The 72089-nt window shown below is 44.7% G+C and overlaps 1 protein-coding gene and 1 pseudogene across 1 annotated transcript; one reads left to right on the plus strand and one right to left on the minus strand.

Annotated features, from left to right (window-relative positions):
* Nucleotides 1-3352: 3352 nt before the first annotated feature.
* On the plus strand, nucleotides 3353-24960 carry LOC140188256 (ubiquitin carboxyl-terminal hydrolase 35-like; annotated as a pseudogene).
* A 10480-nt stretch (nucleotides 24961-35440) lies between these two features.
* On the minus strand, nucleotides 35441-38668 carry LOC140188029 (immunoglobulin lambda-1 light chain-like). The gene is made up of 3 exons (XM_072243925.1): nucleotides 38577-38668; nucleotides 38128-38490; nucleotides 35441-36128 (listed from the first exon to the last, which is right to left on the minus strand). Exons 1-3 carry the CDS (start codon nucleotides 38623-38625, stop codon nucleotides 35806-35808), a joined length of 735 nt encoding a protein of 244 aa, XP_072100026.1. The 5' UTR covers nucleotides 38626-38668; the 3' UTR covers nucleotides 35441-35805.
* Nucleotides 38669-72089: the final 33421 nt, after the last annotated feature.

Below are 72089 nucleotides of genomic sequence, written 5' to 3' on the forward strand. Positions count from 1 at the left end.
TAACAGGGTTGTTATCATTGGTGACTTGAACTTCCCTAATATTGATTGGCACCTGATTAGTTCTAAGGGTTTAGATGGGGCAGAGTTTGTTAAGTGTGTCCAGGACGGATTTCTGTCACAGTATGTGGACAGGCCTACTAGGGAGAATGCCATACTAGATCTAGTACTAGGTAATGAATCGGGTCAGGTCACAGATCTCTCAGTGGGTGAGCATCTGGGGGACAGTGACCCCCGCTCCCTGGCCTTAAGCATTATCATGGAAAAGGATAGAATCAGAGAGGACAGGAACATTTTTAATTGGGGAAAGGCAAATTATGAGGCTATAAGGCTAGAACTTGCAGGTGTGAATTGGGATGATGTTTTTGCTGGGAAATGTACTATGGACATGTGGTCGATGTTTAGAGATCTCTTGCGGGATGTTAGGGATAAATTTGTCCCGGTGAGGAAGATAAAGAATGGTAGGGTGAAGGAACCATTGGTGACAAGTGAGGTGGAAAATCTAGTCAAGTGGAAGAAGGCAACATACATGAGGTTTAGGAAGCAAGGATCAGATGGGTCTATTGAGGAATATAGGGAAGCAAGAAAGGAGCTTAAGAAGGGGCTGAGAAGAGCAAGAAGGGGGCAGGAGAAGGCCTTGGCGAGTAGGGTAAAGGAAAACCCCAAGGCATTTTTCAATTATGTGAAGAAAAACAGGATGACAGGAGTGAAGGTAGGACCGATTAGAGATAAAGGTGGGAAGATGTGCCTGGAGGCTGTGGAAGTGAGCGAGGTCCTCAATGAATACTTCTCTTCAGTATTCACCAATGAGAGGGAACTTGATGATGGTGAGGACAATATGAATGAGGTTGATGTTCTGGAGCATGTTGATATTAAGGGAGAGGAGGTGTTGGAGTTGTTAAAATACATTAGGACAGATAAGTCCCCGGGGCCTGACGGAATATTCCCCAGGCTGCTCCACGAGGCGAGAGAAGAGATTGCTGAGCCTCTGGCTAGGATCTTTATGTCCTCGTTGTCCATGGGAATGGTACTGGAGGATTGGAGGGAGGCGAATGTTGTCCCCTTGTTCTGACAGGAAATGATCATGTTGAGGTGGTGGAGGTGTGCGTTCATGGGTGTAGGAGTTAGTCATCCTTCGTACTTGGGGAAATTAACTGTTTTTGAATCTAGTGGTCCTGGTGTGGATGCTACACAGCATCCTCTCAGCTGGGAGTGGGACAGTCAATGTGCAGGGTTGGTGGGATCCTTCATGACATTACTGACACCATTCTGCATATACGTCCTTGATGGTGGGTCAACTTGTGCCACTGATGCATTGGGCATACCCATGGTATTGAAGTTCCTGTCCACCACAGAGCAGTTTCCTTACCATGCAATGAGAAAGCTTGTTAGGATGCTCTGTATTGCACATCTGCAGAAGGACATGAGTAAAGCTGTGCACAGTCCAGCTCACTTCAGCCTCCTCGGAAGTAGAAGTGTAGGTGAGCTTTCCCAGTTGTGTAGGATGTCTTCTGGGATGATGAGAGGTGATGCATGATGTGTGGCCAATCTGATGTGTGTGGTGTGAGTTCTCCTGACGTCAATAACAATCTTCCTTGTCTTGCTGATATTGAGGAACAAGTTAATTGCCTGGAACCAGCCATCAAACTCTTGCACCTCCTCTCTGAATGCTGTATTATCATTGTTGGTGATGAGCCCCACCACTGTTGTGTCATTGGGAAACCTGACAATGTGATTACTTAATGTATGGCTGTGCAGTGATGTGAGAGCAGAGTGTTTAACAATGGCGCCAGCGCAGAGCCCTGGGGGTGGGGGCACCTGTGTTAAGGATCATGGAGAGGGAGGAGCAGTTATGCATCCTGACTATCTGAGGTCTGTTTGTTCGGAAGTCCAACAACCAGTTGCACGGTGGTGCATTTAGACTGAGGAGTCGGAGTTTGTTCACCAAGCTCTGTGGGACAATCGTGTTGAATGCTGAACTGCAATCCAGAAACAGCATTCTAACAGTCCTGCTGGAGGGTCTTGGCCTGAAACATCGACTGTACTCTTTTCGATAGGTGCTGCCTGGCATGCTGAGTTGCTCCAGCATTTTATGTGTGTTGCCTGGATTTCCAGCACCTGCAGATTTTCTATTCTTCTGACACAAGTGCTCCTGTTTTCTTGGTGTACCAGGGCCAGTTGTATGACAGATGCTATTGCATTCGTCATTCGGTAAACATATTTGTGAGTGTCCAGTGTGGCAGGAATGAGCTTTTAATGTGTGCCATTACCAGCTGTTCAAAGCACTTCATGATCATTGGTGTCAGTGACACCGGTCGACAGTCATTTAGTTCTGAGAGTGTAGAGTACTTTCATACAGGAATGAAGGTGGCTGATCTGAAGCATATGGGACAGCAGCCTGGATGAGTGAGGTGTTGTAGATGTCCGTGAGGAGGTCAGTGAGCTGGTGTGCACATTTCCTGACTCCTCAGCCTGGGATGTTGTCTGGCCCAGCTGCGTTAAGGGGTTTGAATCTCTTCAGAATCCTTGTGATTATACAAACATGAAAGCAATTGTAAGCAAAACCAACACTAGAAAAAGACAATAAAAGCAATAATTTGGGCTCCAATTAACACAGCTCAGTCAGAATCAGAATCAGGTTTATTATCACTGACAGATCCAATACACTTCCCTTGTGACTCTCTCTTTGGTAAAATAAAATCATTTAAAATCTAAGGACAATAACATGCAAGGTAGGACATTATTAGTAGTTTCTCATGAGATAAACTGTGGAAAACATTGATGGTAACAAAACAAATGATGGTGACGAGGAGGTGTACAGGAGTGAGATAGATCAGCTGGTTGAATTGTATTGAAACAACAACCTTGCACTTAACATCAGTAGGAACAATGAACCGGTTGTGGACTTCAGGAAGGGGAAGTTGAAGGAACACACACCAGTCCTCATTGACGGATCAGCATTGGGAAGTGTGTGCAGTTTCATTCAAAAGGCGATGACTCAAACAGACAGTATCCAACATTCAGGTCCCATCATTCAGGACATGCCCTCTACCTAATGCTGCCATCAAGGAGGAGGTACAGGAGCCTGAAGACACACACCCAATGTTTCAGGAACAGCTTCTTCCCCTCTGCCATCATATTTTTGAATGGACAATGAATCCATGAATACTGTGGCAGTATTTTTCCTTCTCTTTTTCACTACTTGTTTAATTTAATCTTAATAATTCTTCCTGTCCCCTAATGGTTGGTGTACTTGTGTATATTTCCCTCAATCTTGAGGCCTGGGAGTTTGAGGATTCCATGTAGATACGGGAACAGGTCGAAGAGTGGAGTGACCGTCAGCCTCCACCTGTAGATGTATGACCTCAAGCAGTATGCCAGAAATGAAAGAGACATTGACTTACTAATCCACCTGACAAGGGTGTACGGCAGAGACATTGGGATGTCATTTGAACTGGAAAAGTGCAGCTGGATGGTGGTGAAAAGAGATAAACTCATCAATACTGAAGGAATTGAGTTACCTGAAGGCAACAGATCAGATGTTCAGGACAGCTACAAATACCTGGATATCCTGCAGACACATGGAAGTCACAATGAGGACACAAGTAAGGCTGCAGCATCCAAGTCCCTCCAAAGAGTGAGACAGTTCCGAAAGAGCCAGCTGATTGGGAAGAACACGATCAGAGTCATCAACACATTCGCCCTGCCAGTTATCAGATACCCAGCAGCAATAATGTGCTGGCCAAGGAACAAGCTGGAAGCCGGTGACATCAAGACCCAGAAACAACTAACAATACATGGAGGCTTTCTCTCAATGTCTAACACTGAGCAACTGCACACCTACTGGAATAAAGGAGGATGAGATCTTAGAAGTGTCAAGGCATCAATCCTGGAAGAAATATGAAACATCAGTGAGTATTTCAGGAAAATGGCCCTTAAGGATGACTTGCTTAGAGAATACCTCAGGCAGCAGGCTGGGGACATGGGTGAAGAAGAACCAGAGCACCAGAGGCCATGGCAGGACAAGTCGCTGCACAGGACGTACCATCCCCAGATATCAGTGGTAGCTGACAAAAGAAAGTCCTACCAATGGCTGGAAATGGCAGGGCTGAGGAACAGCACAGAGGTGCTGGTCATGGCTGCACAAGAACAGACTCTGAGCACAAGAGCAATAGAAGCAGGGTCTATTAAACCAAACAAGACTCACGATGCAGACAGTGGAAGAAATCCTCTGAAACAATCCAGCACATAGTAGCAGAGTGTAAGATGCAGACAGGGACAGCATACACAGTCAAGTTGCAGGAATTGTGTACAGGAACATCTGCACTGAGAATAGATTGGACACCCGCAAGATCAAATGAGGAACACCTGAGAAGGTAGTGTAGAATGACAGAGCTAAGATCCTGTGGGACTTCCAAATATAGACTGATCAGCAGGAATTGGCCAAGCAACCAGACATAGTAATACAGGTAAAGAAACAGGAGAAAGCAATGCTAATAGATGTGGCACTCCTGAATGACGGTAACATCAGGAAGAAAGAATATGAGAAGCTGGAGAAATACCAGGGCTTGAAAGAGCAGATACAAAGAACATGGAAGATTAAAGCCAGAGTAATTCCTCTGGTGATAGGTGCACTTGGAGCTGTGACACCTGGACTGGGAGAGTGGCTCCAACCAGTCCCAAGAACAACATCTGATATGTCTGTGCAGAAGAGTGCACGACTAGGGACGGCAAGGATACTGTGCGGAACCCTCAAGCCCCCAGGCCTCTGGTAAACGACCCAAGATTGAGAGAGAAATACACATCCACACCACCCATAGCAGGTGAGAAAAAATATGTGCCCCTTATTGAAATTTATCATTTATTAAATTATTATGGAATGTAACATAGTGTTGCTGCAAGACGTATGCCAGTGATATTAAATATGATTCTGATTCTGAAACATTCCCCTTATAGAAAGTACTGCCACAAAATGTTTAACATGGAAACTTGCTGTAAATATAAGTAAACACTTCAGTTATTGTTTAGACAATATTACTGCTTGTTTCCAGTGTTTCATCCAGAAATGATCCTACTTCACTCTATAGAGTCTGATATTTCAGGAGTACAACAGCACTAATACAATCCGACAGTTTGTTATCAACGGACTGTAGAATTTTCAGACCCGAGATTCTAGTCATTGATAAAACTTAACCAAGATTATCTGATCCTTGGAATGAAAATACTACTTTGAAAGCCAGCTGCACTCATTTCAATATAAAAAGTTTGACTGGGTGAGGCAAGGCTGCTGCGAGTTTGTCCTGTAGCAGTTTACACTATGAATGGAGGAGGCCTGGAATGTAACACAGTGAGAAAGTATTCCATGGGAAATTGGATATTATTGTTAATGTGGGAGAAACAATCTATTTTCAAGAACAATTCTATAAATAAAAATTGCTTCACAATAAAAAAAAACAGCTTTGGTGCAGTTTAGAGCAGCTGCTGCCTGGGTATGAAAACAACAAACATCTGTGGTCACAGCAGGATATGAGCTGTTATTTTAAGGAGAGGGACAGCCCAGAATGCTTACATTTGCCATTTCTACCAAATATCACAGTTTCTGTTCTACCTGATATTATTTTAAGTATCTGTGAAGCACTTGACCTTTAAAGAGACATTATCTCCGGTTCTCCCCTTGAGTAATGGCAGTGAAAACAAGAATTCCTTCAGAAATTGTGCCATGTTGGTTGTCAGATTAACTCCACTCATCAGATTTATTCACTGAATTCCAGGGGAAGAAAATGTTAGCGAGGTCGATAGTTTAACTGTGCGACGGTCAGTTAACCCCCATTATAGAAATGAAGAGAGTTGTAGAATATGGCTTCCATTAACTGCTCTCCACTTTCCAACAACCTATTGATCACATCTACCAGAACGATCATTGACAGAAGAATCTTCCATATGTGGATTGGTGAGGTTGAGGTCAAGTATGTTTCTCTCTGCTGTTGCTCATTCATTGCCTGCTGCAGGCTCTCACTCGAAGCTCTGTCCTTCAGGACTTGACCAACTCAGTCTGCGTTCGTGGAACCCAACCACTCTTGGTGACCACCATAGAAGTCCCAGTAAATATTCTGTGTTCTTGCTTCTATTAGTACTTATTCTGTGTTGCTCAACATAGGGAACATCGATTCATCCATGGAGGGAGGCCAGGAGATAGTAATCAGGAGGAGGTCTCCGTGTCCATGTTTCTCTTGATGTTATGAGACTTCAGTGTGTCTTGATTCAATGCTCAAGGCACTGAGGGCTCCTCTGCCCTGCTGGTACACAACTGTGCCCCCACCTCTAAAGAGTAGTTTAGGACAAGACACACCCTGGATGGTGAGTTTGAAATTGCCATTTTGTCTCTCCTGCTCCTGTGTATTTCTGGAGCCACGCTTTGCACAATGTAATGTCAAGCAACCCAGAACCAGGACATCTCTGCAGGATGATGGACTTCCAGCATCTGCAGCATCTCTTGGGCTGATCATCATTGCAGAAGTTCCTCTGGGAAGTATACTCATCCCAACTGCTTCATCAGTGACCTTCCTCCCATCATAAAGTCAGCAGTGGGGTGTTGACAGACATTTGCAGAATGTTCAGTTCCACTTGTAAATCCTCAGCTAATGCTTCAGTCCCAGCCTGTATACCATCCAGACGTCGATAACATTCAGTCATGGGCTGATTAGTGACAACTGATATTTGCACCCATAGTGTCAGGCAATGACTATCTCCAAGAACAGAGAATCTAACTCCTTAGGATTGACATTCAATAACATTAACATTGATAGATCCTCTACCATAAATATCCCAAGAGTTCACGTTGACTGGAAAATTATGTGGACTATTGAAATAAATACCATTGTCCCAGGATTGGCTCAAAGGCTGGATATTCTGTAGTGGGTAACTCACCTCTTGCCATCACAAGATATTTACATTTTTTTATATTCAGTAGGTAGAGGTTTGATGGAATATTTTCCACTTACTTGGATGAGTGCAATCCCAACGATTCTCAAGAAACTCTGCATCACCCTGTATGACTAGTGACTAGTACCTCCAAAATTAACTGAAGTATTCATTCCCTCCACCTCTTCCCAGAGTAGCAGAGTAGCAGTACAAGGTGTACCTCAGTTATTCACTCACCTCTCAAACACCAGCTAGACCACTGAGAGCAGTGTTTTGCAATCACTTTTAGCCCAACGCCCCCCTTTAAGCATCTTCATACTTGCCAACACTGCTCTTAGGCACAATGTACTTTCTGGCACCCCCATGGTTTAAAAACATGTCTATCATATGCTGACATGGGAAAATCGATTCTGCTTTAAATTCTTATTTTTCTTGAAACCTAGCTTACACAGTACCTGTACATTGTACAGCAGCTTTGATATCAATGAGATCCTTGAGCTTGATGGTTTTTAGCAAGAGTTGAAATATCTGTTTCAAGTTGTGACAGCAAAAGCTTCACATCCCCACATGTAACAACGTCCAAGCAGTTTCAGTTTTCTTTTTGTGAGTATGTGGTTCACTGCACTGAAACCACTTTCAACAAGGTAGAAGCATGGAGGTGCAATGAAGAGCAGTCCGGTTCTTTTCCAAAGACCAGGGAACTTCGTATGACAGTGTAGCCACATATAACAAAAGCCAACATTTAAAAAAAAATATTTTTGCTTCTTCATCATTCTGAATTTTGTTCATTTCTTTTTGCAAGCTCTCTTCCTGTTCATCCACCTTGCAAAGAAATGGGTTAATGACCCAGTCGGGAATTTAAAGATTGTTCAAATCCTTGAATCGATTCTGAAAATCCTTCTTCAGTGACTGCAGGTATAAGCAGTACTCTTTTGAATCATTGTCTGTGAAAGAGAGTGCCATACTATCCATGCAGGGAAATTGTGTAAATGTTCTTCTTCCAGTGTTTTGCTTACATGTATATTTCCAATTTTCTGATAAAAGTAGCTCAGTACTTTTTGCCTGGATTAAATTAACATTCTCGCTCTGCAGTTTGCAGTTTCATATTTGGAATGCTCATTTTGTCATACAGATTGCCTAGGTATGCCACATCTCCATGTAGAAGTTTAATCTTGTTTCCTAAGTTCTTGTCAACTTTGAGCAAAAATTCGACCACAGTGTCAAAAAGGTTGAAGAAACATTTTAAGCAGCAGCCTTTTGACAGCCATCTGTCATATATGGTGCTCCATCTGTTGCACAAGAAATCATGGTCCTAATCAGAATACTTTTATCCTCAATATACATTTTGATCTCATCTTAGATTGATTTTCTGTTGTTTTTTGTTTTTATCTTTTCACAATAGAGAATCTCTTCATAAACCTTTCCATTTTTGATAGACCATAAATATTCCATTAGCAATGCCTCCTTGTTTTGCGCAGTTGGCTCATCCAGTTGTATCCCAAATTCAGTTTCTTATAGCACTGTGCATAGTCGATATCAATGTCTTCACTCATTTCGTCAACACAACTAGCTACAGAATTATTACTCAGAGGAACAGATTTTAAAATACTGCTGTCTGTTTTGAGATCAGTGGTGAGCACTTCTGATACAGCAGGCATTATTAAATTTCCACTAATAGGATGAGATTTTTCACATTTTGCTATCATTTTAGAAATACTGGAAGAAGCCACGAGACCACTATCAAGGTCATCTTTAAATTTCCTAACAGGTGACTCCAGTCAAACACTTCTTTCACTTTGTGGAACTGGGTAATTCCATAATTAGCTTTTTCATGGCGTCGTTTATGGAAGTTTTCCTGCAAACTCGATAGTTTCATGGCTTCATTAGATACCACAGTATTACAAATAGACGCATGAAGCATTGCTGATCTGATGGGAATGGAATTAAACCAGACTCCAGGTATGTAACATTGCATTGTTGCACTTTCTGTTGTTTCCGTTTCTTAGCAGGATTAGAATTGAAGGCTTCATTGCCTTCAGACTTGTAGAGATCATGTGGTACATATTTATCCATCATAAATGGGGCTAAATTAAAATAAAAAATTAACACAAGCTGGGAATGCCTCTCGCATGTTGATGATGGCAGTGAGTTGGCATGGGTAGAATGATGGTAGTCGCACACAAAGGAGTGAAGGGGTGAAGATGAAGATGATCGGAAAAGTGAAAATTACATTAACAAGGAATCAGATTAGAATCTGAATGGTAGGCAGGATGGAGGTAGTGTTGGCAAGCAACTATACTATTCAAGTTAGCGCAATTGACCAATCACATAAGGTCTCATAATTACAGTGCCATGAAAGGGTGCCACTTACCACTGCCCCCCTCTCCCGCCCCCCAAGGATCTTGAATGCATCCCAATATACTTCTTTTTCTCCCAATGCCCCCTTAGGACACATAACTGCCCTCATTGGGAGTCACTGGTTTAGAGGAACAAGTAGATGCAGACAAGCACCACCAGCTGCTATAGCTCCTCCAACTTGCAAACCATCAAGACCTGGAAACGCATCACTGGTCTACCACTGAAGTTCAGGTATATTCTCTCTGACATCACTGTCAGAATACCTTCCCCAGTTCAGCAGCAGTGTGACAGTACAGTTCACCACCATCGTTCACAGGATGAGCAGAGGATACTGGGCCTGCCAGTGATGCCCAGATTCTAGCAATGAATTTTTAAAATTGAGAAATCAATGTCCCCCCTTCGTACATTTACTAAATCACAGTTTAATTCGGTTATAGATATTAGTCATAAGAGCCAGATTCTTGCAGATTGGTTAGTATGCAAAAATGGAAGGAGGCAGATTTTAAGATCAGACGTCTTCTTTCCCCCAACTGATGAGATCAAAAGTTCAACCACTTCCTGAATTGGATTTTGAACAGGAATTGGTTTACTATTGTCACATGCACTGAGGTACCATTGCACAGCACATTGAAGTAGTGCAAGGAGATACAATAATGGAATGCACAGTAAAGTGTAGCAACCATAGAGAAAATGCAGAATAGGTAGACAATAAGTGCAAGATCAGAATGAGGTGGATTGCAAGGTCAGGAATCTATCTTATCGTACTAGAAAATCATTCAATAGTCTTATAACAGCAAGTAGAAGATATTCTTGAGCCTGCTGACACATGCTTTCAAACTTTTTCTGATTAGCCTGATGAGAAAGGAGTTAAGAGGTAATGTCCAGGGTGGAAAGGGTCTTTTATTATCCTGGTTGCTTTAATGAGGCAGCAAGAAATATAGACAGAGTCTATGGAGCAGAGGATGGTTTTCTTGCTGTGCTGAGATGTATGCACAACTGTCTCAGTACCATTGATATGGACAGGATCATACGCCAATGATCTCGTCAATTCCTGAAGTAACTGACCAGATCATTTGCTTGGTTGACATTGAGGGCAATGTTGTTGTCATGACACCATGTTACTGAGCTCTCTGTCTTCTTCCTGTATTCCGGATCATTGTTCTTTGAGTTATCGACCACGAATGTGTTGGAGCAAAGTTGGGCTGTGCAGAATTGCGTGCAGATGAAGATCATCTCCAGGTTGAATATGGCATATATATTTTGATAAATAATTTACTTTGAACTTTGACTGTTCAGGGAGTAGAGTAGTGGCTGACTACAAAATCTTGTGGACACCAGTGTGGAAAATACTCTTGGCAGTGGTAGTGCTGCCTAGCTTTACTGATTGGGATCTCTTGGTCAGGAAGTCAAACTTCCTGTTGCAAAAGGAGGTCTTGGATCTTTGAGATGAACTTGCCTGGGATGACAATATTGAAGCCGGGGCTGTAGCCAATAAACAATGGACTAACATAGGTGTCTTTACTGTCCAGATGCTGCAGAGAAGGCTGTAGAGTCAGGGAGATGAGTCCACCACAGATGAATTGCAGTGGGCTGAGGTTGACTGGGATGATGAAGTCATTGAGTGCCATGACCAGCCACTCAAAATGTTGAAGTCTGGATGACTGCCATGTTGGAGAAAGGATCAGTGTGTGATGTGTCAGCCGAGGGACTTTGACACAGACCACAAAGCTTAAAGTGAGGCAAAGGCACTTGTTGATCTAAAGAAGTGGTGGGGTATTTTTATTGTGTGGCTCATCTGTGTTATTGAATCCACCAGCATTGAATTAGAGTGAGTAAAATGATATCTATTTAGAAAGTATTCTCCAGTCTGAATTGAACAAGTCCACCTTTCAATCAATAGGAATCGTGGTCTACAGCCAACGTTTGACAATACTATAGTGAACGATTTTGATATCAGGTCTGGTGCAGATTTCTGTATTAAATGCAGAGCAGAAGCTTTTGCAGTATCATGTCGGCAGACAAAGTCAAGCAAAGTCTTTCATTCATTTTGGTGGTATTTGTTCTAAATGGAGGATTAAAGAATAGAGTTTGTCCTATTATACACGACCAAGACCAAGAACCCCCAGGTGGACAATGATACTCCACAGGATTATATAATAAGTGTGGATGTGATGAAGTGGCTGGACCATATTTCACAGGATTGACTCAAACTAGATACAGGTTCCAAAGTGTTCGTAACAAATCTTGACCATTCATTCATTTCCTTAGACACTGCCTGACCTGCCGAGTTCCTCCAGCAATTTGTGAGTGTTGCACTGTAGGTGAGCATGTTCTCCTCTGAGATACCTGCTCATTATATCTGGGTGGTTGATCGAGACCTGTGCCCATTGTCAAGCAAAGTGAGTGAAATGTTTGGCTGGATCCACTACAGAAAGATTTCTGGAGCTCTGGAAGGAAAAGTCTGTCCGACACAAGTAAAGAAGTACAGTGCATTGGGACTGGATTGGCAAGCAAGGAGCAAGCTGGAATTAATTGCTGTGACGAGTGGGTTGCCTTGTCCTGAGCAGAAAAACAAATTATAAAAAAAGCAAGATGTTGGGGGAGTTCAGCAGGTAAGGCAACATCTGTGGAGGGAAATGGACAGTAGACAGTAGTGTGAGGAGGAGCAGGAGAAGGTGGTGGCGCGACGCAGCTTGTGCGGCCACTCCGGTGAATGATATCTGTAATCTGTCAAATAGTGTGCCGTGCACAATTCTGATTTGATGGAGACAGACGTGAGGGAATGGAGGAACATCTGGAGATACTTATGAAATGCCTTTTTCGCTGCCGCTGCTACTGTGTGATCCAGAATCTCAGGAGGGGAAGGCCCCGAGTCCTCGGCTTTGCTTGCTGCTCGGCGGCCGAGACGGGGTTGAAGCGCTCAGCAGAGATGGTGCTTGGTACTCAGTGTCGAAGGGCTGGTCGGAGGCTCGAAGTTTTCGGACAGAGTCAGGGTTGGCTGGGATCAGGTGATTCCAATGCATCGACAGTTGTCAGTACCTGGAGGTTTATGGCGGAGAGAGTTTCTTCCATCTGCCGCCTGCTATCAGGGAGTATCGGGAGTCGATCGGAACTTTGAGACTTTTTTTTACCGTTCCGATGTCCTGTTCTTTATCAAATTATGGTATTGCTTTGCACTGCTGTAACTATATGTTATAATTATGTAGTCTTATTAGTGTTAGTCTTTGGTTTGTCCTGTTTTTTCTGTGATATCACTCTGGAGGAGCATTGTATCATTTCTTAATGCATGCATGCATTTCTAAATGACAATAAATGAGGACTGACAGTACTCATAATCTAAAAAAAAAGACGTATTGAGTTGGGTCCTATCATCCAGACTGAATGACAAGAGGGCAGATATCCAGTATAAAATGTTGGAACTAGAGGTGGCAAGTGAGAAATGGATCAATGTGAAGGGTGGGGGGTGACATAGATGGAGAAAGGGAAGGTGGAAATGATGACAAAATTGGAGGTGATAGATGGAGAAAACAAGGGCTGAAGATGATTGAATCTAATAGGACAGGAAGTTGGGTGATGGAATCAAGTGAGGAAGATGGGGAGGGCAGATGGGAATGGTGAGGGAGGGGAAATGTAGTGGAACAAGTGTATGGGTCATGGGGAGATGTTGTAGGTAGAGTAAGGGACATAAATTGAGTTTTAGAAGATAGGGAGAGCTTAGAAATAATGGGTAGACCAGGAGAAGAAGAAAAAGGAAGAGAGGAGAAACAGTTGACTTGAAATTAGAGAATTCATTCTTCTCATGTCATTAGGCTGTAGTCTACCCAGGTGGCATAGAAGGTGATGATCCTCTAATTTGTGTTTAGCTTTGTCAGGGAAGAGGACAAGACTGAGTACAGACATGTCAGTGTAGGAACAGGCTTGAAAATTAAATGGATAACAACTGGGTGCTCTAGGTAGTCATGGCAGACAGAACACAGATGCTCAGCGAAGTGGTCACCCAGTTTGTGCCTTGTCTCACCAATGCAGGAGTGGACGCGTTAGGAAAACCAGATGCAATAATCTAGGCTGGAGGCTTTGCATGTGATTTTGCATTTGCATCTCTCACCAGGAACCAGACATCTGACTTTGAAAGCTAACCCCATCAGCAAGTCTATCAATGCTCTCTTAGCTCCCCGCTTTCTCAATATTTATTTTCCAAGAAAAAAATCACCAAATTTTCCGTATGATAAGATCAAAGTTTTAGGACAGAAAATCTGTGAACAAATGAAAATATGATTCAGCAAATTATCAACTTAGGTCTATGCAGATTTCTTGAATATTTAAAATACATTCTTGGGATTTGGGCATCACTGTCAAGGTCAATATCAATTACCCATCCCTCATGGAGTGGTGGTGAACCATGGACTGGACTCACTGCCAACCTTCTGAGAAGTTGCTCTCACAGTGACATTGGGGAGGGTGTTCCAGCAGGTCAGTTGAAAGACTGGCGATACATTCAGGCCAGGATGCCAGTTTGAGAGGGGGTCTGAGGAACTGGTAATCTTCTACATCGCCTGCACTTCTCCTTCCTGGTGACCTTGGCCACTGTTTGGGAGGTACAGTCAGAGATGCTGAATATATAACTTGAGATTTTCCGCCCTGCAGCCACTGTGGGCAGTGGTGGAATGAGTGAATGTCTTGAGGAGTTATTCCGGGAAGTATGATCAAGAGGGCTACTGTGTCGAGGATTACAATGAGCTTCTCTTGAGTTATTGGGACTGTTATCAAACCAGTCAGTGGAGAGTACTTAAGGTTTAGATATTATAAGACCATAGATATTGGAACTGATTTAGGCCATTCGGCCCATTAAGTCTGCTCCGCCATTTCATCATGGCTGATCCGTTATCCCTCTCAGCCCCAATCTCCTGCCTTCTCTCATATCCCGTCATGTCCTGACTATACAAGAATCTATTAATCTCTGCCTCAAAATATACCCAATGACTTGGCCTCTACAGCCACCTGTGGCAACGAATTCCACAGATTCACCACTCTGTAGCTACAAGTTCCTCCTCATGTGCATTCTAACAGAGTGCTCCTATATTCTGAGGATGTGTCCCCGGTCTTAGGCCCTCCATCATGGGAAACATCCTCTCCTCATCCACTCTATTAAACCCTTTCAACATCTGATAGGTTTCAAAGAGGTCAACCCACATTCTTTTGAATTCCTGTGAGTACAGGCCCAGAGCCATCAAACGCTCTTCATATCACACATTTTTCAATCCCAGAATCCTTCCTAGTTTCAGCACAGCCTTTCTTAGAAAAGGGGCACAAAACTGCTGACAATTCTCCAAGTGAGGCCTTACCAGTGCTTTATAAAGCCTCAACATTACATCCTTGCTTTTATATTCTCATCCTCTTGAAATGAATGCTAACATCATATTAGCGTTCTTCACCATTAACTCAACCTGCAAATTAACCTTCAGGAAATCCTGCACAAGGCATCCCAAGTCCCTTTGCATCTCATATTTTTGCATTTTCTCTCCATTTATAAAAATAGTCTGTCCTTTTATTTCCTCTGACAAAGTGCATGATCATACACTTCCCAAAACTGTATCCCATCTGCCACTTCTTTGCCCATCCTCCTAACCTGCCTAAGACTTTCTGTTGCCCCTCTACTTCCTCAAACCAACCTGCCCCTCAACCTATCATTGTATTGTCCATAAACCCTGCCACAAAGCCAACAATTCTGTCATCCAAGTTATTGTTGTATAACAGAAAAGAAGCAGTGCCAACACACCCCCTGTAGAGCACACATCGTCACTGGCAGCCAACCAGAAATGGCCTTACTTTATTCCCACTTTTTGCCTGCTGCCAATCAGCCACTGCTTTATCCATGCTGGTATCATTCCTGTAATACCATGGAGTCTGAACTTGTTAAGCAGCCTCACGCGCGCACCTTGTTGAATGCCTTCCAAAAATCCAAATACACAACCTCCACTGATTCTCCGTTGTCTATCCTGATTGTTATTTCTTCAAAGAGTTCCAGCAGAATTGTCACACAAGATTTTCCTTTGAGGAAACCGTGCTCACTATGGACCATTTGATCACATTATGTCTGGATGTGTTGTGTGGATTGTGGAAAGATTGAGAGTTATGAGAATGCAAGCCACCCACCACCATACAACAACCTTTGACCTAACATTGGGTCTAAGCTATTTATCTGGCTGGACCATTTGAGCTTTTGGACAATGTTAAACCTCAGGATATTGATGGTGGAGGATTCAGCAATGTTACTGTCATTAAATGTCAAGGCTCTGTGGTGAGATTCTGTGTTCCTGGAGATTGTCATTGCCTGACACAATAGATTGCAAATATCTCTTGTCACTTATCAGCATATTACTGAATGTTGTCAAGGACTAGGTGGCCTACAGGCTGGGTCTGCAGCATTAGCCGAGGGGTTAAAAGTGAAATTGGCCATTCTGCTGCTAAGTTGGCAGAGTCCTGAAGCACAGAGCTTGCAGACTGACCCTGTGGCAGGTAGAGAGTGAACAATAGCAGGGAGAAACATATTTGACATCAGTCTCACCAATCCACCTACTCAGATGGCTCTGTCTATGATTGCATGGGTAGAAGTGGCCTTTGGAACATCCTCAAGGGGACCAATCCCATTTCTACAGCAAGGACTCCTTCTGTTGTATGATGTTGTCTGGCATAACAGACATGTTACAGAGAATAAATCCAGAACAGCTGACAGCTCAGTACTGGGCATCTCTGAGGCTCTCTGGACTATCAGCATCAGCAGAATTGTCCACCACCATAAGCTGTAACCTCACAGTCCAGCATATCCCTGAACCTCCTTCACTGTCAAGCCAGGGCATCTACTCCAGTTGAATGATGAGCACAGCAGCGGTTCTGGGAGCAGCACCAGCCAAACCCAACACTGATGCGGTCTCGGCATGGAGAAAACACAGCACCACTTCATTTCTCTGTTCTTTTCATTGCAATAGAAAGGGAAACAGGCTCAGGAAATGTAATGGGAGTGAATTCACCATCACCCAATTAAACCCATCAGCTCTGATTAACATTTCCTTCCAAACTCAGTGAATAAACCTGAAAGGTAAAGTTACTCAGACAACCAACATGACAGAATTTCTGAAGTAATTCTTGTTCTGAATGTCACAATTCAAGGATAGCATCAGAGATAATGTCCCTTTAAACAGCCAGTGCCTGATCGATTCTTAAAATAAAAAAGGGTAGAACAGAAACTATGATATTTGGGTATTGTCATATAAAAGGCAGATAGTAACGTCTTGGCTATGTTCGGGCCAGCCCCTCACCTTAAAATAACAGCTCATTTCCTGCTGGGACTGTAGATGATTTTTTTTATGGTTAATTCAGGTTAGGTTTAAATCAGTGGTTGCTAGGCGGTGCGATGTGAAGGTCTGAGAGGGCCAATTCCATGTGGTATGTCTAAATAAACAAAAATACATAGACCTTGCAGACAGGTGTGTGAGATGAACCTAGCAGAGATTGATTAACTTCACACGACACTGGCCTGCCAGGGATCGACAGTTGGATGGCATGAGCAGCTTCTTCAGCAAATACGTGTGTCATCATTTTAGAAGGACTCTGGTTTTGTGCACACTGTTATATAACAGAAAATGTGTGTTCTGTGGGTCTTGCTACGTGTTTGCAGAAGTTCCATGGAGAGTCAATGAACCTGCCGGCTGAGGAGCAATACAATAGGGACCCTGATTCTTACTGTGGGCTCTTAAATCAATGCTCCCATGTCTTTGAATTACAACCTGAAAGGTTCTTTCAGACAGGAGTAAAGAGGCCGAGATAATTTCCCTCCTCTCGGCCAGGCCCTTTCATGGGCAATAGCTTTATGGCAGAAAGGTGCTCCTGTGTGTTATGATATAACTTTCTTTCTTAGAGTCGGTGGGGGGGCATTTTTTCAACCTGCCGGGGGCTCAGAGACACCCAATTGACTCCTCCAGCTGCATCAGGGTGTGTGATCCATGGCCGACTATTCCATTGATTTCTGTATCCTAGTGACAGAGAGTGGTTTGGACAATGAGAATTTGATTGTTCTATTCAGACAGAGATTAAATGACCAGCATTAAGATGTCCTTGCAACCAGGGATCAGGTCGAGTATTTGGAGGAATTTATGGACATGACCATGAGGATTGACAACCATATTTCTGGAAGAAGAAAGGTGTGACGTGGCACGAATGCGCCAGCGCGTGCACATCAGCCAGTGAGAACAGTGAGAAGAGTTTAAAAGGAGAAAGCTTTTTTGAGATGATGTTGGAGGAGAGGGAGACAGAGCAGGAAGGTTCTGGCTCAATGGGGCTTCAGTGATAATGGTTTGAGGCGAGGTAGTTTTCTGTGTAGATTACAGTCAGGAAGTATGTGTGTGAGGCCGGTGTTGTGTGCTCGGTGTCAGATGTGGGAAGTCCGGGAGACTCCCAGCCTCCCGGAAGACCAAATCTGCACCGGGTGCATCGAGCTGTAGCTCCTTAGGGACCACGTTAGGGAACTGGAGATGCAGCTCGATGACCTTTGTCTGGTCAGGGAGAGTGAGGAGGTGATAGAGATAGCTGGTCACACCGGGGCCTGGGGAGACAGATAAGTGGGTAACAGTCAGGAGAGGGAAGGGCTGGAGTCAGAGGCTAGAGAGCACCCCTGTGGCTGTACCCCTCAACAATAAGTACTCCTGCTTGAGTACTGTTGGTGGGGACGACCCACCTGGGGGAAGCAACAGTGGCACAGAGTCTGGCCTGTGGCTCAGAAAGGTAGGGAAAGGAAGAGGATGGCATCTGTGATTGGGGACTCTATAGTTAGGGGTCAGACATGCGATTCTGTGGACGTAGGAAAGAAGCACAGATGGTAGTTTGCCTCCCAGGTGCCAGGGTCCAGGATGTTTCAGATCGCGTCCACGGTATCCTGAAGTGGGAAGGTGAACAGCGAGAGGTTGTGGTACATATTGGTACCAATGACATTGGCAGGAAAAGGGAGGAGGTCCTGAAAGCAGAGCACAGGGAGTTAGGAAGGAAGTTGAGAAGCAGGACCACAAAGGTAGTTATCTCAGGATTACTGCCTGTGACATGTGACAGTAAGTATAGGAATAGCGTGAGGTGAAGGATAAATGCATGGCTGAAGGATTGGAGCAGGGGGCAGGGATTCAGATTTCTGCCTCATTGGGACCTCTTTGGTGGCAGGAGTGACCTGTACAAAAAGGATGGGTTGCACTTGAATCTGACGGGGACGGATATCCTGGCGGGGAGGTTTGCTAAGGCTATTGGGAAGAGTTTAAACTAGGTTTGCTGGAGGGTGTGAACCAGACTGAAGAGACGGAGGAAGGGGCTGTTGGCTCACAAATAGAGAAAGCTTGGAGACAGTGCGAGAGGGAGGATAGGCAGGTGATAGAGAAGTGACGTGCACAGGCCGATGGTTTGAGAGGTGTCTATTTTAATGCAAGGAGTATTATGAGTAAAACAGGTGAACTTTGAGCGTGGATCGGTACTTGGAGCTATGATGTTGTAACCATTACAGAGACTTGGATGGCTCAGGGGCAGGAATGGTTACTCAAGTGCCAGGCTGTAGATGTTTCAGAAAGGGCAGGGAGGGAGGCAAAAGAGGTGGAGATGTGGCACTGTTGATCAGAGATGTTGTCACAACTGCAGAAAAGGAGGAAGTCATGGAGGGATTGTTTATGGAGTCTCTGTGTGTGGAAGTTAGGAACATGAAGGAGTCAATAACTCTACTGGTTGTTTTTTATAGATTACCCAATAGTAACAAGAACATCGAGGGGCAGATAGGGAGATAGATTCTGAAAAGGTGTAATAATAACAGGGTTGTCGTGGTGGGAAACTAATTTCCTAAATACCGATTGGCATGTCCCTAGAGCGAGGGGTATAGATGGGGTAGAGTTTGTTTGGTGTGTTCAAAAAGGTTTCTTGACACAATATGCAGATATGCCTCCAAGAGGACAGGCTGTACTCGTATTGGGAAATGTACCTGGTCGGGTGTCAGATCTCTCAGTGGGAGAGCAGTTTGGAGATAGTGATCACAATTCTATCTCCTTTACCATAGCATTGGAGAGGTATAAGAACAGACAAGTTAAGAAAGTGTTTAATTGGAGAAAGTGAAAATATGAGACTTTCAGGCAGGAACTTGGAAGCATAAATTGGGAACAGATGTTCTCAGGGAAATGTACGGAAGAAATGTGGCAAATGTTCAGGGGATATTTGCGTGGAGGAGGTCTGCATAGGTATATTCCGATGAGACAGGGAAAGGATGGTAGGGTACGGGAACTGTGCTGTACAAAAGCTGTAGTAAATCTAGTCAAGAAGAAAAGAAGAGCTTATGCAAGGTTTAAAAAACTTGGTAATGAGAGAGAACTAGAATATTATAAGGCTAGCAGGAAGGAGCTTAAGAAAGAAATTCGGAGAGCCAGAAGGGGCCATGAGAAGGCCTTGGCGGACAAGATTAAGGAAAACCCCAAGGCATTCTGCAAGTTTGTGAAAAGCAAGAAGATAAGACGTGGGAGAATAAGGCCGATGAAGTGTGACTGTGGAAAGTGTGCATGGAACTGTAGGAGATAGCAGAGGTACTTAATGAGTACTTTGCTTCAGAATTCACTATGGAAAAGGATCTTGGCGATGTAGGAATGACTTACAGCGGACTGAAAAGCTTGAGCATGCAGATATTAAGAAACAGGCTATGCTGGAGCTTTTGGAAAGCATCAAGTTGGATAAGTCACTGGGACCAGATGAGATGAACTCCAGGCTACTTTGGAAGACCAGGGTGGAGATTGCTCAGCCTCTGGCAATGATCTTTGCATAATTAATGAGGATGGGAAAGGTTCCAGAGGATTGCAGGATGTGGATGTTCTTCAATTGTTCAAGAAAGGGAGTGTAGATAGACCAGGAAATTATAGACCAGTAAGTCTTACTTCAGTGGTTGGTAAGTTGATGGAGAAGATCCTGACAGGCAGGATGTATGAATATTTGGGGGGGTATAATATGATTAGGAATAGTCAGCATTGTTTTGTGAAAGGCAGGTCGCGCCTTACGAGCCTGATTGAATTTTTTGAGGATGTGACCAAACACGTAGCAGTAGATGTAGTATGTATGGATTTCAGCAAGGCATTTGACAAAGTTAGATTTGATTAGATTCAAATTTATTGTCATTGTGCTGAGTACAGATACAAAGCCAATGAAATACAGTTAGCATCTAACCAGAAAAGCATAGAATAGTGTTATTCACAAAATAACTGCGAATAAAAAGTAAAGTGCTACAGCACACAGATACAAAAGCACTGAGACTGTACAATATGAGTGCAATACTGCTTAACGTTGTGATGTGAGGTTCAGCAGAATCAAAGCATCAGGGAAGAAGCCCTTCCTGTGCCTGCTGGTGCGGGAATGGAGGCTCCTGTAGTGCCTTCTGGATGGGAGAAGAGTAAAAAGTCCATGGTTAGGGTGAGATGCATCCTTGATAATGCTTTTCACCCTGCCCAGGCAGCGTTTATGGTAGAGGTTCTCAATGGTGGGCAATTGGGTTCCAATAATCCACGGGGCAGTTTTCACCACACATTGGTTTGCTTTGCGGTCTGATATGGGACAATTGCCATACCACACTGAGATGCAGTTGGTGAGTATGTTCTCAGTGGTACAGTGGTAAAAGTCCGTCAGTATACTGGGACAGAGGTGAGCTTTCTTGATACTCCACAGGAAATAAAGGCACTGTTGCGCCTTTTTGATCAAGGTAGAGGAATTCAAAAACCAGGTGATATCCTCAGAAATGTGGACCCCAAGGAATTTGAAGCTTGATATACGCTCCACTACATCTCTGTTGCTGTAGGTGGCGACGTGAGTGTGGCTCCTAGAATGCCTGAAGTGCACAATGATCTCCTTGGTCTTCTGGGTGTTAAGTTCCAGGTTGTTGTCGGCACACCACGCGACCAGGTGCTGGACCTCATCCCTGTAGGCCAAGGTACCCCATGCAAGGCTTACTGAGAATGTAAGGATGCATGGTGTCCAAGGGGACATTGCTTTTTAAATCCAGAACTGGCTTGCCCACAGAAGGCAAAGAGTGGTTGTAGACGGGTCATATCCTGCATGGGGGTTGGTGACCAGTGGTGTGCCTCAGGGATCTGTTCTGGGACCACTACTCTTTTGATTTTTGTAAATGATCTGGATGAAGAAGTGGAGGGTTGGGTTAGTAAATTTGCTGATGACACAAAAGTTTGTGGTGCTGTGGATAGTGTGGTGGGCTGACAGCGGTTACAGTGGGACATTGATATGATGCAAAACTGGGCTGAGAAGTGGCAGATGGAGTTCAACCAAGATAAGTGTGAGGTGGTTCATTTTGGTAGGTCAATTATGATGGCAGAATATAGTATTAATGGTAAGACTCTTGGCAGTGTGGAAGGTTAGAGGGAACTTGGGGTCCAAGTCCATAGGACATTCAAAGCTGCTGCGTAGGTTGACTCTGTGGTTAAGAAAGCATATATTGCATTGGCCTTAATCAAGCCTTCATCAATTGTGGGAATGTGTTTAGGAGCTGAGAGGAAATGTTGCAGCTGTATAGGACTCTAGTGAGACCCCACTTGGAGTACTGTGCTCAGTTCTGGTTGCCTCACTATAGGAAGGATGTGGAAATCATAGAAAGGGTGCAGAGGAGATTTACAAGGATGTTGCCTGGATTGGGGAGCATGCCTTATGAGAATAGGTTGAGTGAACTTGGCCTTTTTTCCTTGGTGCGACGGAAGATGAGAGGTAACCTGATGGAGGAATATAAGATGATGAGAGGCATTGATCGTGTGGATAGATGCTTTTTTGCAGGGCTGGAATGGCGAGCACGAGAAGGCAGAGTCTTAAGATGTTTGGAAGTAGGTATAGAGGAGATGCCAGGGGTAAGTTTTTTTACGCAGAGTGTGGTGAGTGCATGGAATGGGCTGTTGGCAACGATGGTGGAAGCGGATATGATAGGGTCTTTTAATAGACTCCTGGACAGGTAGATGTAGCTCATAAAAATTGAGGGCAATGAGCAACCGGAAGTAATTTCTAATGTAAGAACATGTTCAGCACAGCTGTGTGGGCCAAAGGGCCTGTATTGTGCTGTAGGTCTTCTGTGTTATGTGCTTCTGTGAGTTCACCAGGAAGGCTGGTTCTCAGAATTACCCGATGCCTATCCCAGTACCTCAATCCAATAACCAACAGATTCCACAGTCATCTGTGGAAGATCCCGTGGAACTTGGAAGAGCCTGGGTCTGCTCAGCAGAGCCAGAGGGATGTATGAGGTAGAGATGTTGCTTACACTGTGGAAATGCTGGCCATTTCTGAGTCACTTGCTCTGAGCTGTTGGGAAAAATCCAAGGACCATCTGGTGAGGGGGGAAATGTAATGGTTATTCTCAAGACTCTCTCCCACTTTATTGATTTCCGGAGTGATTTTACCATTCCTATTATCTTGGAGGCTTAAGATTCTGTGAGAGCCTTGGTAGTCTCTGGTTCAGCAGGGAATTTTTTGGACATCAGACTGGCAGACAAAATCCAATTTCCTGAGCAACATCTCAACCATCCTATGTCTGCTGTGGCCCTGGATGGTAGACCTTTGGAAGCTGGACAAATCTTTTATCTTCCCGTTGCTCTCAAGTTGACCTTTGGAAGTCACAGGGAGACTATTTGTTTCCATCTTATTCATTCTCCAGACATTCCCCGAATTCTTGGTTATCCACAGTTACATCTTCATAATAATTGGTTTAGCTAGTGTTCAGGCACCATTTAGAGCTGCTTGAACCTATGCTGGGATCAGTGACTTTCTAGAGGTTCTGAGACACCTTCTCCTGGTTCCAAGAGGCCAACCTGATTCTGTTGAATGACACAGAGTTCCAGAAGGATGTGGATGTATTTGGTGGATCATCAAGTGCATTGACAACTCTGGTTCAGTATGTGCCATTGGAAATCATGGATGGGATCATTGAAAACTTGATTAATGATGATTGCATAATGGATATAGAAAGGGTGTATGTTTTGACAAATATGACTGATTAGCTTTGATGGTCTTTTGCCGATAACATTGATAAGAGGATAATTGTTTACTGAAATGTTTGGCTGCTGTGAAAAAGGTCAGCATTTTGATTGAAGTCACGACTTCAGTAATTCATTGGGTGTTACCAAGGCTCTTTTACCCAGTTGTAAGAGCAGGAGCACTTGCTGTGCTGAAATAACTTGCTGGGATTTTTCCTAGGGTTGAAATGGCTAACACTAGGGGTCATAGCTGCAAGGTGCTTGGAAATAGGTACAATGGGGATGTCAGAAGCAAGTTTTTTATATAGAGAGTGGTGGGTATGTGGAATGTACTGCCAGTGACAGTGGTAGAGGCGGATACAATAGGGTCTTTCAAGACACTCTCAGAGAGGTACATTGAGCTTAGAAAGATAGAGGGCTATGCAGATAATTCAAGGCAGTTTCTAGAAAAGGGTACATGGTTCGCACAACTTTGTGGTCGAAATGTGCTGTACATTTGAATGGTCTATAGTCTAGATATGCATTTATGTTTGCAACATTTTTCAGAAGCATTCCATGTGAGCTTGTTCCTCACATTCCCAAATTGATGATATCACCCTCCAAAGAGTCCAACTCTGCAATCCGCTGTTGACAACAAATACCTGAATTTGTGCACTGCATAATCTTCTGCTTTTCAGTCTTCCCTGACCTATATGAATTTGTCATAAAAGCAATAAAGAATTTTCCAATTCCAAATGATGTAAAACAAAACTGCTTCTCTGTCAGAATGTGTGAATGTCACAAAATAGTACACTGGAAGCTTTGTACTCAAGACTTGTTACAAGATCGGATGCAGCAAAGATAGGACTCGCTGATCTTGGCAATACCTACTACATGAAGAGTGTCATTCAGGTCCTTTTCATGTTTTCTGACTTCAGGCATGCTGTTATGCTACTCAAGGAGAGTGATTCAGTCATTAATGATGAAACTTCAATGATTATTTGTTTACTTGGAATGTAGCCAGAGATCTGCCATTCTCCCGGCAGCTTCTTGAAAGCTTCATCTTCCCCATGGCTTAATCAAAGTGTGCACCAGGACCTTCAGAGTATATAAGATATCTATTGAAAAGCTACATGAAGAAGAGAAGACTAGTAAAGGGATTCTCATGAACAGAGCCATTCAGACAGTGAACCTTGCAGAGAATTTTGAGATTGACAGGAAACAAAAATAGAAAGAATGTTTGGTGGGAAATGGTGACTAGGATCCTTTGTCATTGTTGTGATGTTTCCTTCTGAGAGGTTGCTTTTACAGATCTATCCCTAACATTTCTGTCACCAAACAAGGTCCTGTAAGTGTGTGGTCATTCAAGTGACTCGAATATTTCAATGAAGATTACCAGTGCAGATAATTTGGTATCACAAGCTGAGCAACAACACACAACTGTTCAGTTTCCAAATAAGCAGACACAAACAACATATAAGGAGTTTTCAGTGCAAGTGCTAATCAGTTCTGATGGAAAAACAAAAGAGGAGACTGTAGCATTTAGAATTAGTTCCTTGTTACAGAATGATTTTACAGAGGCCTCCAGGGCAAAAAAATCTGTGACTCAGCAAATTGTAGATCAGTGTTTGCCCTTAGTTATTGCTTTCGTACACCAGAAATGTTGCCAGGTGATAATAGATAGTGAAATGCAGGAAAGATTGTGAATTTGACAAGTTTTGCAGGAAATCAGGAAATAGTATTGATGCATTTGTCAATGTAATGGAAAAAGTTGGGGAGGGATGCATGTGTAGGTTTGGACAGAGGACTGATCCACATAACCAACAATAAAACAGGCATAGCTGGGTGCATGTGAATACTTATCGTTTTGAGCTTCTGGAGTGTTGTTGAAGCTGTCCTCATCCAGACAACTGGAGAGCATTCCATCACACTATTGACTTGAGCCTTGTCAGTGGTGGACAGGATTTGATGAGTTAGGAGGTGATTTACTCACTAGAGGATTATAGCATCTGATCTGCTTTTGTAGCCATGTTGCGTACCATATATGGTTCCTTCTGTCACAATGGGGGCGCTGGTAGCGGACCCAAATATAAGACAAGGAAGTACAAGGAACAGGACTTGACTAGTGTAGGGACGTGACAGGATACAGACGAGGAGCAGGGACAAGAACACAGACATTGGCTAGGACATGGACAAGGAACTAAGGACTAGGAGCCTGGGCTTGGGAAAGTGGGACCAGGACTAGAAACCATGGACTAGGAGACAAGGCTTGGACTCTGAGCCAGATACTGGACAAGCACCCAGAACCTGGGTGTTGCCTCGGGCTCGGACCCCAGAACCAGGCAAGGACGTGACATGGCTTCAGGACAGAATGTGGCTGGGGTCTAGAGGCCTGAGTCTGGAGACAGGCTGGGGTCTTGGCTCATGAGGCTTGAGCCTTGGCTCATGGGGTTTGAGGCTGGGGCCTTGGCTCATGGGGCTTGAGGCTGGGGCCTTGGCTCATGGAGCTTGAGGCTGGGGACTTTGCCCTTGAGGTTTGAGGCTGGGGACTTTGCCCTTGAGGTTTGAGGCTGGGGACTTGGGCCTTGAGGTTTGAGGCTGGGGACTTGGCTCTTGAGGATTGAGCTTGGAGACAGGTTGGGGTCCTGGCTCTTGGGTCTTGAGCTTGAAGACAGCCTGGGGTCTTGGGTCTTGAGCTGCTAACTCTGAGATAGACTGGGCACTGTACATCAACATAGAGCCGAAACTTATACTTAGACAAGCTGGGACTCAACTTCTCTACACCAAGGTGGGACAGGACCATCCATCGGGTAATGGCAACACGGTCAGACTTACCCAACAGAGGCAAAGACAAGACAAGACAGATCCCCACACAGGGCAATGGCAAAATGGCCTGACTTACCCCACGGAGACAGGGCAAGACAAGACAAGACCCCCGCAGGGCAACAGGAGAATGGCCTGACTTACCCCACGGAGGCGAGGACAAGAAGAGACAAACATTGAAGAACGACAGACAGTTCCATCTCTACTTTGGGGTACTCCGATCCTCAGTTCAGCCAGCAACCTCAGCTGGCTACGGAAACAGCCGGATCCCTACCTAGCTCGGAGTGGCTGGCAGCCACTCAGCTGGCCCGGGAAACAGCCAAATCCATACTGCAAAGACAGCTCCGACTACTGACAGCGAGGCTCCATGAGCGATGGTTCTCCAACACGGCCTAAAGATAGCAAGTGGCTGCTTTAGTCTTCCACCGGCAGGTCGCTCTGAGAAAATCTTGACAAGACAAACCAGCAGCCCACAGTCATCCTCAAGGCTGCTTATATTTCAAGCCTCAAGATGGGAATCAGGTGCCTATGATTAACGCAACCAAAACAAGGGACAGCTGGAAGTCCTGGAGTCCTGAGTACACAGACCAGACCGTGAACCGGAATGCAGACTTCGTGGAGCGGACCATGACACCTTCAGTATCATGTGAATGATAAGACCCATGGTACAAAATTGCCAGTTGGGACCAGGCAGTTGAAAGATATCAAAATGTCGAAAATGGTGGTGGAGTTAGTGGGTAGAGGGGTTGATCCACCTTCCTGCTTGGGGAAAGTGACGGCTTTTGAGTCTGGTGGTGTTGGTGTGGATGTCATGTAGCTCCTCCCTAATGGTAGTGGGACAAACTGTCCATTGGGAGGGTGGCTAGGATCCTTTATGATATTACTGGCACTTTTCTGGCACCTTTTTGTATATATGTCCTTGATGGTGGGTCTGCTGTAGGATGATGTGAGTATGGATGTGCAAAGTCCAGCTCTCATTTGCTTCTTCAGTAAGTAAAGATGTTTATGAGCTGTTGTGACTGTGTAGGATGTGTTCTTGAACCAAATGTGTGATGTGGTCTCCCAGGAGTCTGAAACTGCTTGCAGTTTCCACTGCTGTACTGCCGATGTCAATGGGATGTACGAGTTCTGCTGAAATTGATCATCTTCCTTGTCTTGTTGACATTTAGGAAGAGGGTATTCACCAAGCAACAGTCTCGACCTCTTCCAGTTCCTCTGTGTAGGCTGTCTCAGCACTGTTGGTGATGGGCCCCACCTCGGTCATGTAAGGTGTTCCCTCTGAACTTAAATCTATGTACTCTTGTGCTTCATTCCCCAAAACATGGAAAAATACAGAGTGCATTCATCCTATCCTATCCCTTCATGGTCATATACACCTCTCTGTGATCAGTTCTAACCTCACTAACCTCTCCCTATAACTCAGTCCCTTTAGTCCTGGCAACTTGTAAATCTTGCCAGTAACTGCATTCTTTGTAGTTTAGTAATATCTTTCCAACAGCAGGGCAAATCACATTGAACATTATACACCAAGTGTGACCATTGCAGCATCCTGTACAACCGCAACATGGCCTCCCAACTCTTATACTCTATTGCTGTGGCTGATGAAGTCCAATGTGCCAAAAGCCGCCTTTACCACCCAGTCTCCCTGTGACTCCACTTTCAGTTAAGCTTGTACTTGTACTCCAAGGTACCTCTCTTCACCGTCACTCCATATTCATGTGACAGCTCGACCTAGATTTGATCTTGCAAAATGCAATGCCTTGCACTTACAAACATAGAAACACAGAAAACCTACAGCACAATACAGGCTCTTTGGCCCACAAAGCTGTGCGAAACATGTCCCTATTTTAGAAGTACCTAGGCTTTACCCATAGCACTCTATTTTTTGAAGCTCCATGTAGACGTCCAACAGTCTCTGAAAAGATCCTATCATTTTTGCGTCCACCACCACTGCCTGCAGCCCATTCATGCACTCACCACTCTCTGCGTAAAAAAAAAAATTACACCAACATCTTCTCTGTACCTGCTTCCACGCACCTTAAATCTATGCCCCCTCGTGCTCGCTATTTTAGCCCTGGGGAAAAGCCTCTGACTATCCACACGATCAATGCCCCTCTTTATCTTGAACACCTCTATCAGGTCACCTCTCATCCTCCGTCGCTCCAAGGAGTAAAGGCCGAGTTCACTCAACCTATTCTCATCAGGCCTGCTCCCAAATCCAGCCAACATCCTTGTAAATCTCCTCTGCACCCTTTCTATGGTTTCCACGTCCTTCTTGTAGTGAGGCAACCAGAATTGAGCATAGTACTCCAAGTGAGGTCTGACCAGGGTACTATATAGCTGCAACATTACCTCTCGGTAATGTTATCCGAATTAACTATATTTGACATTCTTCATCTCACTTCCCCAATTGATCAAACTGCACATGTAATTATTAATGATCTTCTTCATTATTTACTATTAATCATGTATTTTATCTTTTTATTCAAATTGTTGATACAGATGACAAACGTCAAGGGGTCCTGCACCATCCCTCGAGGCACAGCATTCATCATAAGAAACCAGACCAAGAAACTATCCTTAAATATCCTGTGAGTGCCCATGGTAAATATGGGTCATTATACAGTTCTCCCATTCTCAGCTGTGTTTGTTGCTCATCAAGCAAACCTTCACGAGTGCAATGCCGAGAATGGGTCAAAATTCAATGCGCTGAAATAGTTCATACATCGAGATTACCTCTTGGATGTTGATTAAATGACATCAAGTGTTCTCAGTGAAAGAATTCTACCCTTGGTGTTGGGAACAGGAAGTGTGGCTGCCCTTTAGCGGTGTCCTTGTTTTGGTCCAACATTTGATCTATGAACATGGATACGCTATGGTTTCCAAAACCTGGCATCAACACTGTCATTTTTCAGACAAGCCCAGGATTAGCTGTTAATTCTAATAAATGCCATCAGGAAGTAGTTGAATAGAATAAGGGAATTTTCCACCTCTGCCCAAAGTTAAACCACTCAGCGTTAATCTTTGTGTGCTCCAATTTTCGCACTTTCTTTGAGAGCGTCACGAGCATCAGTCTCACTGACCCAGTGACCCCACTACCCATGGGAATCCAGACAGTGAGTGTGGCAGACAAGAGCAAGTGAACCCATTTGGCCCAGTGCTGCCCTCCTCACACAGCCAGCAATCAGGGTCACCGACAGAGAGCAGGAGTGTGGACATGCTGGCTGAGCTTTAACTTGTAATCTGAAGCAGGGACGCTGGTTGTAGTTACTGCAATCTCCGGGGAAGATCAATTGAACCATTTTGGAAAGGTAGCATGACACAGACCTGATTGGTCTGTACATCTCATTGAATGATTATTGCATAGACATATTTTGTTGTGTAAGTCTATCCACTCATTGATGGCTGTCATCAATGATATACATCTCCCTCGAATCCATTACCCTATTTATTGCATTCAGTTCTGGTCAACCCAGTATGGGAAGGATGGGGAGGCTTCAGAGAGGGTACAGAACAGGTTTACCTGGATGCTGCATAAAGTTGAGGACAGGTGAGATAAGGAGCGATTGGATAAATCTGGTATATTTTCCCATGGTAAAGTATCAGATACTCGAGGGCATTCATTTAAGTTGAGGGGGCTAAGTTGAATGGAGATTTGCAGGGCATCTGCTTCCATAAAAATGGTGAATGCCTAGAATGTACTGCCAGAGTTGGTAGTGGAGACAAATATGTATTATTTCTGTTCCTTTCCTATCTTCACAGAATCTAAATATCTCCATTTCTTTTCTACTTGAGATACTATGGATTCAGAGGTTAATGACCTGGGTTTGCATTATCCAGTGGGTGATCATTAACGAATGTCAATGATGCAGTATGCTGGAGCTTCATTTAGGAGAATTGCCCCACTGGAGTTAATTATTTCATTACCTTCCACCAGTCTCTGACATCCTGAATGTCCTTACAGCACAGAATAGCTTTGTGACCTGTTACTTTAATCCTTTAAATAAACTTTCCTCCAAAAGGAGGAAATCAAGGGGCTAAAAGCAAATTATAGACCCCACCAGGAACTGGTTTTCAGAATTTTCTTTTTTGTAATCAAATAGATCTGTAGTCATTCAGAACGTATACCAAGCTTCAGAAGGAACATTTGAAATATCAAAGCATAGGACTTATATAAAAAAATGCAGAGGCAGGGGGATGAAGTGAATGACAACAGATTTATCTGAGAATTATGAAAATTTGGATGTTTTGACATTAAGGCAGTTGGGGCATGGAAAATGTACTGAAGACTTACAAGTAGAAAGCTAAAAGAAGAGACAGAAAAATGGATCCTGATGGGGTTCTCAATTGTATCAATGAAAGTGATGAATATATTGCTGGCAAGGACAAAATTTGTTGCCCTTCTTCATTAGGAGAAGGTATTCCTGATGGGCTGCTTTCTCAACCGTCCAAAATTTGTATCATGTATATACAGTACTTCTGCAGTGATATTAGGCTGGAGGTTCCAGTATCTGTAGCAGAGATGACAAAGAAACTGTTCAAGATAATGTGTGACATTGGGGTCAGGAAGTGGAATCCAACTCGTCTTGTTCCCAAGTGCTGGTCTCTCTTGATCTTTGTGATGGTGCAAGTCATTTGTATTAATGACCCTGCTGAAGAAGACTTGCAGTGAATCTCAATCTCAACTCATCTAGACGGATTCCATCCAGTCTCAGACACTGTAACATGCTGTATTTCAGTACCTGCAGTACCATAGATATTATAATCAGCTGTGTAATCTGTCCTTCAGCAGTTTTCTCCAGAGTGGGGTAGAATAAACCTGCTGTTATTCCTCTGGCTCACTGACTGTCCAATCGTTGTCCCACAATTGATCAGATCATAGTTTGGACTGCAACTGCTGTTTGCAAAATAGCACAGAGTAAAACTGAACTCAATGGACCCAGGACTGGCCAAGTTCCTCCTTATTCCCATTTACTTCCTACATAAGCAGTGGGCCTTGCATTGGGAATTTAGACACTAGGATGCTTAGGCAGCCTGAGAGACATGTCAGACAGTGTGATATCTCACAGCTTCAGCGACCTGGATTCAGTTCTGAGCTTGACTATGTGAAATTTGAATGTTCTCTCTGTGACCATTGAGTTTCCTACTGATGTTCTGTTTTCCTTGTACAGTGCAGATATGGTACAGTACTGTAAATTGCACCTTATTGTAATGAAGCAACAAAAGAATCAAAGGATATTTGATGGCATGTGTGAGTAAAATAGAACTGGCATCAATGGGGTTACTCTATTGGGGGGTTGTAGAGACCCAATGGGCTGAATGGCCTCATTAGGTGTTTTCCTGAATAACAATTCCACAGTCTCTGCTGTAATATTTGATGAGTGACATCTTTTCAGTGTAAAATTATGACAAATGTTAATTATTTTCCTCCTGTAGATGTGCTGAGACATCATGAACTGAGAAGAAGTTGGTGTGAGATTTCTCTGGTGGGATTGATGGATCTTGACCATTGCATCATGGTTATTTGGTGAATATGCTTTTTTCCCCAGGAACCTTGGGCTGCAATGCCTGTGTTGTGGGAAATCAAACCTGGCATCCCACTCAACACAATAAACATAGGAACACTCAGAAAGGAAAACCCTTCCTCCAGGCGATGATGCTGCTTAACTTGGATTCAGTATTGTAGATATTCAATTAGTTGGACAGCTCCTGACAACTCCACTAAAGATGGAGAGATCGGGTTCTTTTCTTTGTGATGGAAGGAAGATTCTGCGTGCTACTGCCAATCAGATCTGAGCTGGCATTGAGCTGCCTATCTACAGAACAATAGATATAATGGATCAGAATGGTCCAAGGGATGGCTATTTTGAAGTGAGGTCCAGTGTTGCTCAGTAAGGTGAGGTCTTACAGTCAATGATGTGTCATGATAGCAAGGAGGTAGATTTCCTTATGAACAATGACTTAGGAGAGGAAGTAGATTGCTCAGCCCTTTGAACCTGCTTTGCCATTCAATCACATTATGGCTAATCTTGCTGTAAATGTACAGCCCCATTACTCCATGTTCCAATAACTTTTCACCCTCTTACTGATTTTACAATGTGATTTGATTCTGTTTCCACAGCCTCGGAGAAAATGAGATCCCAAGGTTTGTGGTTCTCTGACAGAGAAGCAAACATTAATTCACATCTGTCCTAAATAGCCAGCCCCTGAATTTTTAAACACTAACACTTTGTTGTAGATGCTCCAAAATGAGGAAACATCTTGTCCATAGTCACCCAGCCAAGATCCCTCCAGAGATGGTGATCCTATTTCCCTTTCAGCCTTAAAAATTCTGTTGGATACAGGCCTCACTTTCCCTCACAAGATGACCTACACATCAGAGTAGTGAACCCAGGAAAAAGGGAGAAATGAGAGAGAAATGAGTGTCCCTGCTTCCAGCTAGCCACCTGATGATGTAGTGGCACTGTACCGGACTTCAAGGTGAGTGGTCTCTGGTTTGAATCCAGCTGGCTCCTTGCACACTTTACATCCGTGCTGCATTGAGTGTCGAGCTAGCAACTTGGCCTCATTAAAAACAGGCAAATGCTAAAGAAACTGCAAAGAGTATTTTCAGTGCAACAGATGAGATCTCACCAGTACTTCTTCCAACAGAAACACAGACTACTGTATTCAGATAAACTACCTGGACTTGACAGATAAGACACCTGGACCAGATGGACTACAACCCAGGTTTCTGAAAGAGGTAGTTGAGCAGATCATTGAGTTGAGGCATTAGTAGTGATCCTTCAAGAATCATTAGAAATGTAATGGTTTTGGAAGAGTAGAAAATTACAAATGTTACTCCACTCCTTAAGAAAGGCAGGATGCAAAAAACAGGAAATTATAGGCCAGTTAATCTGACTTTAGAGGTTGGGAAGATGTTACAGTCCATTATTAAATATGAGTTTTGGGTACTTGGAGACACTTGATTAAATAGACCAAAGTCAGCAGGGTTTCCTAAAAGGGAAATCATGCCTGTGAAATCTGTTTGAATTCTTTGAGGAAATAGCAGGTAGGATGGAGAGTAAGGGTAGGTTCTTCACTTGGGTTTTCAGAAGTGTTACGGAGGTGCCGCACATGAGGCTGATAAACAAGATAAGATCCCATAGTATTACAGGACAGATACTAGCATGGACAGAAGATTGGTTGACTGGCAGGCAACAAAAAGGGAGAATAAAGGGGACCTTTAGTGGTTGGCTGCTGTTGACTAGTGGTGTTCCGCAGGAGTCAGTGTTGGGACCACATCTTTTCATGTTATATGTCAATGATTTAGATGATGAAATCGATAGCTTTATAGCCAAGTTTGTGGATGATACAAAGATAAGTGCAGAGGCAGGTAATGTTGAGGATGCACATAGTATGGAGAAAGACTTGGATAGATTAGGAAAATGGACAAAGAAGTGACAGATGGAATACAGTTTAGGGACGTATATGGTCATACATTTCTGTGGACTATTTTCTTAACGAGGAACAATTTCAGAAATTAAACATGCAAAGAGACCTGGGAGTCTTAGAGCAGGAATCCCAAAAGATTAACTTGCAGGTTGTAATGCTGGGACTTTATAAGGCATTGGTCATACTGCATGAGGAATATTGTGAGCAGTTTGGGGTCCTTTATCTGGAAATTTATATGCTGTCATTGGAGAGGAGGCTCACGAGAATGATCTCTAGAATGAAAGGGTTAACATACGTGTTGAGTTCAATGGGTCTGGACCTGTACTTGCTGGAGTTTTGAGGAATAGGGGTGGGGGGGGGGGGTGTTGTAATCCCATTGAAACCTGTTGAATATTGAAAAGCCGAGTAGAGTGGACGTGAAGAGGATGTTTCCAATAGAGGGAGAATCTAGGACCAGAGGGCAGAGACTCAGATTACAAGGATGTCACTTTAAAACAGAGCTGAGGAATTTATTTAGCCAGAGAATGGTGAACATGTGAAATTCATTACCCGAGACACTGTGGAGTCCATGTTAACCGGTATATTAAAAGCAGAGATTGATAGGTTCTTGATGAATAAGTGCATGGAAGTGTACAGGGAGAAGACAGGCAAATGGCGTTGAGAAGGATAATTAATCAACAATGGCAGGACAGAATCGATGGGCCAAATGATCTAATTCAACGAGTCTGTCTCCAATGGTTATTGATGAAGCATCAGGTGGAATGAACAGCATCAGGAAATGCTGCAATGATATCCTGGGATTGGGATGTTTGATGTACAATATCCACAACACCTTGTTCAGGTGAGATATGATTCCACTCACTGATATATTTTCCTCATGATATCTATTGATTTTAGTGTTACCAGGACTTAATGGCATGTTTGAGAACTGAGGGGCACTAATGGGGTTTCTCTTTTGGGAGCTTACATGGTCCCAATGTGCTCAATGGCCTCATGATTTATTTTCATAAATTCCACCATAAGACCATAGGACAGAGGAGCAGAAACCGGCCATTCGGCTCATTGAGACGGTAGCACTATTCCGTCGTTGCTGATTTGTTATCCCTCTCAAACCCATTCTTCTGCCTTCTCCCTGTAATCTTTGACACGTTTTCTAATCAAGAAAATATCAACCTCCATTTTAAATGGCGAGCTGGTGGGGAGGGAGAGGAAGGATCAAAGTAGGAACGGGGTTCGGGAAATAAATGCGATAGTGCTGTAAATGGAGAGGGGTTGAGAGTTCAGCCTAGGAAGCATTTGTTGGGGGTAGGAAGGAGAAGAGAGAGGACGAGAGTGCGGCTGAGACAATAGGGGAAGGGGGATCAGGAACTAATGTGAAACAAATCCTTAACTAATTTGTCTCTGGACTCATGCATCCGCACACTATCGCCCAATAGATAGTTGAGGAACAGGTTTAAACTTCTGACTGGGCAATTTTCATCCCTTGTGACCCAACCACTTCAGATCGCCAGACTTTCCAGTTTGTGTCAATATTGGTCACATCTGGCGAAACCTCATTAGCTCAGAACGTAACTACAATTTATTCCTCTTTCCACCAATGCTGCCCAGGAGCCTGGAAATTTGCAGCCACGATTATGTTCATTTCCTGTATTAACCTCCCCAAAACCAACTGTTTCCTTCTAATTTTACATCGCAGCCTTACAGTCAACCCACCACCATGTCCCCGATTCTCAACAATGGAACCTTCTTCCCTTCTTTGCTGATATTCGGTGTCCAAGGCTGCCGTACAGATTTCCTAAACTTCACCAAGCCAGGTCACGAACCAAAGCCGAGAGACGAATCTCCTTCCACTCAGGGCCAGAATTGAAAAAAAAAGCACGAAAGATGACGAAACGCACACACGGGAATCGTTCCTGCACTGATCATATTTATTGGTAATTAATTATCGTCAATCAGTCTAATTACGATAAGGAATCACAAAACATTTATTAATCATTCGAATTAATCCAAAACCAGTTTCAGAGAAAACCAAACATCGCCTGAAATTTCCAGAAGACAAGTAACTGTGTGCTTTAACACCGTGTAGCCTCTCAGCAGGAAAAAAGAACATAATCAGCCTCGGGTACAAATATTCCAACATCACAGTGGAAACTACAGACAGCGGAACAGAAGAAAAGTACAGAGAAGAGCGAGTAAGAGTGGTAGAGGTGAAAGATACAAGGCCATGATCTCCCGTTAATCGGGAACATACAAGGCCGAAGCCGCGCTCTGTTTAACAGCTGGATTGTGTGACTGTTGCGGATATTGTCGAGGCTGCTCCTTGTTGAACTGAGCAGGAGTACCTCTTCCCACTGCTCCAGTCTGCGCCGGGCACCGTCAGGTAGCTGCTGAGACTGAAGGTTTTGTCCGCGTTCTGAGTCACCCTGCTGGTTTGCACCTCACTGCTCGTCGGACGGTCGTTCACTGTCCAGCTGACGACAGGGAAGCCGATCGACAATTTACTGACCAGGCAAACTAAGGTGCCCGATCCTTTAGCGGAGATCTCCTCGGCTGACGGCCCCAGTAGTTTCACTGAAGGGTCTGAGAGTTGCCGATCTGCAACGGGAACAAGAGAAAACGTGTTTCAAGTCGCAGAAGAGCTCTCATCATTTCACAGTTTGACATAAGCGTATTTAAAAGGTTTCAACTTCATTGAGTTGAGCCCGGAGTGTCACCAAGGGACAAGACAGTGCCCATGGAGGACAGGGCACGAAGGTCAATACGGAAAAACTAGAAATCTACTGCAACCGGTGAGGCTGTTAGTCTCTGAGTCATTCGCGGAGTTGAGAGACACACCGGCATCAAAGCGCCACAGAGTAGTTTAATGTGCCCACTCTCGGTGCCATCAGTGACACATTCCTCCTCTTCCCTCCGGCCCGCCCACCCATCATTAATGAGAATATATATGTTACAATCTGCTCTGCCCCAGTGGGCGAGGGCACGAAATGCGCGGTCCTGAGCTCCATGGAACAGGTCAGGGTAAGACCGCTCTGTGACCTGTGATAATGTCGAACGATTCGGCTCCCACTCAGATGGGGGACGGGAGGCTGGATTCCCCGCAGAATCGGAGCACCGGCCACAGTCGGTGTTGTGACCGGGATCGATGAGCAATTCTATCTTGTTAAGTAGCCTGATGTGCAGCACCTTGTCAAAGGTCATCTTAAAATTCAAGTACACAACATTCACCAATTCTCCTTTGTCTATTCTGCTTGTTATTTCCTCAAAGAATTCTAACAACACCGCCTCTTTCACCACATACGGTTGAAGAAGTTTGGTATGCCCCCGCCCCCCGAAATCCTTAGAACTTTCTACAGGGGCACACTTGAGAGCTTCCCGACTGGCCGCATCACTGCCTGGTAGGGAACTGTACTTCCCTCAATTGCAGGACTCTGCAGAGAGTGGTGCGGACAGCCCAGCACATCTGCAGATGTGAACTTCCCACTGTGCGGGACATTTACAAAGACAGGTGTAGAAAAAAGGATCGAAGGATCACTGGGGTCCCAAGTCACCCCAACCACAAACTGTTCCAGCTGCTACCATCCGGGAAACAGCCCCTGAGCATAAAAGCCAGGACCAACAGGTTCCTAATGCCCCACCTCCTCCTCGTACCCCATCTGTTATTTATTTATATACACACATTCTTTCTCTCTCTCCTTTTTCTCCCTCTGTCCCTCTCACTTTACCCTTGCCCATCCTCTGGGCCATCCCCTCCACTCCTTTTCTTTCTTCCTAGGCTTCCTGTCCCATGGGCTCCTCTCATATCCCTTTTGCCCATCAACTGTCCAGCTCTTGGCTTCATTCCTCCCCTTCCTGTCTTCTCCTATCATTTCGGATCTCTCCCTCCCCCTCCCACTTTCAAATCTGTTACTAGCTGTTCTTTCAGTTAGTCCTGACGAAGGGTCTCGGCCCGAAAAGTCGACTGTACTCTTCCTAGAGATGCTGCCCGGCCTGCTGCGTTCACCAGGAACTTTTTTGTTCCTAGGAAGGAGCAGCTCTCACGTGAATTGGTGACAGGAGAGAGAAGGCAAGGACTGGGCAGTGGGAAAGGGTCTTTTAAGGGGTGGGTGCTGGAGGAGAGTTCCACCCTCACTGGGAGGGCAGGACGTTTCGCTGGAAAGTTCGAATTAATAACTTGAAACTTGTCGATCTGCTGTGTTTGCAACTATGGGCTGTCTTCAGCCGGCAATGCCCTGTCCCCACTGACAACTTTGGCCCCACTTTAGGAAGATGGATCCCTTCACGTTCGTTCCAATTAAACCAACACAAAAACAAATTAAAACTAGAGCAGAAGTAACACGACTGAACAGAAAGTTTGTGAGAATCATGGTTTGTCCGAAAATAAAACCGAAAAGAGAAATGCTTCATTAATATACGGAAACAATTCACCGAACCCAACTCTATCGATTAAAACTGACGCTGGACACGAACACGATTAGATTGTAAATCAACATTTTCATTGTAAAATTCGCTAGGAAATTATAACTTATAACTTCTTAATTGAGGGTGACCGTATTTACGCCGTGGTCACCGCAGGAGATATTTATAGGACACTTACCTGTAACAAAGAGCTTGGTCCCTGGGCCGAACACCCCCAAGGAGCCACTACCCGTTGAAAATGCCGTTCCGCAGTAATAGACGGCAGCGTCATTCATCTCCACGTTTTTTATGATCAACTGGTAAACGGTGCCGGCGCTGTTGGATGTCGACGTGAAACGGTCGCTGCTAAACCCAGACCCGTAGGTCGGGGCGCTGTGCGATTGATGGTAGTACAGGATCCATTGTGGAACTGTTCCCGGTGTCTGCTTGTACCAACCTACATTATAGCTAGCCTTTGATCCGATGTCACAATTCAGCGTGGCCGTGGCTCCTGGACTCACCGACACGGTCGGAGGCTGAGTCAGAGTCCGGGACTCTCCAGCTGTGAAAAATCAGGAATTCAGCTGTAACCATTCACTCTTTAATGTGACCCCAAGACCCACCTCAGCAACCACTGCCTGTACTTACAACCCAGCCACACTGCCAGAGACCAGAAAAAGCACAGCGTCCGCATCATTGCTGCCCGTCAGCTTTCTGCCTCCTGTCTGTCGGTGGATCTGTGACTGACCGGCCGCCGCTGCCAATGGAGCCCAGTTATAGAGCCATTCACACCGGGGAGGGAATCCATGCAAATCAGAGTGACTGACACTGACCAATCAGAGCGGGGATCGGAAACCCTCCCATATGCTGTCACATACCATCGGGTTGAGGCGGAGACATTGTTCGCAACTGACTTATCTGTTAAAAACAATTTGCGAATGAAAAGTTCATTCATTGTCTGACATTTCCCGAACTCTTCCTTCATTTCCGATTCCTTCCTTCGGTCCACAGATGCCCCTCACACCTCCAGTGACAACAGGGCAGGACAGTGCAGGCTGTTGAAGGGTCTCGGCCCGCAACGTCCGACTGTACTGTTCTCCACTGATGCTGCCTGGCCTGCTGAGTTCCTCCAGCATTTCGTGTGTGTTGCTTGGATTTCCAGCATCTGCAGATCTTATCTGGTTTGTGATAGAGCAGTGCAGGCTTCCTGTTCCCACATCAGTCATTCAGTCATGGAGTTCAAACCCACTTTGGCGGTTTGAGGGTTTGAATTCGTTCTAACTGCAGAGATTTAGCCCCTGAATTCTGTGGCAGTGTATCACCGAGGGGGCCCCGTGAGTGGCAACAGCCCTATTAGCTTTAAGGAATGTAAAGGACAGAACTGAAAACATTGGCCATGAATATAAGAATGAAATGACACTGTATTTAATTTTTGCAAATACTTTTTATAACGAATAAAGTTGATTTTGATGTAATATAACCTATATGACAGACTGCGCCGACATAGCCCAGTTGCGGAGAGAGTACCCGGAACCTGGACAACGGTAATCAGGGACCCTCACAACACGCTGGAGGAACTCAGCAGGTCGGGCAGCATCCTTCGGTTCCAGGCCGAAACGTCGACCGATCTTTTCCACAGATGCTGCCCGATCTGCTGAGTTCCTCCAGCGTGTTGTGAGTGTTGCTTTGACCCCAGCATCTGCAGATTATTTTGTGGTAAGTAGGGACCATTGGCGTTGCTCTGGTATTTATCAAGGCTCTACAAAACTGGAGCAAGCGGAACGAAGTAAACTGCCAACACAATGAAACTCTAAACACAAAATAATCTGAAGATGCTGGAGTCAGAGCGACACTCACCTGGCACCTACCAGCCTTCTCCTTCCCATTCTCCCCCCACCTTCTTTATAGGGCCTCTGCCCCTTCCCTCTTCAGTCCTGACGAAGGATTCCGGCCCGAAACGTTGACTGATAGTTTCCACGGATGCTGCCCGTCCTGCTGAATTCCTCCAGTGTTTTGTGAGTGTTACAATGTAACTTATTCACGGGAACGTGCATATTTACGAGCACGATTGCCGAACCTGTTCCGCAGCCCGCCTTTGAGGACGCGCAGTCCCTGCGACAGAGTCCGTGGTTGTGACATGTATTACAGAAAGGCCACAGGCAGCACAGCCTCCCGGAATTTGCTGTCCTCCCTCCCCAGGCGACAGCAAGCGGGAGAGTCAGGACCAAACAATGACCTGGAGAAGCTGACTGGCTCCATCCATTCTTTCGAATAGAATAAAAATCTCAGAACCGATAGTTTACGATACTCGGCTCCGAGGGACCGGCTGGAAAAGCACAATGCTATGCTTCTAACTGGCGCATGTCAGACTCCATGAAAAAAAAGTATCCATTTTTTTATACAAAAAAGGGCATCCAGAGCTTTATAGCTGACCTGCTTGAAAATTTTACCTTCAAACTTTCCACGTTTAAACATTGATCAAAAAGAAAATACAGCAGAGACAATCCTGACGGTGTCCGCTGGAGCGGGAAACAGGGTTTAAATATCTAACTTTCATCAGAGACAATGCTATTTTCTTTTATATTTCGTAAGCCGGTTGAATTGTGGCTACTAACCAGTCTGGCCATTTGAAATGACGTAGTATGCTGTACATATCTACCCAAAGGGAACCGATTTCTAAACAAAGCTTTCTGATGAAACTGAAAAGCTTGAACACGTAGATATTAAGAAAGGAGATGTGCTGGAGCTTTTGGAAAGCATTAAGTTGGATAAGTCACCGGGACCGGACGAGATGTACCCCAGGCTAATGTGAGAGGCGAAGGAGGAGATTACTGAGTCTCTGGCTATGATCTTTGTATCATCAATTGGGTCAGGGGACTTTCTGGAGGAATGGAGGATTGCAGATGTTGTTCGATTATTCAAGAAAGGGAGAAGAGATCGCCCAGGGAATTATAGACTAGTGAGTCTTACTTCAGTGGTTGGTACGTTGATGGAGAAGATCCTGAGAGGAAGGATTTATGAACATTTGGGGAGGCAGAAAATGATTAGGGATAGTCAGCATGGCTTTGTGAAAGACAGGTCGTGCCTTATGAGCCTTGAACTTTTTGAGGATATGACTAAACACATTGATGAAGGTAGAGCAGTAGATGTAGTGTATATGGATTTAAGCAATGCATTTGACAGAGTACCCCGTGCAAGGCTTATTGAGAAAGTAAGGATGCATGGGATCCAAGGGGACGTTGCTTTGTGGATCCAGGACTAGCTTGCACACAGAAGGCAAAGAGTAGTTGTAGGCAGGTCATATTCTGCATAAAGGTTGGTGACCAGTGGTGTGCCTCAGGGATCTGTTCAGGGACCCCTTCCTTTTTGATTTTTATAAATGATCTGGATGAGGAAGTGGAGGAATGGGTTAGTAAATTTGCTGATGACACAAAGATTGGAGGTGTTGTGGATAGTATGGTAGGCTGTCAGATGTTACAGTGGGACATCGATACGATGCAAAACTGGGCTGAGAAGTGGCAGATGGACTTAACCAAGATAAGTGTGAGGTGGTTCATTTTGGTAGGTCAAATATGATGGCAGAATATAGTATTAATGATAAGACTCTTGGCAGTGTGGAGGATCAGAGAGATCTTGGGATCCGAGTCCATCAGACATTCAAAGCTGCTGCGTAGGTTGACTCTGTGGTTAAGAAAGCATACGTTGCATTGGCCTTCATCAATTGTGGGAAAGAGTTCAGGAGCTGAGTGGTAATGTTGCAGCTGTTTAAGACCCTGGTCAGATCCCACTTGGAATACCATGCACAGTTCTGGTCGCTTCACTATAGGATGGATATAGAAACCATAGAAATGGTGCAGAGGAGATTTACAAGGATGTTGCCTGGATTGGGGATCATGTCTTATGAGAATAGGTTGAGTGAACTCCACCTTTTTTCATTCGAGTGACGGAGGATGAGAGGTGACCTGATAGAGGTGTATAAAATGATGAGAGGCACTGATCGTGTGGCTAGTCAGAGGCTTTTTCCCAGGGCTGAAATAGCTAGCATGAGAGGGCACAGTTTTAAGGTGCTTGGAAGAAGGTACAGAGGAGATGTCCGGGTAAGTTTTTTACACAGAGAATGGTGAGTGCATGGAATCGGCTGCTGGCAACGGTGGTGGAAGCGGGTATGATACTGTCTTTTAAGAGATGCCTTGACAGGTACATGGAGCTCTGAAGAATAGAGGGCTATGGGTAACCCCAGTTAATTTGTAAGGTAAGGACATGTTTGGCACAGCTTTGTGGGCCAAAGTGCCTGTATTGTGCTGTTGGTTTTTCTATGTTTCAGTGGTTGTATGAAGGAATTCACAACATTTTATTGTAAGGGCTATTTTTGTGTGGGTCTTTTGAAGGATTGCTAATTTTTCTTTCAGTTACATCGTGTAAACTTTCAGAAATGAAAACCACTTCTAAACATGTTTGCCAGCACATTATGAATTTGATGGTTTGTGAGCTTTTTACAAGATTTCATTACTCATTGATATAATCTGGAAAGCCCCATACAACTGCAGAAGAATTGATTTTGCTGAACATAAAGGCGGTTCTGAGTATAGTTTTGCATAAATCACCGGACCAAATTATTAATGCAATGCCTATCAGTGATAATTCTGTTAAAAGATGAATAAATGAAATATCTGAGAATGTCGAAGACACAGTGGGCAACAGAATTTGTTCTCCTTTCTTGTTTGTCAACTGCATATAGCCTTTGTGGAAATGCATACCCCACTCCTCTAGTTTGGAAATGACCTGACCGTCGTTTGGTTCATCTGGGAATCCAAGATGGACCGAATAAGACTGATCACAATGCAAAAGTCCTTGAACAACAAAGGCAATAACATACGTAATGTCACCCTCTCTCTGATGAGCACGTTCATGTGTGGTTGCTTTTGACTCTCTGTCGAAAACTCTAAGTACGTGGGCACCAAGTACCTCTATCAAAGTTTTCTATGGCCCTGGTGTTGAGAAGGACAAGTATGGCACCTTTGTCGTGCAATGTCCCAGTCAGCTGGATGCTTGGTGCAGTCACTTCTAAGGGCTTGGTGGGGAAGGACCACAGTGGAGGGTTCTTCTCCACAGGGAAAGGGAGAGACCAGTTTGGTGAGGAAGTTCCAGAATTTTTGCACTAAGTGTACCATTCCAGGGGGCCACAAAAGTAGCAACATTGTTATTGACTTCAAGGAATTTAACTGAACACCACTTAACACCTTTTTAAAAAAATGACAAGGCATTGCATGGCTATTTCTCCCAAATATTTTTATGAATATAGATTGTGCTTAGCCTGCTGAGTTCCTCCAGCAAGTTGTGTGTGTTGCTGTCACAATATGTGCTGGCAATGTTGGAACCCAAGTGCAGAGGAAACACAAAGTCCAATGAAGAGACGACAACCAGAGTTTATTCATAAGAATTCCAACAGAACATCCGTGGCTTGCCTGAGTGACACTGCGATATGTAATATTCTCAAAACACGGAGCCCATAATTAGCGCTAATTGGGTCTCTGCTCAAATATTACAAGTAAGGTGGAATCCCCAAGCATCAGTAAGTTTAAACATAAAACATCCAGAGACTGCATTATAGAGAGCAAGTGGCTCAAAAAGTAAAACACACGGAACTCTTAAATGATTAGCAACAATTAATCAATGAAGCTGCTCTTAGAAACCTCAGAGTCCAACACTCTCAGGCTTGTCAGACCAGCCTGAAGAGCTCATAACAAAGTTATATAATAAGACTGGTGTTTCAAGTGTTGATTTTTCTTGTTAATTGAGATAGTCTGATAAAAAAGGATCTGGCAGGGAATCTCAGAGCAATGGGAATGGACACCTGAGACAATGTGGGACCTCAGGAGTTTTCCTGTTTTCTGCACAACGATGGGTACAGGAGGTGTTTTCAGCTGGAAGAACATATCCTCTGGGATTTGGAGCTTGAGCGACAGCAATCCATCCACAAGGCTGAATGTTTCTTGTGCAGCAGGTTTCAGGAGCTGGTCATCCTGCAGCAAATGTGAGAGCATGAAGCAGAGAGACTGGCAGATCACCAGGCAGACTGAAGTGCAGGCAGGTGGGTCAGCAGATCCTTGAGGACTTCCTGCTCTCTCACTGTATGATATTCAGAGTACTGATTGATGATAGTCTTCCTCTAAGGACAGAGGCATTACCAGACAAGTGGATTTATCGTGCAGACAGAGGAACAGAAAGTGGAATAGTTGTTAATTTGAAGAGCAGAATAGCCAACTGTATCTCAAAGGAATAGGCCACCTCGCCCATGTGGCAATAATGATGCCAAGTACAACTAAACCAATCTGCTTCTACCAGGTCTATATCCCTGCTATATTCCTTTGGCTGCTGCAGTTTACTTCCTCATATCAAAGGGGTGCAGGTTGGTAGATTACACATTGCCCCAGAGTGTCGGTGAGTGGAATTATCTGATGTAAATTGAAGAGAATGTGAAGGGAAGTAAATGTAATTGAATGGGATTAGTGCAGGGTTAGAGCAAATACAGACTTGATGGACAGCACAGCCATGATGGGACATGGAGTCTGTTTCCATACTATTTGTATGTCGCATATTATACGGTGAATGTGAAGGAAGATATTGCAAATGCAGTCAGAGTTTAAGGAGGCTGTAGGAACATTAGGAAGCAGGACAAGAATGGTGATAATCTCTGGATTAATTTCTCTTCTTCACTCTGCGGGTGTAGTAAGGTGCAGATAAATGTTTTCCAGAGGAAATAGAGCAGGAGGGTGGCTGTAGACCCATGGGTGATTGGGATCAGTTCATGGGTGAGTTTGTGTGTGAGTGTGGGTGGTGGTGGGGTGTTTCTAGTCAGCTTAGCCCAGACTGTGTGACCAGCATCCTCTGAGGATATTTCACTGGTGTACGAGGGAATGAGAACATGGGAAAGTAGCAGTGTAATGGAGGATAAAAGCTGGAAAGAGGAATAAGGAGAGATAAATAGTTCCAGAGCAGAAATAAACATTTTTTCACAAAGGTCAAATAATTAGAAAATACAAGAAACTCCACACAAGGTTCTTAGTGTGTACAATTTCAAGAAGGTTATTAAACAAGACTGATGAGCTGTGTTGGTTGACAATGTTGTGATGACTTACATTCAGTCAGCTTTGTGGGATCTGATATGGCTAATGAGGCTAATGTGAGAACCACAGACTCTTCTGGGGATGAGGCAGGAGGAGGTCGACAGGTGAGGAGTGTGCAGTCTGTGAGAATTTCTGCTCTCTCCACTACTGATACAGGAACTGAATGTGCTCCTGACCTAGGGGCTCAAGGTTCTTCCTTCTCAAAACCAAATGCTCCTTTTTGACTTGACTGTTTAGAGGCCCTAGAGTCCAGGAGTCAGTGAGGATATTGCATTTCTTCAAAGGGGCTTTGAGCACATATTTGAATCTTATTCTCTCTGCACCTATTAAACACTTCCCATGGCAGAGCTCAGAATATGAGATATGTTTGAACACTATGGACTCAGATATCTGAACAACCTGTCCTGTCCAACATACAAAACTGCATGTATCTATGGACAACTCATGTTGGCCTGGGTCCCTGAAAGTTCTTCACTTGTTGATGCAATGAATTTTGTGGCGATTCTGTTGGTGGTACTTTACAGTCCATGAGATGTCTTCTGTAAGTCAGGTAGAGCTCAGGTGTATCTGAAGAGACAGGGATCTGTGTTGTCTGGTGAACTGTGAGTTACATGACAGCTGAGTGTAATGTTCATTCTGTTGTGTTCCTCAACAAGAGGGTGAACAATGTTTTGGAGCACAGCCTGTGTGTAGGTATAAATGCTCGAATAACCAGTACAAAGCAGACTGACTACTGAGGTTTGGGAATCTTTGCTCCTAGTGCAGATATGCTGGCTGAAGAGTTTTCTGTTAGTTCTGGGGAATCATTTCAAGATTTCAAGATTCAAGATTCAAAAACTTTATTGTCATTCTAACCGTACATCAGCTCTGCAGGGCAGAATGAGACAGCGTTTCTCAGGAGCAGTGCAATCATAACATAACAAGCGCAACACTAAATAATAAACATAACAATAAATAGTAAAACACAGTAGCCACATGTCAATTAAGATCAAGTAATAAGTGTCCAAGTTAAAAGTGTCCAAAGCAGAGTCGGGTGGAGCAGCTATTTAGCAGTCTGACTGCCTCTGGGAGGTAGCCTTGTGGTTTTAGTTTTGATGCTCCTGATGGCAGAAGAACAAACAGTTCATGGAGAGGGTGTGAAGGGTCTTTAATGATGTACCGTGTCTTCTGGAGGCATCAACTCTGAAAGGGTTCTTGGACAGAAGGTAGGGAGACCCCAATAACCTTCTCTGCTCCCCTAACCACCCTCTGCAAGGCTTTCTTGTCGACAGCACTGCAGCTGGAGTACCAGGTTGTGATGCAAAAGGTCTGCACCCTCTCAACCACGCCTCTGTAGAATGTAGTTAAGATGTTAGTGGGGAGTGATGCTTGTTTAAGCTTCCTCAGAAAGTGCAATCTCTGCTGGGCCCATTTCACAATCCCAGTGGTGTTCCTGGACCAGGTGAGATTGTCCAAGTTCTGCACCCCAAGAAACTTGATGTTGTCCACTCTCTCCACTGTGGAGCCACTGATGTTAAGGGGTGTGTGCTCAGTCTGAGACCGTCTGAAATCGACAATCATCTCCTTGGTTTTGGTGACATTAAGCATCAAGTTGTTATCCCTGCACCAGCTCTCTAGGTATTTGACCTCCTCTCTGTACATTGTTTCATCATTTTTGCTGATGATCCCCACCACTGTGGTATCATTAGCAAACTTAATGATCAGGTTCTCCTTGAATCTGGCTGCACTGTCATGTGTTAGCAGTGTAAACAGCAATGGACCAAGCACACAGCCTTGTGGGGATCCAGTGCTCAGTGTGATGGAGTCAGAGATGTTCCTGTCAACACGGACTGACTGTGGTCACTCTGTCAAGAAACCCAGAATCCAGCGACACATGGCAGTGCTAAGGCCAAGCAGCGACAGTTTCTCCACTAGTCTCTGCGGGATAATGGTATTGAACGCTGAACTGAAATCAATGTACAGGACTCTGGCATAAGTGTCTTTGTTGTCCAAGTGAGAGAGAATTGTGTGCAGTGTGGTGGATATTGCGTCCTCCATAGAGCGATTTGGATGATAAGCAAACTGTAGAAGATCCAGTGATGAGGGGAGGCTGGCTGTGATATGAGGCTTGACAAGCTGTTCAAAACATTTCATCACTATGGAGGTCAGGGCAATGGGACGGTAATCATTCAGACAGGCTACAACTGATTTCTTTGCTATAGGGATGATTGTGGAGGTTTTGAAGCATCTGGGGACAATAGCTTGACCCCCTCTAGAACTCCCTCTAGTAGGTTCTTGGAGGTGATGTGCAACTGTCACGTACCCCATGATGGGTTAAAGAGCCAGCAGAAATAGAAAACACTTTGGAGTCTGGTATTGCTGTTAGCTAATACTATTTATTAGTAACTATGCAATACAGTAATATAAATTCAGATATATCAAAAAGGTTAGCAAATATTATAACTGTGGAAATATAGAAACCAACCTTCTTCAAGCCTATGAGTGAATGGATACAGTCTTACTGTGGAATATAAGATAGTTCAGTTCAATGCTCAGGTTAATTAATGAGAGATATTTGTAATCCAAAAGATGAATGTTGTGAGAAGACAATTACATCGATGTTCCACAGATTCCACGACAGCAATACAAGGTAACAATAGTAGTAGGTTTTATCTCCGAAGTTGCTCCACTCCACACACAAAATATCACCGACAGTGATCTTCAACGAATACCCTTTCAACACAAGTGGTACCACACATGAATTCTGCTACAGGTCATCCCAAAGTGGTGGCCACAGGATACTCCAACAGAATCCACGTATGGATTATCACCAATAGTAGCTTATCACAAAGGGGTCCCTCTTCAAGTTGTAAAACTACCAACCCAGGCAAGGATTATCACACACAGCAGCTTCTATACAAGGTTACCCCAAACACACAATGTGATAGCCACTTATCCAGTTCTATGACATATGAAATAACTCCAACGGTGATTTGCTACAGGGATGCCTTTCTTCAGTGAACTAACACACCCAAACAAAGGTAACACACAAGTGGCATTCACAAAGGTACTCCCCTCACTAGAGAACCCACTCCTGTGAACTAACTATGTGACAGGCACACCTTCATATTCAAATGGAACTCTAACTCACCTTCACGGACTACTTACAGAGAGTCCAAACAGTGACCTCTTTGTCACTAGGTTTATTCTGATTCAAACCTTCCTCTCCCCTCTTCTCTTCCTTTGAGGTCACTGAATGTGACCACAAAAAAGGAGACTGTCTTCTGTGGGTGAGTTATCAACCCAGGCGAGGGTTGGGCACATGAATAATTTCCCACTGGTCACAACTTTTTCACAATGCAAGAGCCATTGATTGATTCACCTAACTGATCCTCCAAACACCTACCTTTCTGTGGGCACACAAAGCTTATCCAGTGTCCAAACCATGTGTCTGTAACTGCCCTTGTAAAAAGTAAATACGCTGCAGAGAAACCATAACATTGATTGTCCAACAAATAACTCCACCTCTCTCTTTGTAGGAACACAGAAGCTGGCAGTGTCCTTGCAAAAATGTAAACAGGCTGCTGAAAGGGAGACTCTGCCCCTCTCTCTCTCAGCAGGAATCCAAAAGTTAGTCTCAGTTCTTTCTTGGGCCTTAAAGTGACAATCCACAGCAAAAAGGAATCCCCAGGAGTACATAACACAATAAAGTACACAACGCAACACTGGAGTAAGACAGTTTGAGAAAAGTGTTCAGGAAAGTCTGCATGTTCATTTGACACCAATCTTTACAATGAATAATTCTATTGCTGAACGTTAGTAGAGCAAATGTAAGGTAGAATTGAATTACATTGTGAACCAAATTTGGGATGGTTGTTCTAAAAATTGAGGGAGTCAAGTAAGTTTTTGCACAGTGAAGATAATGTCTCTTGTGCATGTGGATGAATAAATTTCACACTGTGATTCAGGCAGCAGCTCTATGGTCACTGATGAAGGTGATTGAAGAGGATTCTGTCCTTGTGGTGGAGAGGCAGGAGACCCCTCTGTAGTTACCACAGTTGGACTTGTTTCTATGACAATCTATGTCTGTGAACATTTTCAAGTGTGGATTAATGAGAATTTTGTCGTGCTGGTTCAAAGGAGTACAGAATCTGTTTGCTTATCAAAACTTATATGGGATCTTGATCTGTTGGGTAAGTGGGCCAAGGAATGGCAAATGCTGTTCAATCCAGATAAATACAAGGTGTTTGTTGTTTGCTATCAGCCATGTTGTATGAAGTGGGTGATCATGGTATTTCTATGACCATGATTGTTCTTGGCAAATTTGTCTACAGAATTGGGTTGTCATTACCTTCTTCAAGACAGTGTCTTTACAAGACGGGTGACTCCAGCCATTATCAATATGCTTCTGAGAGTATTTGTCGGGCATCAGTGGTGTTGTGATATGCACCACTGCGCATGTTACCATCCATCACCTGATCCCATGGCTTCTCTTAGTCATAGTCATAGTCATACTTTATTGATCCTGGGGGAAATTGGTTTTCGTTACAGTTGCACCATAAATAATAAATAGTAATAAAACCATAAATAGTTAAATAGTAATATATAAATTATGCCAGGAAATAAGTCCAGGACCAGCATCTTGACCCTCATCATGAGTCATGGGGGTTGGGGATGGGGTGGGGCAAAGCAGATATTACACCATGCGCAATGGTGACCTGCAGGCAAGCAGAGGGAAGAATCACCTTGCACCTCCTTTGGAAGAGAGTAATCAGGACATAGTCAGCATGGCTCTACTTGCGGGAAAGTATGTCTCAATAACTGATTGAATTGTGAGGTAAAATGAGATTGGATCAATTGAGTTGTATGTCTTATGAACCTGTATAGGCCTAGGTATGAGTTGATAGAATTATATGAAATTATGAGGAAGAGAGTGGTTAGATATGAAGGATATTTTCCCAGTGGAGGAAGAGACTTTAACTGGTGAGGTAGGACATGTAAAGGAATCCTGAGGGGAACTTTTCCACTGAAAGAATGGTGGGAGTCTGAAAGGTGACTCATGAGGAGATGGTAGAAGCACATTTTCTCGACAGACACTTGAATTGCAGAGAAGATTACAAGCCAAATGCAGACAAGTGGGGCTAATACCAATAACTACAATGTCTGGCATGGTGGTGTTGGGCAGAAGGGCCTGTTCCTGTTCTGTATAATTCTGTGACTCATCATAGCCTTTAGTTCAAACATTGACCAAAGAGCTGAGTTCCAGAGGTGAGGTGCAACTGACTGTCCTTGTTAGCAAGGCAAAATTTGACAAACTGTAACATCAAGGCTCCTCCCAATTAAAACCTCCTTGTTTTTGTGCAGTTAATAAGGTTGATAATTGTCTGATATTTCCCAGTTTCTTCACTTGTTTCTGTACTGTCTGGTCACTGACATGAAATGACAGCATTCAACTCCAATATTGTACAACACCCTTTGTAACTCTGGTTAGATCTGGAGATAATATTGTCCGGAGTATTCTTCGGGAGTCAAAAACAGTTGCCAGATTTATGGTTACAACTCTTTTATCAGATGTTCAGCATGGAAGAGGCACAAAAAAGCCAGAAAATAAAGAACACAATAATAAACAAAAACAATAAATATTAATACATAACACTGCTTATACACATAGATTGACTGTGTGTTCATAAACTGACACGAGGCACAGGAGTGTTTGCCCATAAGGTGACTCTGACAGGAAATGATAAAGTTGTGGTGGTGGACGTGTGGGTTAGTGAGTAGAGATATTGGTCATTCTCACTGCTTGGGGATATAACTATATTTGAGTCTAGTAGTCCTGGTGTGGATGCTATGCAGCTTTCTCCCTGATGGGAGTGGGAGAAGCAATCAATGAGCAGGATTGGTGGGATCCATCATGTTTTTGGTTCTTTACCAGCACCTTTCTGCATGTATGTCCTTGATGGCATGAAGGCAGGTGCCAATGACTTGTTGGGCATACCCTTTGTATTGAACTTCCTGACCACCACAGTGCAGTTTCCTTACCATGCAGTGATTAACCTTGTTAGGATACTCTCTACTGTGCATCTGCAAAAGGACATGCGTAAAGATATGCACAATCCAGCTCCCTTCAGCCTCCTCAGAAATTAGAGATGTTGGTGAGTTTTCCTGATTGTGTAAGTTGGGTTCGGGAGCCACGTGAGGTTATACATAATGTACCCTCCCAGGAATTTGTAGCTGGTTGAAGTTTCCATTGCTGTGCAGTCACTGTTTTGTGAGTGGTGTGAGTTAGTTCTCCTGAAGTCAATAACAAGTTATTTGCCTGGCACCGGCTTCGAACTTTCCGCCTTCTCTCTGCAGGCTGCCTCATCATTGTTGGTGATGAGTCTCACCACTGTTGTGTCATCAGTGAACTTGACAATGTGATTACTTGGGTGTTTGGCTGTACAGTGATGTGTGAGCGGAGTGTACAGCAGTGGGCTCAGCACACAGCCCTGGGGGGTGGGGGGCCCCTGTGTTGAGGATGATGGACAGGGAGGAGCGATTGTGCATCCTGACTATCTGAGGTCTGTTTGTTTCGAAGTCCAATGCCCAGATGCACAGTGGTGCATTTAGACTGAGGAGTAGGAGTTTGTTCACCAGTATCTGTGGGACAATAGTGTTGAATGCCGAACTGAAATCCAGAAACAGCAGTCTGACACAAGTGTTCTTGTTTTCTAGGTGTACCAGGGCCAGGAGCATGACAGATGTTACTGCACCTGTTGTGGAGCGGTTCTGCCAGTAAACATATTGGTGAGTGTCCAGTCTGGCAGCAATGGAGCTTTTGACGTGTGCCATTACCAGTTGTTCAAAACACTTCATGATAATTGGTGTCATTGCCACCGGGCGGTAATTGTTTAGTGTGAAGGTGTAGAGATCTTCGGTACAGGAATGATGATGGCTGATCTGAAGCATGTGGGGACAGCAGCCTGGATGAGTGAAGAGTTGAAGATGTCTGTGAGGCGTCAGTGATCTGGTGTGTCCATTTCCTGTGTACTCAGCCTGGCATGTTGTCTGGTCCGGCTGCCTTATGGAGCTTGACTCTTTGCAGAGTCCTTGTGATTAGACAAACATAAAAGCAAGTGTAAGGAAACAAGAAAAATGAAAATGAAACCCCGCTGGTTTGCTTCACAGCGTAGGTCGAGGAAGACACGCTCCGGTCCCGCCAAACCCATGAGATTGAGACAGCTCTCCAATCCCAATCTCTGGTTTGTGTGAATGCTGTGTAACTTGCAACCCTGTTACAATTCAGTGCCAAGAAACAGCAGACAGCACTCTGCATACGATTAAAGGAATTACATTTATGAATCTTAACTAAAGGGTTAGTAAAGAAAACAAAGAAAAAGCAAGAAGGTCTCATTATATTTAAACAGTCAAATGTGTGCAGTAGGAGCGCAATTCACCGATCCTCAGTCGATCTCGCTGCCTGGCTCCATTGAATCACAATCTCCCCATCAGGTCGTATCCTAGAACCGGTTCTCGCCAGCATCTTCTCTCTTCATCTTATGCCGGACAAAAGACCCAGCTCACATTGCAAAGCATCTGCTATCTCTAACCATAGCCCAAACACTACTTCAACAGAAAGACTATTAAGTTAGCAGTGAAACATTTCTCAGGGTGCTACATTCTCTCTCCACCAAAATTAGTCCTGTCCTCATGACGTTGAGATAATTTGTCACCCCTTCATACAAAGCACAAAGTCCAACCCAGGTGTAAATGGCAGGCTGTTGCATAGCTTAACAAGGTGCCACACTCTGTTCCCTGGGTGCGACATAGGCCAGTCTGTCTGGGGGTCTCCTGACTCTTGGAACCTCCTTACCCCAACATCTTCTTCAGCTTCAGACACTCCTTAGACTCTTTCACGTCTACCTGGGGAGGCTTCTGCCTGTCCGTTACTTGTGCCTCCCAACAACTCAGAACCCCTCGTCAATTGGCTAAGCTTACCCTCATACCCAGTTACTTTAGAGTCCAGCCTCCCATTATTTTCTAACTGCAAATCTCCCTGTCCAGTGCTTGTTCCCCTATTTCGCTTGCCTCAATGTGAGAAGAGTTGGGAATCTCTTCATCAATTATTGGGGAGTTTGTGAAAGGCAGCTTATACCACACCCCCATTTCCTCATCCTCTGAGTTCGAATCATATTCAGCAGTGGGGTCCGGTCTAATCCTTCCCACTGCTGGGCCTTCAGTTCACTCACATCAGCGCAGGGTTCTCTTACTAAGTGTAGGGTTCATTCAGGCTCTGGGTCAACATGTACCTCTTGTCCCAGGAGTAGAAGGTGGCTCCAATGGAGAATCGTGACAGGCCCATTCCCATCCTCTGGTTTCACCTGGAAAACTGGTATGTCTGGCCTCTGACTCTCCACTACATAGAGCGTAGCAGTTAGCTAACTTATGCTTCCCAGGTAGCCCCAACTTCTTCATGAGGACTCTGTCTGCAGGCATTGGCTGGGAGAACCTAACCTTTTGATCATACCTCCTCTTATTTCCTTGATTCCGCTTGGTAGCTGAGACCTCAGCTAGTTCAAATCCTTTATCAGCTCCCTTCTCATTATCAGACACATACTTCAGATAAATCTTCTATTGCCGTTCTTCCCCACCAGTCCCAAATCAGAGATCAACGGGCAACCTCTCTTTGCTCCCAAACATCAGATAATATGGTGAGTACCCAGTAGCTTCAATCTGTGTACAATTGTAGCAATGGACCAGATATGCAATATGTTGATTCCACCTGTTCTTTTTACTGACCTCCAAGGTTCCGAGCATGTCTAGCAAGGTCTGATTGAACCACTCGGGCTGGGGATCACCTTGCAGGTGATAAGGCGTCGTTCTCGACTTTTTGACTCCAAGCATGTTCAGAACTCATGTATGAGCTGTTACGTACCCCGTAACTGGGTTGCCAAATCAGCAGAAATGGATCACTCAGTTGGAGTCTGGATTACTAGAACTAAGAAAGTTTTATTAAAGAAACAAGCAACACAGTACTCTAATCAAAAGGATAATAAATGCGACAGTTCAGCAATGATAAACACACATGTGCACAGAATTAAGATAACAGGATCAATCAAGCTCTATCGTTGTCTTGGGGTAAATGACCAGTTTCAAAGTGACGCAAAGTTCAGTTCAAGTCAGTTCAGTTCAGTTCGCAGTAATCGCTGCCGTGGTGATGGACAGTGGGGGGAGGGGCGGAAGGATAGAGAGAGCAAAAACGAATGAATATTCAAGGATTCCACACACAGACCTTCGCAGTCAGCTTTTGGGTGAGTCCTTTGTGATGTCATCTGAGGTCACCGACCGTGACCCCTCCGTTTCCAGACACGATCGTTTCCCTGCGCTGAACCTGGCGCCCAGGCAAGGGTGGACACACACCAGGTTCCCGCCGATCATACCTTTCCACCCTATGCGTTTATGGCCCGGTACTTCCCACCGACTTGTGAGAGACGCACCACTTCCAGGGTCTTGTTACCTCGGGTGTCGTGTGTGTGCTGCCTTAGCAAACCTATCCCTTTTTATCCCCCTGCTGGGGTATCGCCTGTCCATCACTTCAAACAGTTCAGGGTTCAAAGGGGGAGCCGCTCTTGCCAGCTCTCCTTCCTTCATTAACATTTCCAAATGCTGCTCCATTGTTTTCCTTATCTCTCTCTCTCCTGAAGACAGGTGGCAGACCAACTGCTGATCCCACTGGTGCCAGCACAGGCCAACTAACATCTTAATCTATGTGTATTCTTGTCACACTTCCCCCCTTTAAGGATTTTTACCGGGGGGTAAAAATTACAAAAATGAATACATTATTTGATACACACACAAATATACATCTTTATCAGCTATTTGGCTAATACAGCGAGTTTGAAGTTGTCAACACCTGACAGACAGTCAGCCATCACATTTTCTGTTCCTTTTATATGTGTTATTAATAATCCCTTCGACCAGGCTCCAATTTAGCAAACTTCATAGTGGTGTAACGTTCCGTTATTTTGGCTCGTGTATGTCTAGGGGAAATCCCGCCCAGCACCTGCTTCAACAGTCCCCTCAGGGTCAATCGTCGCCCGAATCAATCACAAACATCAATCATCAGCCAGCACACCCAGTAAATTTTAACACATACACTTTATAGATATTACTAATTCTAGGGCATTAATATACATGTGATACAGAGAGGAAAGTAATGAAAAAAAAAAGGCGCCAACACTTATTCAAAGTCCAAGTTCTTCGCGCGCTACCGTTGGAGCTCAAGTTCGACGTCAGACGACCACCCGAATTCCGTCGACCCACGGCTCGGGACCACCCGAAGTGATCGACCGGAGCCTCTCCGCACGTCCGCCGTCCTCCTCGTCTCTCCTCCCGACTCCCCGCCAAAACTCAGTCCACAGTCATATCATACAGCATGGCATCCGAAAACAAAACGATACATAACCACCCATTGGCTAATAGCACCCTCTTATCACCCTCTAAACCACAATAAACTGCTAGCGCAAACTCTCTGCAGCGTTAAAACACAACAAAGCCGCATTCCACAGATTAACATAACAAAAATCGCCATTTTAAATGTAACAAAAGAAAGACCCCGTACACTCTCCCCCCACCTAAAAAAAGTCATGCCCTCATGACGTTAACAGAATTCACTAGTACTCCTTGTAAAACACAAAACCCAACCCAGGTGCATAAAGCAGTGACATAACTTTGCAGGGCAGTAGAGATTACACCCTGCTCTCCCGGCGCTATATAAGTGAGTCTTTCCGGGGGATGCCTACTCCTCTGAGGCCTCAGGACTTCCTCTGTGGACTCTCCCTGTTCAGACACCCCAGGTGACCCCTCGAGCCGATCTGTCGGACCTTCCCCTTCACCGGGATCCCTCTGCCCCGGTGAGCCCTCTGGCTCGGGTTCTGCCTCCACCCTCTCCTCCCCCAATGCCGGCTGTAATACAGGCGGCTCTGCAACACCCTCCCTCGGTCCCCCTGACTCAGTGATGGAAGGGCCAAGAGTCTCTTCTCCTGGCACCGGGGAATCAGCGAACGGAAGCAGGTACCACACGTCCGAATCATCATCTTCCGATGACGTATCCCTTCTCGAGGTGGGGACCGGCCCCGTTTTCTTCGCAGCGGCCTCTTCCCGCGCCCCGCGCCCTCGCAGAGTCCTCGTACTAGGAGTAAACTCCCATTCGGACTCTAGGTCCATCTTCACCTCTCGACCCAGAGGCAACAGGTGGTTCCGATGGAGTACCTTGACAGGCCCCTGCCCGCCCTCAGGTCTCACCCGGTAAACCGGGAGATTCGGCATCTGACTCTCCACCACATATGGGGTGGCTGCCCAACGGTCCGCCAACTTGTGCTTACCCTGTAGTCCTAAATTCCGGATGAGGACTCGGTCTCCCGGCAATAGCTGGACGAACTTTACCTTCTGATCATACCTCCTTTTATTCCGCTGGTTCTGCTTGGTGGCTGCCGCCTCAGCCAACTCGTACGCCCTTTTCAACTCTCTCCTCATATCGGACACGTACTTCAGACATGGCTTCGAAGGTATTTCCCCCGCTTCAGTCCCAAAACACAGATCAATGGGCAACCTCGCTTCCCGTCCGAACATCAGATAGTAGGGCGAGTACCCCGTAGCATCATTGCGAGTACAATTGTAACAATGAACCAAATGGGCGATGTGCTGACTCCACTTACTCTTCCGTCCAATCTCCATGGTGCCGAGCATGTCCAGCAGGGTCCGGTTAAACCTCTCGGGCTGAGGATCACCCTGAGGGTGATAGGGGGTGGTTCTGGACTTTTCAACCCCAAGCATATCCAGCAATTCATGGATAAGCCTGCTCTCGAAGTCCCGTCCCTGATCACTGTGGATCCGCCGGGGAAGGCCATAATGAACAAAGTACTTCTCCCATAACACCTTCGCCACTGTAGTCGCTTTCTGATCCTTAGTAGGAAAAGCCTGCGCATATCTAGTGTAGTGATCCGTGAGGACCAAAACATCCGCGGTATTGCTGGTGTCCGGCTCAATAGACAGGAAATCCATACACACCAGGTCCATGGGTCCTGCACTCTGCAAGTGGGATAACGGAGCCGCCTGCGCAGGCAAGGTCTTCCTCCTGACGCAACGGCTACAGGTCTTACAGTATTCTTCCACCTCCCCCCTCATCCGGGGCCAGTAAAACCGGTCCTTGACTAATCCATAGGTCTTCTCTACCCCTAAGTGCCCGGAATCATCATGTAGAGCCTGAAGCACAGCCTTTCGATACTTCTCGGGCATGACCAGCTGCCAGCGCCGGGGGTGGTCCGGAGGCGAAGTGACTCGGTACAGGACGTGGTTCTTCAGCTTCAACCGGGGCCACTCCTTCAGTAGTAGAGGAACGGAGGCATGTTTCGCCTTCTCCACCTGCCCCATATCACCCTGGCTAACCGCGTACCAGATAGTGCCAAGGCTTGGGTCATCACGCTGAGCCGCCTGTACTTCCTGGTGACTCAACTCCGGCAGCTGCCGGTTCCTCAGAGCAGTCACATTACAGTAACCAGTGGGCAGCGCGTCACCGTCAGCCCCCAGTTGATCTACTGCCCGATCCGTTCCCATCTGTGCTCCTACTTCCCCGTCGCTCCCAACTTGACACATGGCCTTTACTCCCTGGGCAGGGACACTCTTCCACTCCTCGGCCGTGCCCGACTCGTCGTGCGCCCGACGAGACAGGGCATCTGCATCGATGTTCCGACTCCCCGGGCGGTACTTCAGGCTGAACTCATAGGCAGACAAGGCTGCTACCCACCGGTGCCCAGTAGCGTCCAGCTTCGCCGAAGTCAGGATATAAGTGAGGGGGTTGTTATCAGTTCTCACTTCAAACTGGGCCCCGTATAGGTAGTCACTCAACTTGTCTACCACCGCCCATTTCAATGCCAAGAACTCCAGCTTGTGAGTGGGATAGTTTCTCTCAGATGGCGACAAGCTCCGACTGACAAACGCCACTGGCCTCAATCCGTTTCCCTGTTCCTGGTACAGAACAGCCCCAAGACCCTCGTGACTGGCATCAGTGTGTAGAACATACGGCTTCCGGGGATCAGCAAAAGCCAACACTGGGGCCTGTGTCAGCGCCCTTTTTAGAGATTGGAACGCCTCCTCACATTGAGCATCCCACCTCACTCCAAAAGGCTCCCCCGGGTTCAAGTATCCTCCTACCTCCGACCCTCGGTCTCCCTTCCTCCTCCTCCCCCCCATAGGTGGATAGCCACACAACAGCTGGTTCAATGGATGACTCATTTTCGCATATCCTTTCACGAATCGCCGGTAATATCCGCAAAACCCCAAAAACGAGCGTAAGGCGCTCACCTTCTGAGGTCTCGGCCAGGTGGTGACTGCGGCTATCTTATCCGGATCGGTGGCCACTCCATTTCGCGAGATTATGTGCCCAACATAACTGACTGACGTCTTACAGAACTGGCATTTATCCAGGGAAAGTTTTAACCCTTCCTCTTTCAGCCGACTCAGCACCTTCAGCAGCCGCTCCTCATGTTCCTCCAACGTAGATCCGAACACTATCAGGTCGCTGGTAATTCTAAAGCCATGACGTCGGCACTCGCCCGCACCAACATCCAGCAAGCCTCCAGTTCTTTCCCACCCCTTCTAGCTACAAGTTCTACCTGCCCGATACCTTTAATCAAACTCAACCCTCGCACCAGTACCTCTGCCGGAATGCGATAATCGACCCCGCTTACCACACACGCATGATTCACCGGTACCTCCTCCATTTCACACCAACTTACAATCTTATCTCGCTCCATCTTCACACCACTTACCGCAACCACAAGTACAACTTTCCCGAAAAAAAAATCCAAATCCCGGACGGTAGCCCCCACTTGTAACGTTCCGTTATTTTGGCTCGTGTATGTCTAGGGGAAATCCCGCCCAGCACCTGCTTCAACAGTCCCCTCAGGGTCAATCGTCGCCCGAATCAATCACAAACATCAATCATCAGCCAGCACACCCAGTAAATTTTAACACATACACTTTATAGATATTACTAATTCTAGGGCATTAATATACATGTGATACAGAGAGGAAAGTAATGAAAAAAAAAAGGCGCCAACACTTATTCAAAGTCCAAGTTCTTCGCGCGCTACCGTTGGAGCTCAAGTTCGACGTCAGACGACCACCCGAATTCCGTCGACCCACGGCTCGGGACCACCCGAAGTGATCGACCGGAGCCTCTCCGCACGTCCGCCGTCCTCCTCGTCTCTCCTCCCGACTCCCCGCCAAAACTCAGTCCACAGTCATATCATACAGCATGGCATCCGAAAACAAAACGATACATAACCACCCATTGGCTAATAGCACCCTCTTATCACCCTCTAAACCACAATAAACTGCTAGCGCAAACTCTCTGCAGCGTTAAAACACAACAAAGCCGCATTCCACAGATTAACATAACAAAAATCGCCATTTTAAATGTAACAAAAGAAAGACCCCGTACAGTGGCCAAAAACACTGATGAACTGCGATCAATGTAACCTCTCATTTGGTTTTGTCCCAGACCACAATAACAAGGGTCGTCCCATTCCGACTTAGTTTTCTCTCGCAAGGGCTTAGTAGGAGGGGGAGGGGTAGTAACCGCAGAGTTATTGCAAAACTTTCTACAGTACCCCACCATCTCCAAGAGCCTTCTGAGGGCCTTCTTGTCTGTTGGGGTTCAGATGTCAGAGATAGCCCGCACTGTAGCTTGCATCGCTGCCAGCTGCCCCTGTGTCACCACAATTCCCAGCTAAGTGACCTTGGTGTGGCCGAACTCATTTTTTTCAAGGTTCACTATCAAGCTGGCTTCAGGCAGCTGTATTGCATCCGTTACTCTCTCCTGTCCCTTCATTAACATCTCCAAATGCTGCTCCATTGTTTTCCTTATCTCTCTCTCTCCTGGAGACAGGTGGCAGACCAACTGCTGATCCCACCGGTGCCAGCACAGGACACATACATCTTAATCTATGTGTATTCTTGTCACAGAGCCTACTCTCAAAATTCTGTCATGAGATCTATCGAGCTTCCCTTTCCACCAAAAACATTTTCTAGTGCTTGCATGTAGTCCACAGAAGTAGCAAAGGAGTTCTGTGTGTTTGAGGATCTCACTACGTCAGCAGCCAGCCCCCTCAAACTCTCTGCCAACTGTCTTTTTACATCATCAGAGTTCTGCCGCTCATCCAGCATCTGAGAGGTCTGTTCCACCCAGTTCTCATGCTCCTCTTTGCCTTTAGGGGTGGACTTCATTCCCAAAAATATTCTCAGCCTATGATAGCTGGGGCTTTGGACCTGGGCATTTTGACATTTACTCACCAGGGAGGTAAGAACCATTACCAACTCAAAATGCTCAGCCCTCGCTAGAGGACTCATTAGACCTCCCATATCAGACCACTCCTTCCCCTCACTCAACAGAAATGAGAGCAACTTTTCTTTAATGTCTCTGTCCCCAGCTATGGAAAATTCTGCTTCCAATTCATCACGCTCGACTTCACTCCCTTCCTCCTGGAAAGTATAGACAGCTCATGGCCCCCCTTCTCTCCCAGGGTCCCAATATTACCAGGCAGTTCCACTGCGTTACGTCAATGCTAGTCTGAACTAAAACAAAATCTTCGCCTGCCATTTTGTCAAATCTCTGCTCCATGATTGTAATTGTTCCTAATGCTTTACTGATACTTGAAGTCCAAATTAACAATTCATTGGAACTATGAATGTCTATCCCACTCAATACACATGAATTCATTACCAGTAACCCCGTGGATTCGCACCACCACTCAACCACTGCAGCATTCACAATGACGTATCTTAATCATTTTACCGGACAACAGTTTGACACAGACTTAAACACACAACCCACTGGATCAATGCTCAGGGCAATCACACAGCATCCAACAAAATTGATCCGGGACGATATCCCCAACACTGAAACCCCGCTGGTTTCCTTGGCTGTGTACGTCTAGGTAAACAACAGACAGTACACTGCATACGATTAAAGAAATTATACTTATAAATCTTAACAGAAGGGCTTGTAAAGAAAAGAAAGGAAAAACAAAAATGGCCCATTATAATTAAACAGTCAAATGTGCACCAGTTGGAGCTCAATTCACTGATCCTCAGTCAATCTCGCCGCCTGGCTCCATCGAATCACGATCTCTTCATTGGGCCTTATCCTTTGACGGGTTCTCTCCAGCACCTTCTCTCTTCATCTCTCGCCAAACAAAAGACCCTGCTCACATTCCAAACCATCCGTTATCTCTAACCATAACCCAAACACTGCTTCTATAGAAAGACCATTACGTTAGCAGTGAAACCCTTCCCAGGGAGTTGCAAAAATAAAAGCAACAATTTGGCTGTAATCGGCACATCACAATCAGGATCAGAATCAAATCAGATTTATTATCACTGACAGATCCAATACCCGTAACCTGTGAATCTCTGATTTGTAACAAGATTCTCTTTAAATTTGAATACAATAATATGCAAGACTGGCTGTTATTAGCAGTTCTTCATGAGATAAACTGTGCAAAACATTGATGGTGACAAAAGAAAAGATCGTGATGAGGTGGTGTACGGGAGCAAGGTAGATAAGCTGACCGAGAGATATTGCAACAATAACTTTGCACTTAATGTCAGTAGGACCAAGGAGTTGATTCTGGACTGTAGGAAGGGGAAATCAAGGAAAAACACACCAGTCCTCAAGGGATCAGCATTGGAAAGGGCGAGCAGTTTCATTCAAAAGATGATAACTCAGACAGATGGCATCTATCATTAAGGACCCACCAACCAGAACATATCCCCTTCTCATTGTTACTATCAAGGAGGCGGTGCAGGAGACTGAACACAGACACTCAATGTTTCAGGGACTGCTTCTTCCCTTCTGCCAGCAGATTTCTGAATGGACAATGAATCCATGATCACAACCACAGTATATTTTCCCTCTCTTTTTGCACAACTTATTTAATTAAATCTTTTACATATATACACACCTCATTATAATTTGTAGATTTTTATTATTATGGATTGCAACATGGTGCTGCTGCAAAACACCAAATTTCACGACGTATGCCAGTGATGTTAAACATGACTCCGATTCTGAGATATTCCCCTCTTACTGAGAATACTGAGGCAAAATGTTTAACATGCAGACTTCTGTAAATACGAGTGAATACTTCAGTTATTGTTTAGACAATATTACTGTTTGTTTCCGGTGTTCCAACCATAAATGATCCTGCTTCACTCTATAGAGACTGATATTTTCAATAGTACTAATACATTAATATAACTTGACTATAATATTCCAACTTGTTATCAATGAACTGCCAAATTTTAAGAACCTACATTTCAGTCATTGATAAAATTTAAACTACATTTCCAGATTGTTGGACTAATACGAGTACTTTGAAAGCCAACTGCACTCATTTCAATACAGAAAGGTGATCAGGTGAAGAAAGGCTGCAGCAAGTTGGGCCTGCGTCAATCAGTTAACACTATCACACATCAGTTTCATCAAATTGGAAAAAATCTTATGAATGGAGGAGGTCTGTAATGTAACACAATGAGAAAAACATCCATGGAAAAATTGATTTTATTGAGCTGTGTTAATGTGGGAGATACAAATCATTTTAATGATTACATCTCTGAATAAAAATTGCCTCGCTATTTAAAAAAACAGTTTTGGTGCAGTTCAGATCAGCTGCTGCCTGAGTATGAAAATAACGAACATCTGTGGCCCCAGCAGGAAATGAGCTGTTATTTAAGGAGAGGGACAGCCCAGAACGTTTACATTTGCCTTTTCTACTATATTATCCAAATATCATTTTCTGTTCTCCCTGATATTATTGTGAGTATCTGTCAAACACTTGACATTTAAAGGGACATTATCTCTGGTGCACTCCTTGAGTCATGGCAGTGAGGACAAGAATTGTTTCAGAATTTGTGCCTTGTTTGTTTTCAGAGTTGCTTCACTCCACAGATTTATGTACTGAATTCCTGGGGAAGGAAATGTTAAAGATGGTTTAACTGTGTGACAGTGAGTTCACCCCCATTACATTGGCAAATCTTGTTTTCCTTTCCTTTGAAATCAGCGGAATATAGAAATGAAGAGAGTTGGAGAATATGGCTTCTGCTCACTGCCAGCTAATTTACATCCAGTTGGTGATCACTTCTACCATTACAATCATTGACAGAAGCATCCGCCACCAGTGGACTCGTGAGTTGAGTTTAAATATGTTTCTCCCTGCTGTTGTTCATTCATTGTCTGTGGCAGTCTCAGTCTGGAAGCCCTGTTTTTCAGGGCTTGGCCAACTCGGTCTGTGATAGTGCAACCAAACCACTCTTGGTGATGGCCACTGAAGTCCCAGGGAACTCTCTGTGTCTGTGCTTCTCTCGGTACTTTCTCTGTGTTGCTCAACATGGGCAACATCCATTTATCAATGGAGGGAGGCCAGGAGATTGTAATCAGGAGGAGATCTCCCTGTGCATGTTTCACCTGATGCTGTGAGCCTGCTCTCTGCCTGGATTCAATGCTCAGGACATCAAGGGATCCTTTCCCCTGCCAGTACACCACAGTGCCCCCACCTCCAGAGAGTCTTTTGGGACAGGACATACCCAGAATGGCGTGGGTGGAGTTGGCATATTGTCTGTACTGCTCTTGTCTATAATTGGAGCCATACTTTGCGGAAAGGAATGTCAAGCATCCCAGAATCAGGACATCACCACAGGATGTTGGATTTCCAGCATTTAAAGAATATTTCATGTTCAACATAATGGGAAAAGTTTCTCAGGGCAATGTCATCATCCCAATTGTTTCATCGCTGACATCCTCCTATTATAAAGTCAGCAGTGGGATTTTCACAGACATTTGCAGAGTGTTCAGTTCCACTTGTAACCCCTCAGCTAATGCTTCAGTCCCAGCCTGTATGCCATCTAGATGTTGACAACATTCAGTCATGGGCTGATAAGTGACAAGTGATATTTGCACTTATTGTGTCAGCCAATGACTATCCCCAAGAACAGCAAATCTGAATACCTTGCATTGACATTCAATGACATTAACATTGCTAAAGCCTTCACCACTAGTATCCCGAGAGTTCACATTGACAGAAAAATGATGGGGGCTATTTAACTAAATACTATACCCCCAGGTTTGGGTGAAAGGCTGGATATGCTGTGGTGGGAGATTCACCTCCTGTCATCAGAAGATATTTTTTCTTTCATACATTCCATAAGCCAGCGTTTTGATGGAATATTCTCCACTGACTTGGATGAGTGCAGTCCCAGCGACTCTTAAGAAGCTCTGCATCATCCTGTCACAGCAGCTTTCCTGATTAGTACCTCCAAAATCAACCAGAATATCCATTCACTGCACTGATGCCATTGGTAGCAGCTGTGTGGAAAATCTAGAAGATGCACTCAGTTATTCACCCACCTCCTCTGAAGCACCTCTCAAACCAGCAGCTGGACCACCTGGAGGGACAAGTACGGCAGCTGCAGATGAACAGCGCCACCTGCAGGCTCTCCTCCAACTTACAAACCATCCAGACCTAGAAATGTGTCACTGGTCCACCAGCTATATTCAGCAACATTCTCTCTGACGTCACTGTGGGAGCATCTTCCCCCAGACAGCAGCAGTGCAAGAGTACAGTTCATCACCAATCTCTCATGGGAGGAGCAACGGATACTGGGCCTGCCAGTGATGCCCTCTACTTAGTCTAATTTGAACATTTACTGAATCATAGTGTAATTCAGTTATAGATATTATGTTATTGCAGCAAGGTTGTTGCACATTGGTTTGGATGTAGCAGCAGAAAGAGGCAGGTTTTAAGAATGGGCATATTTTTCACAACTCTTGAGATGAAAAGCTGAACTGCTTCCTGAATTCACTCACCTGCTCTGAAGCACCTCTCAAACCAGCAGCAAGACCATCCAGAGGGACAAGTACAGCAGACCAGATGAACATCACCATCTTTAGGCTCTTCTCCAACTTGCAAACCATCTAGACCTGGAAATATATCATTGTTCTGCCACAGAAATTCTGGAACATTCATGTGATCAAAAGTTGAACTGCTTTCTGAATTGCAATTGGTTTACGATTATCACAAGTACTGAACTATCATTATACAGTGTATTGAGGAAGCACAAGGAAATACAATAACGGAATGCACAGTAAAGTGTAGCAGCTGCAGAGAAAGTGCAGTGCAGGGAGACAATAAGGTGAAAGGTCAGAATGAGGTGGATTGTAAGGTCAGGAATCTATCTCATTGTACTAGGGAATCATTCAACAGTCTTATAACAGCAGGTTGAAGGTATCCCTGAATCTGGTGGTATATGCTTTTAGGCTTTTTCTGTTTAGTCTGATGATGGTAAAGGTATTTGATTATGCTGGCTGCTTTACTTTGGTAGCAAAACTTATAGACAGAATCTATGGAGGAGAAGATAATTTTCTTGATCTGCTGAGATGCGTCCACAACTCTGTCACAGGACAGGATCCTGTGCACCACCCCCATCTTGAAGAAATTGACCAGATAATTCGATTGGTTGACATTGAGAGGAAGGTTGTTGTCATCACTCCATGTTACTAAGCTCTCTATCTTCTTCCTGTATTCTGATTCAATGTTCTTTGTGTTATGCCCACCAAGGTGGTACCATCTGCAAACTTGTAGATGGTGTTAGAGCAGAGTTTGGTTCCACAGTCATGACTGTAGATAAATCTCAAGGTTGTTTGTGGTATACATAGTTTGGTAATAAATTTACTTTGAACTTTGACTGTGGAGGGAGTAGAGTAGGTGGTCAAGTACTGAATCCTGTGGAACACCAGAGTTGAAAGTACTCATGACAGAGATACTGCTGCCTTGCCTTACTGATTGTGGTCTGTTCATCAGGAAGTTAAGCTTCCTGTTGTGGAAAGAGGTCTTGACTCCCTGGTCTTGGAATTTTCTGATTAATTTGCCTGGGATTACAGTATTGAAGCTGGGGCTGTAGTCAATAAACAATAGACTGAAAAAGGTACCTTTACTTTCCAGGTGCTGCAGAGGTGACTATTGAGTCAGGGAGCTGGCATCCACCACAGGGGAATTGCAGTGGATTGAGGTTGCCTGGGAGGCTGGAGATAATGTGTGCCATTATGTGAGGCAAGTGGAGTTTACAAGGTCGATGGCGCCTAATGGCGACTCCTTTGCTTGCATCTTCGAAACAGCTCTAGTTCTATCTTTAGTATCTCTTTTTTCCCCCTTTTCAGGGTTCTTTTGAAGACCCTGACCTGGAGTTGCACACAAACTTCGGTTCTTTGCGGGAACAGGACCTGCTCTCGGGGTCTCACGAGTGGCTGCCTTTTGATAGCCAATGACGCAGCCCAGGTGACTCGCACGCTTTCAGGGCGCCAAATTTTCATGGCTCTGGAGGTGGGCGGACTCGAGGTCGGTGATGGCGCCTGGTGCATCGTGGGAGATGGAAGGTCGAAAGCATTGAGCTGACTGCTGGCTCTGTGCCCAGAGACCTGAGTTCTTTGACTTGCTTTGTTATGTCTCCCCTCTCACTGTGAAATGGGAACATCTCTTTTTCCTTTATTAGGGAGAGAGAGAACCTGTGTTATCTCAGATACTGGGTGAAACGAGTAGCCTTTGGGTAGTGCATGTCTGTGTCTTTATTGATGCTTTGCTGCAGGCTTGAGTGCTCGGTGGGTAGTGCTGATGCTTTTTTGCTGGTGGAGGAGGGGGAAGGTTTGTGCCTGGGAGAGAGGAGATTGGGGTGGCTTTGTGGTTCAAACATTTTACTGTCATTCATTCTTTGGGACACTCCTCTGTTTTCATGGATGTTTGGGAAGAAAAAGAATTTCAGGATGTATGCTGTATACATTTCTCTGACATTAAGTGGACCTATTGAAACCTATCACCAGCCTTCCAAAATGTTGAAATCCGGAAGACATCCATGTTGGAGATAGGAACAATGTGTGATAAGACCACCTTTCTCCTATTGTCCTGTCAGATGTTCTTGGTACATGACAAAGAACTGCAGGAGGACAATGATACAACATGGGATTATATAACAAGTGTGAATGGGATAAGGTGATTGGACCATATTTCACAGGATAGATTCGAACCAGATGCAGTTTCCTCTGTGCTGGTGAAAAAAATGGAGAGCGCTACCCCTGTGTGTGGTTAATTAGCACCTGGGTCTCTGGGATGGAAGAAGGTTCTTGGTGAAAAATGTTGAGTGTTTATTCATTTCCAAACATGTTGTGTGGCCTGTTTATTTCCTCCAGCATTTTGTGAGTGTTGCACTGCAAGTCAGCATGTCCTGTTATGAGCTACGTGCTCATTATATCAGGTGGTTGATTGAGACCTGTGTCCGTAGAAAAGGAAAGCAAGTGAAGCATTTGGCTGGATCACTACAAAAATATTTCTGAGGATCTGGAAGGGAAAGTCTGCCCAACCCAAGGAATGAAGGACAGTGTATGAGGCACTGGATCAACAAGCATTGAGTATGTTGGAGGTTATTTTCTGGGATGAGTGAGTTGCTTTGCCCCAAACAGAAAAAGAAATTTAAGAAAACAAGATGTTGGGAGAATTCAGCAGGTAAGGCAGCATCTGTGGAGGGAGGTGGACGGTAGATATTTTGGGTTGGGCCCATTCATCTAGACTGAAAGATAAGAGGGCAGATATCCATCTGAAGGGAAGGTTGGAGCAACTGGTGGCAATTGATAAATAGATCAATGTTAAGGGTGGGGGTGACAGGTAGACTGAGAAGTGGAAGGTGGAAATGATGACAAAGCTTGGAGGTGATAGTTGGAGGGAACAAGGTCTGAAGATGATGAAATCTGATAGGAGGGGACATTGGGTAATGGAACCAAGTGAGGAAAATGGAAATGTTGAGGGATGGGAGACCCTGTGGAAGGAATGTGTGGGTGATGGCAAGATGTAGTGGGTAAAGGAAGGGACAGAAATTAGGTGATAGGAGTTGGAGAGCATGTAGGAAAAAATGGGTAGACCAGGAGGAAACAAAAAAAGAAGGGAGGGAAAATAGTTTACTGGAAATTACAGAATTCAGTTCTCATGTCATTAGGCTGTCGTCTACCCTGGTGGCATAGAAGGTGATAAAGTGATGATCCTCTGGTTTGCGTTTTGCCTCACCCTGGAAGATGACGGGACTGAGCACTGACATGTCAGTGTAAGATCAGGCCGGACAATTAAATGGCTGGTAACCGGGTGCTCTAGATGGTCATGGCAGATGGAACACAGGTGCTCAGCAAAGTAGTCACCTAGGTCTCACCAATGTAGGAGAGGCCACATTGGGAGAATCAGATGCAATAAGCATGGCTGGAGGCTTTGTATGTGAATTTTTGCATTTGCATGCCTCACTGGGAAGCAGACATCTGACCGGGAAATCTACCTCCATCAGCAAGTCTATCAATTCCCTCTCAGCTCCCCCATTTCCCAATATTTATATTCCAAGAGAAATTCACTTTGGTCCATAAATCAATTTGAGAGGATCAAAGTTTTAGGACATGAACTCTGTGAACAAATTAAAATATAATTCATAAATTTTCAACTTGGGTCTTCCTTGAATATTTAAAATTTATTCCAGGGATTTGGGCATCACTGGCAAGGCCAAAATCAATTGCCAATCCCTTAAGGGAGTGGTGGCGAACCATGGACTGGACTCGCTGCTATCCTTCTGAGGAAAGTGCTCTCACAATGACGTCGGGAAGGGTGTTTCGGAAGGTCAATTGAAAGACTGGTGATACATACAGACCAGAATGCCAGTTTGAGAGGGGGCCTGAGTAGGTGGTGATCTTCTGCATCGTTTGCATTCGTCCTTCCTGGTGACCTGGACCTTTTGTCAATGTTGAATGTCGTACCTCATTTCAGATGTTTATAACTGATCAATCCCTCATACCTGTTCTTGAGTGATTTAACTATTAAAAATTCAATAATACATTAAACTTGCAAAATGCATGATCATTGTAATATCCAGTCTGCTGGGAAAGGACTATTCTGAAAAAGGAAGAGAATATTTCAAATAGTCCCAAATTGTTCCCCAAAGTACCAGTTCTGAATCAATGATATTCAATAAGTGTGAATCTTGCACCTGGATTCAGTGACCCTCACATTGCATATTGTATTGGCCAGAACTGCAAAAAGTTTGTAATAATCATGCCATTAATTATTTCAAACATACTTCAGAAAATAAAGTAAGGAAACAGATAAGAGAGAACAAAGACAACCCCGTTATCAATAATTTTATGAAGAACCTTGAGAATAACAGTAAATCATAAATACCTTTAAGCTCTACAGTGTAATTACTTTTTCACACTCAGGCCAAAGAAAACAGGCAGAGCCATGAGTAGGCAGAACTTAAAGAGCTCTCTTCTTCACCGATCTTATTCACATGGTTACGTGGCCTCCTCAAATATATGATGTCCTCTAATGCAACTTCCTATTTAATTACACGGAAACTTTCTTTGAGTCCTGTTGAATTTCTCGTGGTAAAATTAGGATTAACTCAATTCCTTGAAGTACAGATGATCAGTCAATGGCCCTTTTATTCTTTCTCTCTGTCTCTATCGAGATTACCGGATAGTATGTTCCCTCCCGGGTGCCGGGGTCTGGGATCTCTCAGATTGAGTCTTCAGAATTCTTAACCAGGAGGGTGAACAACCAGAAGTCATGGTCCATCTCATGGGTAGGTTGAGTGACAAGTTTCTGCATAGGGACATCAGGGAGCTACATGCTAAATTAAAGGACAGGACTTCATTGGTTGTGATCTCAGGATTGCTACCAGTGCCATGTGCTGGTGAGGCTAGAAAGAGGAAGATTATACAGTTTAGTACATAGCTAAGGATTTGGTGTATGAGGGAGGGCAGAAGATTTCTGGATCATTGTGTTCTGTTCCAGGGAAAGTGGGAGCTGTACAGAAAGGAGGGTTTGCGCCAGAACTGGAGAGGGACTAATATCCTAGTGGGAAGATTTGTTAATGCTGCACGGTGCGGTTTAAACTAGAATTGCAGGGGGATGGGAATCAGAGTACCAGAACAGTTAGTGGAGAGGTTGTGGAGGCAGATGTTGATAAGACCTCGGACAAAGTTAGGAATCAAAAGGTTGCGCATGGTGTGTTACGTATCCCGTAACTGGGTTGCCAAACCAGCAGAAATGGACCATTTAGTTGGAGTCTGGATTACTGGAACTAAGAAAGTTTTATTAAAGAAATAAGCAGCACAGTACTCTAATCAAAAGGATATAAATGCAACAGTTTAGCAATGATAAAACACACATACATAGAAACATACATAGAAAATAGGTGCAGGAGTAGGCCATTCGGCCCTTCGAGCCTGCTCCGCCATTTATTATGATCATGGCTGATCATCCAACTCAGAACCCCGCCCCAGCCTTCCCTCCATACCCCCTGACCCCCGTAGCCACAAGGGCCATATCTAACCCCCTCTTAAATATAGCCAATGAACTGGCCTCAACTGTTTCCTGTGGCAGAGAATTCCACAGATTCACCACTCTCTGTGTGAAGAAGTTTTTCCTAATCTCGGTCCTAAAAGGCTTCCCCTCTATCCTCAAACTGTGGCCCCTCGTTCTGGACTTCCCCAAAATCGGGAACAATCTTCCTGCATCTAGCCTGTCCAATCCCTTTAGGATCTTATACGTTTCAATCAGATCCCCCCTCAATCTTCTAAATTCCAACGAGTACAAGCCCAGTTCATCCAGTCTTTCTTCAAATGAAAGTCCTGCCATCCCAGGAATCAATCTGGTGAACCTTCTTTGTACTCCCTTTATGGCAAGGATGTCTTTCCTCAGATTAGGGGACCAAAACTGCACACAATACTCCAGGTGTGGTCTCACCAAGGCCTTGTACAACTGCAGTAGTACCTCCCTGCTCCTGTACTCCAATCCTCTCGCTATAAATGCCAGCATACCATTCGCCTTTTTCACCGCCTGCTGTACCTGCATGCCCACTTTCAATGACTGGTGTATAATGACACCCAGGTCTCATTGCACCTCCCCTTTTCCTAATCGGCCACCATTCAGATAATAATCTGTTTTCCTATTTTTGCCACCAAAGTGGATAACTTCACATTTATCCACATTAAATTGCATCTGCCATGAATTTGCCCACTCACCCAACCTATCCAAGTCACCCTGCATCCTCTTAGCATCCTCCTCACAGCTAACACTGCCACCCAGCTTCGTGTCATCTGCAAACTTGGAGATGCTGCATTTAATTCCCTCATCCAAGTCATTAATATATATTGTAAACAACTGAGGTCCCAGCACTGAGCCTTGCGGTACCCCACTAGTCACCGCCTGCCATTCTGAAAAGGTCCCGTTTATTCCCACTCTTTGCTTCCTGTCTGCTAACCAACTCTCCACCCACACCAATACCTTACCCGCAATACCGTGTGCTTTAAGTTTGCACACTAATCTCCTGTGTGGGACCTTGTCAAAAGCCTTCTGAAAATCCAAATATACCACATCCACCGGTTCTCCCCTATCCACTCTACTAGTTACATCCTCAAAAAATTCTATGAGATTCATCAGTCATGATTTTCCTTTCACAAATCCATGCTGACTTTGTCCGATCATTTCACCGCTTTCCAAATGTGCTGTTATCACATCCTTGATAACTGACTCCAGCAGTTTCCCCACCACCGACGTTAGGCTAACCGGTCTATAATTCCCCGGTTTCTCTCTCTCTCCTTTTTTAAAAAGTGGAGTTACATTAGCCACCCTCCAATCCTCAGGAACTAGTCCAGAATCTAATGAGTTTTGAAAAATTATCACTAATGCATCCACTATTTCTTGGGCTACTTCCTTAAGCACCCTGGGATGCAGACGATCTGGCCCTGGGGATTTATCTGCCTTCAATCCCTTCAATTTACCTAACACCACTTCCCTACTAACATGTATTTCGCTCAGTTCCTCCATCTCACTGGACCCTCTGTCCCCTACTATTTCTGGAAGATTATTTATGTCCTCCTTAGTGAAGACAGAACCAAAGTAATTATTCAATTGGTCTGCCATGTCCTTGCTCC

Source organism: Mobula birostris, chromosome 26 (assembly GCF_030028105.1).
Source record: "Mobula birostris isolate sMobBir1 chromosome 26, sMobBir1.hap1, whole genome shotgun sequence".
Taxonomy (NCBI): Eukaryota; Metazoa; Chordata; class Chondrichthyes; order Myliobatiformes; family Myliobatidae; genus Mobula; species Mobula birostris.

What these genes read in the sequence shown, in the direction of transcription:
- LOC140188029 (XM_072243925.1), bottom strand. Translation starts at nt 38,625, where the DNA reads ATGATGCGGACGCTGTGCTTTTTCTGGTCTCTGGCAGTGTGGCTGGGT. An exon ending in TCTGGCAGTGTGGCTGGGTT is followed by an intron (nt 38,491 to 38,576) that starts GTAAGTACAGGC and finishes GATTTTTCACAG; the next exon opens with CTGGAGAGTCCCGGACTCTG. An exon ending in GACCAAGCTCTTTGTTACAG is followed by an intron (nt 36,129 to 38,127) that starts GTAAGTGTCCTA and finishes TTCCCGTTGCAG; the next exon opens with ATCGGCAACTCTCAGACCCT.